Here is a 72,089-nt window from a genome sequence, read left to right as displayed (position 1 = left end):
TGTGTGCTCAGCCTTCTTTATGGTCCAACTCTCACACTCATACATAAGTACTGGAGAAAACAGCTTTCACTATATGGATCTTTGCTTGCAAAATAATGTCTCTGCTTTTTAATACACCATCTAGATTCATTATAGTTTTTCTTAAACAACTTTCTGAGGTAACTATAATTGTTTTTCTCTTGAAGAAATTTTTACCTTACTTTTCATTTGGAAATGTTTTATATGATTGTTCTCATTTCACAGCCATGATGAAAAGGTAAAAACTGTAATTAAATTTAATTGGCAATAGACAAGGACAAGAAAGAAAAGGGATTCAGATTGGAAAAGAAGTAAAAGTTTCACTGGAGACAACATGATACTATACAAAGAAAACCCTAAAAATACTATCAGAAAATGACTAGAGCTAATCAGTGAGTTTAGTAAGGTTGCAGGATACAAAATCAATACACAGGAATCCCTTGAATTCCTATACACTATCAACAAAAATCCGAAAGAGAAATTAAGGAATCAACCACATTCACCAAGCAACGAAAAGAACAAAATATCTAGGAATAAATGCACAAAAAGCTGTCTACAGGAAACGATAAGACACTGATGAAAGAAATCAAAGATGACATGAACAGATGGAGAGATATACCAATTCTTGGATTGGAAGAATCAATGTATCAAAATCAGAGTTCTAAAAGACACATGTACCCTAATGTTCATTGCAGCAAAATTCACAATAGCCAGGACATGGAAGCAAACTTGATGTCCATTGACAGATGAATGGATAAAGAAGTTGTGTTAAGCTCATGCACAGAGAAGGCTGTCATAGGGTCTCAAAGAGTTGGCCCCTACTGAGCACACATGCACAACCATACGCTGGATTATAAACTGGTTCATAACAAACCAAGCATCCACATAAAGGAACAAATTCGAGTCAGTTGTAGTGAGGTGCGTGAACCTAGAGCCTGTTATACAGAGTGAAGTAAGTCAGAAAGAGAACAATAAATGTTGTATATTAATGCATACATATCAGTTCAGTTCAATAGCTCAGTCATGTCTGACATTTTGAGATCCCATGGAATGCACCATGCTAGGCCTCCCTGTCCATCACCAACTCAATGGACACTGAGTCGGTGATGCCATCCAACCATCTCATCCTCAGTCATCCATTTCTCCTCCTGCCCTCAATCTTTCCCAGCATCAGAGTCTTTTCAAATGAGTCAGCTCTTTGCATCAGGTGGCCAAAGTATTGGACTTTCAGCTTCAACATCAGTCCTTCCAATGAATATTAAGGATTGATTTCCTTTAGGATGGACTGGTTGGATCTCCTTGTAGTCCAAGGGACTCTCAAGAGTCTTCTCCAACACCACAGTTCAAAAGCACCAATTTTTTGGCACTCAGCTTTCTTTATACTCCAACTCTCACATCCATATATGACTACTGGAAAAACCATAGCTTTGACAAAATGGACTTTTGTTGGCAAAGTAATGTCTCTGCTTTTTAATATGCTGTCTAGTTTGGTCATAACTTTCCTTCCAAGGAGTAAACATCTTTTAATTTCATGATTGCTGTCACCATCTGCAGTGATTTTGGAGCCCCCCAAAATGAAATCCATTACTGTTTCCATTGTTTCCCCATCTATTTGCCATGAAGTGATGGGACTGGATGCCATGATTTTAGTTTTCTGAATGTTGAATTTTAAGCCAACTTTTTCACTCTCCTCTTTCACTTTCATCAAGAAGCTCTTCGGTTCCTCTTTGCTTTCTGCCATAACGGTGGTGTCATCTGCATATCTGAGGTTATTGATCTATCTCCTGGCAATCTTGATTCCAGCTTATGCTTCATCCAGTCCAGCGTTTCTCATGATGTAATCTGCATATAAGTTAAATAAGCAGAGTGACAATATACAGCCTTGACGAACTCCTTTCTCAATTTGCAACCACTCTGCTGTTCCATGTCTGGCTCTAACGGTTGCTTCCTGACCTGCATACAAATTTTATGTGTACCTTTCTTGATGGCACACAAATTCAATAAAAACTGAAAGACATCACTGCGGAGACAATCCTAAAAAGAAGCTGAGGAAACCAGGATACTTATTTTACCATATAAAGCCACCATAACTAAGACTGTATCAGTTGTACATGGATAAGCAAATAGTCAGTAGGACTGAAACGACTCAATACATCATGTTAAGAGATATTTGATGTCAGCTTTATATTATCAATTATGTTAGTATTTCTTACTAGTTAGCTAGTTTCTCTACTATAAAGTTCTCCACTGTAAAGGTACTTTCCTCTCTGTAATTAAAAATGACTAGGCAGTGACATTTTGTGCAATGCAGGAATATTTTGAGATTGTATAAATATCATATTCCCTAACAAACTTTTATCTATTATAATAATTCAATATTATTTGTTCTCTAATCTAGATAGTGGAAATATATAATAGAGTATCATTGCGATTGACACAATATTTATTTTTCTAAATCTATCAGTTCTTTTACATTTATTAGTTGGGATTTTACCATAAAGAACAACATTCTTTTCTCTAATCCTATTAGCAATTTATTAATTTATTTTGAAGTGTTTTCTACTTAATGTGTTATTATCTATTTATATCATTATTTATTTCAGTGTTCAAATGTCCTGATATAGAGTAGTCCTCCTAAGTGTGTCCTTTGTTGACATGTTGCTACACTTTCTGAAACAATACGATACTCTAGCTCATCGTATCCTTCAAATATATAGTCCTGTAATCAACCATTTCTCCAGTTCTCAGAAACTATTTTTAGCAAGAAATTATGCTTAGAACCGTACATCTCGATGCTTTGTGGGGTTTTGCTATTGAGCTATCATTACTCTTTGGAACTTTCATGAAATGGAGAAAGGAAATGCATAAAAAATAATAGATCACACTGACAATTTTATTCTGAACCAATAACAGAATTTTTCAACTTCTCTTATACAACATTGGATCTTTCTCTGCCATGAGAAACCAGGTTCCAGTGTAAATCTGTTAGCCTATCAGTTATTCAGTTTAAAACACATACAAAATAGTTTCTGAATTGTTACACTATTATAAAAAAAAAAATATACTAAAAAAGTTCAATTTTTCTCTGCAGTTCCCATCTTACTGATGGTCAATTGTCAAAATAATTGAAAAAATTATCTTTGAATTTGAAAGATAAAATTTAAAAAAATTACTTTTATCAGTTTTTTGCTCTTCTCCCTACATGGTTAGCAATGTGTTTTAACATTATGCTCAGTGGTGTGTGTTTAATTGTAATGTTTTCCCTGCTTAATTTTATCTTTGGATTATGTTAACAATAAGAATATTTCAAGAGTTTATGCAATTAGGTATACTCATAAATGTGTCACTTTTTTTTCCTCCATTTATCTTTATTTGCTTACCTGAGTACATGTTTTTGTTATAGAAGCCTGATGTTATATTTTAATATTTGTGTGGTTAGTCCTCTCCTATCACTCTTGTTTCTCAAGATTTCCTAATTATCACGTTTGCTTTTCCATATGAAATTTAGTATTATGCCCTTCTGCATGGGCCAAATGACCAAGAAATTCCAAATTTACTTGAACGGTCAGTGACAAATGGAATCCTTTAAGGCTTTGTCACAAGTAAACATTCATAACACAAACTGTGATTGTGAAACAACCTTTCACAGATAAACATGCTCCTTTGGGACAATACTCCCTGGCTTTCTACTGGGTCCTAGCAAACTAAAGGCCCAAACACAGGAGCTCAACTGACCATTAGATTTGAGCTTTCCATAATGAACTGAGTATTACTGGACCTTCTGATTGATAAACCAGGTCATTTACAACAACAATCTATCACTAAAGGAAGAGAGTACTTGGGAGACCACACTTGAGAAGTAAAACTCATGAAGAGATGACTTAGGCTTCTTTAAAATAAATTTCTGCTGGATTACATCCTCTTCCTCTACCCATATTTATGCCCTTATTGGGAAAACCTAATAACGAACTGACAAATATATAAAAATATGTACCTGGTTTCAGATGTTCTACACAATATGCTAAAATCCACGCAAAAGTAAATGATTGATAGGCACAAAATATGCCATCAAATAATGTACTATATATATATATTTAATATATATTTTTCAATGCCGATCTAGCTATGCCAATTTTTGTCAATGCTGACATTAAAGAATAAAAGTGTGCCTCAGATAGAGAGGAATTGGTGGTTTTTCATAATGATAAACAATTATGTCCCAGAAGATATAACAATTCCAAATTTGGGTCTTCATAAATATACAGTGTTAATATTTTTAAAAATAAAAACATGGCATGACTATGAACAGAAACTGCTTCATAGTTGTTTTGGAAATTTTAAGTAACTCAGTAACGGTGCCAGAGAAGGCAATGGCAACCCACTCCAGTATTCTTGCCTGGAGAATCCCAGGGACGGGGGAGCCTGGTGGGCTGCCGTCTATGGGGTCGCACAGAGTCGGACACGACTGAAGCGACTTAGCAGCAGCAGCAGCAGCAGTAATGGTGCAAAGAGTAAAAGTACAGATTTAAATCATGTGATTAATGAACTTGTATAGACTAGCTGACTCAAATAGAACACTGCATTCAACTACCATTACATATAATTATTAGGTGTTTGAGAAATGTTTACAAAACTCTGATCATATACTAGGCTATAAATTGAGATTCAAATAATTTAGAAGGATGTAACTTAATTAATACATGTTTTATGACAATATAAGAGGATTCTTTGGAAAATTTCATGTCCAGAAGACCCACCTGTAGCAGACTGAGGCCAGTGCAACTCAGTGACTCTCCCCCAAGGGGAAAAAGAATAGAGTGGAGCATGTATCCAGCATCTGGGCTTTTCAGGGACTGTGGAAGCACTAGTGTCTGTGTAGTTTTTCTTGGAGCCTTTATGGGACCTGACAAACTATAAATGCCTAAGGGCTACTGAAGTCAAAAAAGGGCTGGGTGATGTGCTATTGCTTCAAGGAGCTGAGTTACAGCAAACAGAAACAGAGGGAGCAAGAGACTATGGGCTTCGTGCAAAAAAAAAAAGTAGACAAAATCTTCTAGTTATCAATCTTCATACACAAATCTGAAAAGACACAGCCTCAGAAAAGATTTGAAAGATCCCTCAGAATCTATAGGTGGACTGAATGGTGATGGATTCCCCTGTAAAGGTGGTTGTTTTGTCAAATGTGTAGATAACAACACAGAGTTAAAAGGAACATAAAAAAAAACAGAAAAGTAACCCAATCAAAAAGACAAAATAAATCTCAAAACATAGACCCTAAAAAAATGGAGGTAAATAAATATCTGACAAAAAATTTAGAATAACTGTCATAAAGGCAATCAATGAGCTCAAGAAAGTGGAAGTGTTTTAGTTTTACTTGATTTATTTTGAATTTTTAAATATAAGCATTTTTTAAAATGATACAGAACAAGGAAATTCTATAATTAATACATAATATCTTGATAAATATTTATCTTGAAAATATGCACTTAATTTCACAAAGTATAAAGAACTACATTTAAAGTGCAATGCACTACTACATATGATATTTTTGGAATGCATTTACTGTATTATAATATATAACAGGTAGATTCTTTACTGTTAAGAAATTGTCAGTGTTCATCTTGAAAATACATCAGATATTACACACTAATTTTGAGACTTCGCATTTAAAGTATAATGTGATATCATATGATCATTTAGGGACTGATAATTACAGGATCAAAACTATTTTTAACTTCATGCTATAAAGTATGTCTTAAAGAAATACAATTCTATTCTAGAATATGCTGTAGGATAAATAACTTTTACTATACTTTAAATGTTAATAAACAATAACTGGAGAAATGGAAGAAATAGACTGAGAAAATATATATTAGCAGTTATGTGGCCTGGTAGAAGGATCTAAACAGCAAGCAGAGTTATACAGATACTTAGGAATTTCAGAATTTAACCTAATTGTTCTTTGAAGTGTTTTTGACCAAAAAAAAAAAAAAATCATTTATTAACAGAAAAGACTGCTTTATAGACCATATCTTTGAAGGCTTGTTTTACTTGCTGGTTTCTCAAGGTGTAGATGAAAGGATTTAGCATGGGGGCCACAGAGGTATTGAGAATAGCTACTCCTTTTGTCAATGATGCCTTTTCTTTGGCCCAGGGATTAGCATACATGAATATACAGCTTCCATAGGAGATGGAGATGACAATCATGTGAGAGGAACAAGTGGAGAAGGCCTTTTTTCTCTGACTGGCAGATGGGATTCTCAGAATAGTTCTGACTATGTACATATAAGACAAAATCACTAAGGCCAAAGTGAACAGCAAACTAACCAAAGCAAAGTAAAAACCCATTACTTCTAGAAGCCATGTATCTGAACAAGACAATTGTAAAAGGGGGAAATAGTCACACAAAAAGTGATCAATGACATTGGAAGCACAGTAATCCAGCTGGAGGAGAAGCATAAGGGGCGGGAAAATGGTCAGAAACCCTCCCAGCCATGCGCAGAGCACAAGCAGGCTGCAGAGTTTCCTGCTCACGATGGTTGTGTAATGCAGGGGCTTGCAGATGGCAACATAGCGGTCATAGGACATGGCGGTTAGAATGTAAAATTCAGTCACCCCCATGAAAATAGAGAAAAATAGTTGGGCTGCACAATTGTTGTAAGAAATAGTCTTGTCCCTGGTGATAATTGCCCCCAGAAATCTAGGGATGCACACAGTAGTAAAGGAGATTTCTAAGAAAGAGAAGTTTCGGAGGAAGAAATACATTGGTGTCTGGAGATGGGGCTCCACCCAGGTTAGGGTAATGATAGTCAGGTTTCCAGTGACACTTAATACATATGTGATAAATAAAAAGAGGAAAATCACAATCTGAAGGTCAGGATCATCAGAAAGGCCTAGGAAGACAAACTCTGTGATCACGGTGTGGTTCATTTCTCTCTCTCTTATTCTTGTAAATATATTTAGGTGAAAAGTGTATTAAAAGGGAAGAGATGAAAGATATAATTTATTATGATCAATGTCATCATCACTATTGCAATTCTAAAACATTCTCTCTAATTCATGCTGATGTCATTTTCTTTTAACTTATTTTCATTATATCTTAAAGCATATACGTGGTTCCTGCTTTATATAATACTTCTCTTATTCTAAATAGAAAATTTTCATACAATAAATCACACTACTGAGAGATGATAAATGAAATTTATACTCTTTATTTTGTCCATTTAATGGAATCCCTTGCAATTTTGTTGTAATAATCCTATAAAATATTCATTTTTCTTTTTTCTTGTCATGTATTTATTAAAAGACACCACCACTTAAACAACAGAAATGGATGATCTCACTTCCTTCAAAAGATCAAAACTGAAATTTGAAAGGCTAAAGTAGCAACCCATTTTTCTTTGTGCACAACTCATTACTTTTTATGATATAAATCAATTAAAGATTTTCTTAGCAAATAAAATAAACTTTAAAGTGTTTAATAATTAAATCATTTATTTTATTTTAATATTAATATTTATGAAGCAATTATCAACATAACATGAGAATGCTCTATACTTATATATATATTTATAATAAAATAGATAAAATAAATAGCTGAATTATGTTATTTAATAGGAAGTATATTCACTTAAAATTTGCCTATAATTCCATTGAAATCATTAACATTTGGCATCTTCTGTGATTTGCTAAGAATACACATATAGAAACATTTCTATTTTTGAGCTTAAAAGGATATGCAGCATTTATCTACTTTTCTTTTTGTATTGAAGCACAAACTGAAAAGTAGCTACTTGCCTCAGATCATAGCAGCTCTGTCACCCAGATTGTAGCCCAGTGCATTTTCCGTTTGAACATCCTTATTTCTCAGCTATTAAGCTTTATAAAAAACGTTTTATTCCCTTGAAATTGTGCACCACATTTATCTTTTGCATGAGGTAACTATCCAAAGGGATATTCCAGAAATGTGTAGATAAACCTCTCCTATGCATACAAACCTATTCACTTAGTTCCCATCTCTGCTAGATATATCATTCTGTTTATTTGTTTTGCTAAAATCATGACAGATCCCTTCTCCTTATTTCTGATATTCACATTTCTGCTGTGAGTAATAAAATGCAAAATCATTGCTTCCCTGCCAGACACTAGCACATGTCACATTAATCAAATTTCATTAAATTTTCTCTATTTTATGATGACTCAGGGGAAATAGTTCAGGAAATAGAAACAATGTCAGAAACCTATAGAAGATGTGGAAATACACTCTCACCCTTTTCAATAAGGTTGGTCTAGAAGTTTAAGGGAGGACTATTTAAAGAGACAACTGCAAGGAATATGACAATATTGGGTATTATGAGCATAGATACTTAAACTAGGATCTAGTATCCCTCTGGCTGCACTAATAGCTCAAATTTTTCACGTCCAGTTGTTTTGACCTATGAAGAGAGTCATACATTGATCTCCTGGGAATGAAGCAAAGTCGAGGACAAATCTCTGCTAAGGGATAGACCATGAGGGATTTCTGGAAGCCACACTTGGCATTCTCAGTAGCCTCCTAATTCTCCTCTATACTGAATCTCTCTTGAGAATGGCTATGTTCATCTTTGTATCCCATAGAAGACCTCAATGTTGACTTTTATAAAATAACCACTTCCATTAACCACAATTATTTAATAATTCACAAGTAATAGAAATAAATGGGAAATCTTACAAAAATAGAACTTTTAATCTAACATGCCCTTGATAAATAGACAGCATATACAAATAACAGATTCTCAAAGCAATGAGGATCTAACCAATTAATTAATATGTTTGTGCTGAAGTCAGTAGTGAGTTCATTAGACAATGAAAACTTGGTACTCTACATGATACATTAGCAAGGCAGAAGTCACCTAGAATTAAATGCCTACTAAAACAAGACTGAAGAAACTTGCATGATGAAGAGGAGCCCTGTGCACTGTGCTGGCATCTTCCAAATGCATCTGAGAGCTAAAAGAAAAAATATATGTATATAATTTTAATATTTCAGTCATCTCATAACCAAGGAGTTGGCATTACCAATAATAAATCATGGACCTACAGTCTCCGTAATTATATAAATGATTTAATTCAAAACTTTTCTTCCTGTCTCATGTGAATATTAGTGTGTTGACTGGGAATTGTTGGGGGCTGAGAATTAGTATGAAGCTTCTATAGATTCAGATGACTCAAAACCTGAATTTGGAAGCACCACATAGACTCCCTTGCCAAGAGAAGAATCAATCTCCCTCTGCCTCATGAAGCTAGCAGTGCATTGTTTAGGGACCCTGTCATTACCTCACATGAAGGAGCTATTTTCCTCTTGTGTGCATTTGTCACTCCTAAACTATTTTTAAGCTTATAGCACATATACATGTCTAGAATTATCCAGGAGATGGTAAACGTGAAAAAACTAAAAATAGCATTATATATGAAAATTTTCACAAATTTTGCAAACTTTAATTTTTTTTCCTTTTTAACTTTTTTTTATTGAAGGTTAATTGATTTACAGGATTTTACTGTTCTCTGTCAAAACTCAACATGAATCAGCCATAGGTATACATATATCCCCTCCCTTTTGAACCTCCCTTCCATCTCCTTCCCCATCCCATTCCTCTAGGTTGATACAGAGCCCCTGTTTGAGTTTCCTGAGCCATACAGCAAATTCCTGTCAGCTATCCAGTTTATATATGGCAATGTAAGTTTCCATGTTACCCTTTCCATACATCTCACCCTCTCCTCATCTCCCCCCATGTCCATAAGTCTATTTTCTATGTCTGTTTCTCCATTGCTGCCCTGTAAATACGTTCTTCAGTATCATTCTTCTAGATTCCATATATATATGTTAGAATATGATATTTATCTTTCTCTTTCTGACTCATATCACTCTGTATAATAGGTTCTAGGTTCATCCACCTCATTAGAACTGACTCAAATGCGTTCCTTTTTATGGCTGAGTAATATTCCATTGTGTATATGTACCACGACTTTAACCATTCATCTGTCACTGGACATCTAGGTTGCTTCCATGTTACAGCTATTGTAAATAGTGCTGCAATGAACAATGAGACACATATGTCTTTTTCAGTTTTGGTTTCCTCAGGGTATATGCCTAGGAGTGGGATTGCAGGATCATATGGTGGTTCTACTCCTAGTTTTTTAAGGAGATACCATCCTCCATAGTGGCTGTATCGATTTATATTACCACCAACAGCGCAAGTGTGTTCCCTTTTTTCCACACCCTCTCCAGCATTTGCTGTTTGTGGACTTTTTGATGATGGCATTCTGACCAGTATAAGGTGATATCTCATTGCAGTTTTGATTTGCATTTTTCTAATAATGAGAGATGTTGATCATCTTTTCATGTCTTTGTTATCTATCTGTATGTCTTCTTTGGAGAAATGTCTCTTTAGGTCTTTTTCCCACTTTTTGATTGGGTTGTTTTTCTGGCATTGAGTTGTATGAGCTGCTTGTATATTTTGGAAATTAATCCTTTGTCAGCTGCTTCATTTGCTATTATTTCCTCCCATTCTGAGGGTTGTCTTTTCACCTCGCTTATAGTTTTCTATAAGAGATTGATGCGAAGAGCTGACTCATTTGAAAAGACCCTGATGTTGGGAAAGATTGAAGGCAGGAGGATAAGGGGAAGGGGACGACAGAGGATGAGATGGTTAGATGGCATCACCGACTCAGTCTACATGAGTTTGAGTAAACTCCGGGAGTTGGTGATGGACAGGGAGGCCTGGCAATCTGAGGTTCGTGCGATTGCAAAGAGTCAGACACGACTGAGTGACTGAACTGAACTGAACTGATAGTTTCCTTTGCTGTGCAAAAGCTTTTAAGTTTAATCAGGTCCCACTTGTTTACATTTGTTTTTATTTCTGTTACTCTAGGAGGTGGGTTGTAGAGGATCTTGTTTTAATTTATGTCACTGAGTGTTCTGCCTATGTTCCCCCTAAGAGTTTAATAGCTTCTGGTCTTACATTTAGATCTTTAATCCTTTTTGAATTTATCTTTGTATATGGTATTAAGAAGTGTTCTAATTTCATTCTTTTACATGTAGCTGTCCAGTCTTCCCAGCCCATTTATTGAAGAGGCTCTCTTTGCCCCATTGTATATTCTTGCCTCCTTTGTCAAAAATAAGGTACCCATAGGTACATGGGTTTATTTCTGGGCTTTCTAGCTTGTTCCCTTGGTCTATGTTTCTGTTTTTGTGCCAGTACCATACTGTCTTGATGACTGCAGCTTTGTAGTATAATCTGAAGTCAGGACCGTTGATTCCTTCAGCTCCATTCTTCATCCTCAAGACTGCTTTGGCTATTCTTTTGTGCTTCCATATGAATTGTGAAATTTTTGTTCTAGTTCTGTGAAAAATGCTGTTGGTAATTTTTTAGGGATCATATTGAATCTGTAGATTGCTTTTGGTAGTATAGTCATTTTCACAATATTGATTCTTCCTACCCAGAAACATGGAATATCTCTCTATGTGTTTATGTTGTCTTTGATTTCTTTCATTAGTGTCTTATAATTTTCTGTGTACAGTTCTTTTGTCTCGTTAGGTAAGTTTATTCCTAGATGTTTAATTCTTTTTGTTGCAGTGGTGAATGGGATTGATTCCTTTATTTCTCTTTCTGAATTTTCATTCTTAGTATGTAGAAATGCAAGTGATTTCTGTGTATGGATTTTGTATCCTGCAACTTTGTTAAATTCACTGATTAGCTCTAGTAATGTTCTGATACTATCTTTAGGGTTTTCTATGTACAGTATCATGTCATCTGCAAACTGAGAATTTTACTTCTTCTTTTCTGATCTGGATTCCTTTTATTTCTTTTTCTTCTCTGATTGCTGTAACTAGGACTTTCCAAACTATGTTGAATAATAGTGGTGAAAGTGGACACCCTTGTCTTGTTCCTGATCCTTTATTAATGATGACAATGAAACCAAACCAGACAAAATGCAGCAACAGCAAAGGAACGTAGATTATCTTTCGCCTATGAAATACTGGAATTCAAAACTCTTCTCACTTATAAACAAGCCCAGCTCCAGAGCAACACTGGCTGGGCTCACCAGACAAGTGGGGAACAAGTGGACTGGGTTTGAGGAGTTTCCAATGAGCATGTGCAAAGCATTATAAGGCCTGTTTCTCCCTGGCAGGGCAAAGATGAGGTCACAGGAAGGAACACATTGGAAACAGGAATATGGCAGAGCTCTTGTTCTTCAATTCTCCTCCCAGAGGCACCAGGGAGGAGAGACAGCAATGAGGCCTGCTCCTGTGACTGCAGGAGGCCAATGGTTCAGACACACAGGACTCAGAACAATTCCAACAAAGCTGGGAACCAGCAGAGGAAGTCTTTGAGCTTCAGGAAGACTCATTGTGATTTTAACTATTATCCAATAGCAGATAATAGAGTGGCTGTCTTTTCCAAGGCCGTAAAAATGTTGATGGACAGAATCAAATCCGTTTTATGTTTTCTTTCCTTTTTAAAATTATTTTTATTGAAAAAGAATTGACATATAACATTGTATTCGGAGAAGGCAATGGCGCCCCACTCCAGTACTCTTGTCTGGAAAATCCCATGGAGGGAGGATTTTCCGTCCATGGGGTCGCTAAGAGTCGGACACGACCGAGCGACTTCACTTTCACTTTTCACTTCCATGCATTGGAGAAGGAAATGGCAACCCACTCCAATGTTCTTGCCTGGAGAATCCCAGGGACGGGGGAGCCTGGTGGGCTGCCGTCTATGGGGTCACACAGAGTCGGACACGACTGAAGCGACTTAGCAGCATAACATTGTATTAGTTTCAGGTATACAACATAATGATTAGATATTTGTATAAATCACAAAATAATCACCAAAATAGGTCTAGTTAAGACCCCACCACCACAAGTAGTTACAATCATGTTTTGTGATGGGAAACTTTAAGATCTACTCTCTTAGCAACTTTCAAATACATAACACAGAATTATTAGCTATAGTCACCATGCTTTACATGATGCTAGATTATTTTAACTAATTGCCGATTTATTTTACCATAAATTTGGAAACTTATGTTTGGATGAATTCCCTTGGCATAAGGAAAAAGAAACATAATTTTATATCATGCTGAATTTACTGAAATGAGTGCATGTATCAAAACTTCTGGATTTTCCATGTCACCTGGGGTAGTCGGAGAAGTACCACTGGAATGTCAGGTGATTAACACATTTCAATTTCAAATTAACTTATTACAAAAGAAGTTGAAATATCATAAGTTCCTTTATAAAAAGTAGAGTTTTAAACATATAGATTAAAGAGACAGATAGATTGGAATTTATTCAGCATGTTCAAAGCTATTGATTGGGGAAGGAGAGGGTGAGATGATATGAGAGAATGACATGGGGAACTCAAAGCCAGTGCTCTGTGACAACCTAGCAGGGTGGGATGGGGATGGAGGTGGGTGGGAGGTTCAAGAAAGAGGGGGCATATGTATACCTAATGCTGATTCATGTTGATGTATGGCAAAAGACATCATAAGATTATAAAATAATTATTTTCTAATTAAATAAAAGAAAATAAAACTATTCATTAACAGAACAAACTTTATTCTCTAAGCTGTCCAGAGTTGAAACAAGTATGTCTTTGCAGTGTCTTTTTTAACAGAGGAAAAAGGGACATGGGGTTGACAATTAAAGTGGAAGATGCTGCTATTGAAACATCTGTTAAATATTTCTGCTAACGTTGCCCTTTAAGTCTTGGATTCAAGAAACCTTTACACACATTTCCAGCTGAGGTTAAACAACGTGATGCTCTCCTTTGTTTTTTCAACTCTTATATCTTAAACACATTCCATTTTCATGGCCTATCTCATGCCATAATTTTTACATTTTTGTATTTTTATTGGTGATTTTACTGCTTAAAATGGTCCTCAAAGCCCAGTCCTAAGGTATTGTTTCTTAAGAGCATGTACATTCATAAAATCCATTATTGAAAACACTTGTAAAAAGGAGATTCTATGAAAAACTTTGAAAGCACATACATTGCTATGCTCAGTAGAGTTATAAGTTATTGTTTAGCATTGTCCTAAGAAGTATTTGTTTTCAGTATTTACTGGTTTGCATAGTGCTCTTCAAAAAATTCATGTCCATCTGGAATCTGAAGCTTTGACCTTGTTTGGAAAAAGGATCTTTGCATATGTAAGCAAGCTAAGATGAGGACTTATATATTAATTTTCCATGTAGCTTTATTTAGTGACAGGTTGTCCATGATGTCTAATTTTAAATGACTCTGTGGTTTACAGATAAACATCAGATAAAAGGTATTGTGACATTTATAATTAAACATGAGTATGTTTATGTCACATTAGTCAAGTTCTTTTTAATAGTCTCTTTCTTCAGTATGTTCTGTGTATTACTTAATCATATACCACGAATAACTTCATTTGTCTCCAGAAGAAACAGTAAAAATAATTTAAAATTCCTTGTTCAGGAATTTCTATTATTTTAAGATCATTAAATAATCCCAGGTTCCATTTAATTTAAGCTATATATTTTATGGAAATCCTGGATTAAAAAGCAACATAATATAAATCTCAAAAACTTAATGCGAATATTATAGATATTTTTTCAGATCAAAGCAGTGAGCAAGAAAAAGCTGGGAAAGAATATTGCTTATATTGGACAAGAGAAAGGGAATCTGAGATTTAAAAAACAATATGGAATTCTCACACTTTTTTGAAAGAAGTGAAACTTATGTAAAAAGCTATCTTTGTCACCTCTATATTCTCGGAAAAAGTGTCAAAAATAGTTATTGAATGAATCAATGATAGTGGGTCTAATCATGATCAGGTTTTTTTATGTCAACATTCAATGGAAATATATAAAAACTTAAAAATAAGCCTGACATCTCTTATAGTGTAGAATAATTGATACCTTATTGTGTAGAATAATGGATGTTTTAAACATCACAATGAATTTTTCATGTTTTCTTTATGAGTCGAGAAAAACCTATTTTTTCATGGGGCTTCCCTGGTGGCTCAGTCGGTATAGAAACCACCTGCAATGCAGGAGACCTGGGTTCTATCCCTGGGTCGGGAAGATCCACTAGAGAAGGGAATGGCAACCCACTTCAGTATTCTTGCCTGGAGACTTCCATGGACAGAGGAGCCTGTTGAGCTACAGTCCATGAGGTTGCAAAGAATCAGACACAATTGAGCAGCTAACACTTTCACTTGTTCACAACCTAGTCTGTTGCCACATAAGACCTGCTAACCTCTACTGCTTGGTTATTGTTTCTACTCCTGATGAAGTTATGGATCATTATGAAAATGGATATCTTTCTATATATTTTCCTGCTTCAACTTCAGGCCACTCTCACCTGAATATTTTATTTGAAATTGTTTACTAATTTGGACCACTGTTTAGTGGTTGGTGTCTCAAGACCAATCTCCATTGTGCCTTTTGTTTTGTCATCAATGAATCCCCCTGAGTCCATTGTAATAGAGCAGATAAAAGTATGGCTGACTTGAATAATATTACTTCTGCATTAAAAATTGGATCATCTTGCTTGCCATGCTTGAAAAGACATTACATCAGCTTTCACTGCAATTATATCAAGTACTAAGATAATACTTCTGTAAGTGACAATAGGTAGGAAATAATCCTGGGAACTGAGTCTTTGGAGAAGTTTGCTTTACTATTTAGAAGTGTGTTGATACACACCCTTTTTGTAAACATTGTAGAGGGGGGTCTTACAGTTATTATTCATTATGGATATTTTGGTTATTTGATTACAAATATACGATGATAGTGGGGAAACAGATTGCAAAGGCTTTTGAAAAAATCCCAAAGTACTTAGTTGAAGCAAATTAAAGAAGCTATTAGAAGTGATATTGACTAACCAGTCATATTTACCATAAGTGTAAGTACCTCTTTGATAGCTTTTTCAAAAATACAAATTGGCCTTAATAGTATATAATTATGCTTATACAAATAATCTCAATTATGTACTATGTATAAATAAAATTAAACCACATAATTTATATGCAATATATAAAGAAAAATTTAAAGCTACTATTTAATAATTTTATGCAACATTTTTAGCATAAATATTTTGTGATTAATAGGACTTGCATGGTTTTTTGTGTTCTTATCTACATATCTTTCCATAATCATTTTTAATATAGTAAATATCAGGACACCATGTAATCATTTTTGTACATTATTTAAAATAATACACTTGATGTGTTTTAACAATTACAGATATTCTTTAATGTGAGCTTTGAACATTTTATATATAGAGAAGGTTAGCATTCATCATATAAAGGCAAAAGGCAAAAGACCAAAAAAAAAAAAATGCTTATTTTATGACCAGAAAGAGAAGACTGAAAGTGGGAATATATCCCTCCCCGAAATTTTATAGGTAAAAAATCTAAGTAAGTTTATTAACATATTGCATTAATTGGCTGATACTGAGAAAATAGTATTTTTTGAAATCTCTGAAACCTCTGAAGACTATAGAAAACACATGAGGCATTGCAGACTTAGGCAGTCTTTCTAGACATAAACTATTGAAAAGAATTATGTTAGATGACAGCACAACTAAAGTTTTAGTGGAAAATAATATTAAATAAGGATCAACAATTAAACAAACTCTGTATAATATCAAGAGTTATTATACAAGCAAAAAAAAAAAAAGAAAGAGGAAAGAAGTAGAAGAAGAGTATCTTTGCCTCTCCAAAACCTTGAATATTTACTATTCCTTTTCATAATACCTCAAGAAAAGAATAGACGAGATTGTGGAGAAGTGCCAAATGATTTTGGAAATAAGTAAAGATGGTAGCAGTTTACAAAAAATAAAAATTAAGACAAGTAAAAGTACTACCTTTATGTATTTTACATATATATATGTGGCGCTAGTGGTATACTATTATTAGAGAAATATTCCTCTACCAGTTGGACAACTAAGTTACTAAGTTATCTCCACAGATTGTAAAAGTTTCAATGGATAAGGAAAAAGAAATGCTTATACAAAATAGAAAAATTAAAAATTTACATGAAGCAGAAAGCAATAAAAGTATATCTTCAATAATATTGGGGTATACAGGAGGTAAGCTCTCAGTTTTATATGAAGTTTTAAAATCAGAGATTTAAGCCTCCATTTTTCTTGTTTTCAGGAATATATTGAAGCATTCAGAAGAAAGATTTTTTTACTGATATGTGTGAGAAAACAATGAAGGAAGTACAGAATAGTGAATGAACACATGACATAATAAATCTCAAAACTTTAAAAGTCTTTTGTTACTATATACTACTAAAACATTTTCCCCTAAAAGTATAAGGCAGCAATATTGTGTGTGTGTGTTTCTTTGCTAGTGTCATAATTTTTTTTTTAATTTCTTCATCTGTTTTACAGCTAAAACAAAGAATATCATTATATTGAAGGAAAATAATGAGAAATTACACAGAAGTAACAGAGTTTATTCTTCTTGGATTGACAAGTGATCCGCAGTGGCAGGTTGTACTGTTCCTATTTCTTCTTGTTACCTACATGCTAAGCGTGACTGGGAACCTGGTTATCATCACCCTCACCCTTTCAGATCCCCATCTGCAGATTCCAATGTATTTCTTGCTTCGAAACTTCTCATTCCTAGAAATATCATTCACGTCTGTCTGCATTCCCAGATTCCTTGTCGCGATCATGACCGGGGACAGAACCATTTCTTATAATGGTTGTGTGGTTCAGCTGTTTTTCTTTATCTTCTTGGGGGTGACAGAATTTTACCTCCTGGCTGCCATGTCCTATGACCGCTATGTGGCCATCTGCAAACCTCTACATTACACCACCATCATGAGCAGTAGAGTCTGTATACTTCTTGTCTTTAGCTCCTGGCTTGCAGGATTCCTGATCATCTTTCCACCAATAATCCTGCTGCTGAGATTGGATTTCTGTGCCTCCAATATAATTGATCATTTCATCTGTGATGCTTCTCCCATCTTGCAGCTTTCTTGCACGAGCACTCGCTTTCTAGAACTCATGGCATTATTTTTAGCTGTGGTAACACTCATGGTCACTCTAACATTAGTTATTCTCTCCTACACATATATTATCCAGACAATTCTGAGAATTCCTTCCATGAGTCAGAGGAACAAAGCCTTTTCCACATGTTCCTCCCACATGATAGTTGTCTCTCTGTCTTATGGCAGCTGCATCTTCATGTACATTAAGCCTTCAGCAAGGGAAAGGGTGACTCCAAGCAAAGGAGTGGCTGTGCTCAATACCTCAGTGGCTCCTCTTTTGAATCCTTTTATATACACCCTAAGAAATCAGCAAGTGCTGCAAGCCTTCAAGAACATGGTCCAGAGAATGGCCTTTTCTTCAAATAAGTGATGGGATCATATAAAAAAAAAAATCTCTAAAAAGAAAGCTGAATGAAAAACTCTCTGCCTCTCTCTACATAAATTCTTTCAACACCTCATTTCATTCTTTCAGTTAGACAGATTTATACATCATCAATGCCTGTTTTGCTTATTAGCCTAAAAACAAGGTCCTTACTCTTTTAAATTACGTGAAAAAGATCAGCTTTCATCTGTGTAACAGAATTTTAAATGTCAGTAATATCCGTTGTTTTTCATATCAAAGAAAGGTAGATTTGGGAGCCTTACAAAAATAGAGATTGTTTTAAGAAGTTTACTAGAAACCACATATAAAAATAAAATCTATTTTATATTCAATTAAAATATGTATTTTAATTAAAATGTCATATGTCACTAAAATAACATGTTATAATATTCAGAAGCATTATTAAAATATCTCCTCGATTTTATTATTAAAATAATTAAAGCATGTTGGAAAATAAAATAGAAATTTAATATAAAATATGCTGTCAGTATTGTTAAATTTGCTATTTGAAATGAAGCTGTATTTATTTTTTATTATTTCCCCCCAAAATAATAGCAATTTCTGTGCAGTAGAAGGGATAAAACTTTATCTTATTTTTCCTTTGATAATATCCTCTGAAAATTAGATCCTTTACTGAAGATTAGCTTATTTTTGCCAACCATATTTGAAAAGGAAAACTATGGTCTCTGAAGGAAAATTAAACTCTCCTGATAAAATTCATATTTATAGTCAGACTCTTTCAATTAATACGGGAATGTTCTTTCCTACAAACATGAAGAACATGACAAACTCAGAATTTAGAATGATGTGAGACACTGACATTTGGAGGGTATCTTGGAAATGGAAATATATTAAATTTTTTTTGCCTTAGTTTTCCTTTATTAGCAAATCTATAATATTGTTTTTCTCTTCCCATTGTCTCTTTCACAGAAGTTTCTACCTCCCTCATTCATAGCCAAGAAAATGATCCTGTGAGTTAATATTTGATAACTGTAAAAATGTGTCAAAGCCTGTTTCCTATGGTTAATGAGCCCCTCAACTCCAATGTATCACTAAGAAAATCGGTTGTCTTGGGATAGTGGTTATGTATAACTAATATAGGTTAAGAGGATTTGACTTTGGTTTCTTGATTTCCAGCTTGGCCTGATTAAAGTACTACTCTTGGTTAAGGTAAAGAAGCTCCAATACTTTGGCCACCTGATTTGAACAGGTGACTCATTGGAAAAGACCCCTATGCTGGGAAAGATTGAAGGCAGAAGGAGAAGCGGGCAACAGAGGATGAGATGGTTGGATGGCATCACCAATTCAATAGACATGAACTTAGGCAAACTCTGAGCGATGGTGAGAGACAGAGAAGCCTGGCATGCTGCAGTCCATGGGGTCCCACAGAGTCGGACATGACTTGGCAACAGAACAACAACAACAGCGAGCTCTACATATTTCCTAAGTCCATGTTAAAAATATCTTTTCTAATTGGTCATAGAGAAATGTGATTATCCTTAAGCTCTCTCCTGTTCTTAAATTATACTCTTATGGAATGGATTACTTTTTTTCAAACAGAATTAATATAATATTACCACAAAATGAAAACTAAATGATAATTTCATTTGATTATGAATTATTGGGGCAATGTGTAAAGAAATAATACAAGTTTGCCTTTAGAAAACTATGACAAGTCTTAGGTTTGTAGAATAGGAAACAGGAGTCCAAAATAATGGTGGCTAAAAGATAAAGAAGGAAAAAGCCCGCGAAAATAGAACAAAGGAAGGTCAAAGGAAGGTCAAAGAAGGTCCAAGGACTGGAGTGAGGACCTCAGGCAGAACAAACAGCACTCCTGGCTAGCCCAATTTACATATGGTAGGCCCAGGGGGAGGAAAAAACATATAAAAAGAGGAGCCAAAGGGCTCTCTCTCTCTCTCTCTTTCCCTGCCTAGAGGGTTGAATCTCCTGCTATTTTCTAAATAAAATAGAGCTGTAACACGGAGCTGTAACACTGATTTGTCTAAGAGCTATAACACAGTCTGTCCAAGACCTGAGAGCTGTGACACGCTGAGGACTTTAGTGTCCGTCACTCCAAATCTTTGTTGTGATGAGACAGAACCGAGGAGCATACACTCGCCTAACACAAGTAAGCAGAAATGCAAAAGTGAAAATTAACAGTGTGCAAAACAACATGGAAATATTAACTAGATGAATCTAAACTGTGTTATATATATGATCAACAGCTAAAAAAGTAGACAGGTGAAAGAGAAAGCGAGGTCAGAAAACAAGACAAGATAAGGGGTGGTGATCATTTCAATTGGCAAAGACTTACCTAAAGAATAAAATTTTGCCATTTGCAAGAATATGGACCTGCAAAGTATTATATTAAGCAAAATGAGACAAAGACAGTTACTGTATATTAACTGTGAAAATATAAAAAATATGTGAAATCAAAAAAATTTTTTAAATGCTTGAAACAAACCAGAGAAAACAGATTCACAAGTGTAAAAAAGAAATTAGTGGTTAGTAAGTTAGTGAGGAAATGAATGTTCAGAGGGGCAAAATAGGGAAAGTGGTTAAAGAGATGCAAATTACTTGTATAATTTGTATAAGTATAAAATAAATATGCTACAAGAATACATAGTATAACACAGGAAAAGTAGCCAAGCTTTTATAATTACTATAAATGGAATATAACACTAAAAAATCGTGAATCAGCTTGTTTCACACAGGAAATTTACATAATATTTCAAATCAATTATGTCTCCATTTTTTAAAAATCCATTTTTAAATGTGAAAAAGATAATTACCTCTAAATAAATAAACATTTTAAATAAAAAGAGGTTAAAAAAAGCTAAGTTAAATCCCTGCTAAAAATGAAATCATTGATATAGTTCAATTCAGGAAAGAGGAATAAAAATGGATGAAAAGACAAAGGAGGAAATGCCTAACAGCACAGGAAGACTATTTTGACTGTCAATAAGGATGTAGGCAAATAACCAAATGAAGTTAATTACCGTTTGAAATAACATTCAGAGATATTTGACAAGCAGTCTGTTTTATCCCTTTAAGTGGCCTAAAATGCTAATAGACAAATTTCCAAATTAAAAAAAAAAAAGGAAAATTCACGTGTATTACCGAACTCTTAGTCAAGTTAAACAAGATGTTAGGGGAGAAGACACAGATTAATACAATCAAGAGTGAAAAAGAAGTGATTGCTACTGATCTCATGCATATTAAATGTAGAAAAGCTGTATAATGATGCAAAGGAACTGACCAAAACCATCCCCAAGAAATAGAAATGCAAAAAGACGAAGCAGTTGTCTGAGGAGCCGTCACAAATAGCTGAGAAAAAGATGAGAATTGAAAAGCAGAGGAGAAAGGGAAAGATAAACCCAACTGAATGCAGTTTCAGAGAATAGTAAGGAGAAATAAGAAAACATTCATGAGTGAACAATGCAAAGAAAAAGAGGAAAATAATAGAATGGGAAAGACTAGAGATTTCTTCAAGAAAATTAGAGATACCAAGAATTGCTTCATGCAAAACTGGGCACAATAAAGGACAGAAATGGCAAGGATATAAAAAAAGCGAAAGAGATGAAGCAAAATACACAGAAGAAACATACAAAAAAGTTCTTAATTACCTGGATAGCCATGATGGTGTGGCTAGACACCTAGAGCTAGACATCTTGGAGTGCGAAATCAAGTGGGCTTTAGGAAGCATTATCATAAACAAAGCTAGTGGAATTGATGGAATTCCAACTGAACTATTTCAAATCCTAAAAGATGCTGCTGCTAAAGAGCTGCACTAAATATACCAGCAAATTTGGAAACTCAGCAGTGACCACAGGACAGGAAATGGCCAATTTTCATGCCAATCCTAAAGAAAGGCAATATCAAAGAATATTCAAACTACCATAAAACTGTACTCATTTCACATGCTAGCAAGATTATGCTCAATATTCTTCAAGCTGGACTTCAGCAGTATGAGAAATAAGAAATTCCATATGTACAACTGGATTTTGAAAAGGCAAAGGAACCAGAAATCTAATTGCTAGCATCCACTGGATCATAGAAAAAGCAAGAGAATTCCAGAAAATTATCTACTTCTGCTTCACTGACGACAATAAAGTCTTTGACTGTGTGGATCACAAGAAACTGTGTAAAATTCTTAAAGAGAAAGGAATACCAGACAACCTTACCTGTCTCCTGAGAAGACTGCAGGACAAAAAGCAACAGTTAGAACCAGACATGGAACAACAGACTGTTTCCAAATTGGGAAAGGAGTACATCAAGGCTGTGTATTGTCAGCCTGCTTATTTAACTTCTATGCAGAATACATCATACGAAATACTGGGCTAGATGACTCACAAGCTGGAATCAAGATTGCCAGGAGAAATATCACCATCCTCAGATATGCAGATGATACCACTTTAATGGGACAGAGAGAAGAGGAATTAAAGAGCCTCTTGATGAAAGTGGAAGAGGAGAGTGAAAAAGCTGGCTTAAAACTCAACATTTAAAAAATTAAGATCATGGCATCTGGTCCCATCCCTTCATGGCAAATAGATGGGGAAACAATGGAAATAGTGACAGACTTTATTTTCTTGGGCTCCAAAATCACTGCAGATGCTGACTGCAGCCATGAAATTAAAAGGCGCTTGCTCTTTGGGAGGAAATCTATGACAAACCTAGATAGCATACTAAAAAGCAGACATTACTTTGCCAACAAAGGTCTGTATAGTCAAAGCTATGGTTTTTCCAGTAGTCATGTATGAATGTGAGAGGTGGATAATAAAAAAATGGCTGAGCACCAAAGAATTGATGCCTTTGAAGTGTGACATTGGAAAAGACTCTTGAGAATCCCTTGGACAGCAATAAGATCAAATCACTCAATCCTGAAGACATCAACCCTGAATATTCTTTGGAAGGGCTGATGCTAAACCTGAAGCTCCAATACTTTGACCAACTGATGTGAAGAGCTGACTCACGGGAAAAGAGTTTTATGCTGTGAACTGTTGAGGGGAGGAGGAGAAGGGGGTCAAGAGAATGAGACTGTTGGGTGGCATCACTGACTTGACAGACAGAAATTTGAGCAAACTCTGGGAGATGATGAAGGACCGGGAAGCCTCGTGTGCTGCAGCCCATGGGGGTCCCAAAGAGTCACAAACAAGTGAGCGACTGAACAACAAAAGCCTTATTTCTAGTCCAACCCTCAAATCCATACATGACTACTGGAAAAATCATAGCTTTGACAATAGAGACCTTTGCCTGCAAAGTTATGTCTCTGATTTTTAGTACGCTGTTTTGGTGTGTCATAGCTTTTCTTCCAAGGAGTAAGTGTCTTTCAAACTCATGGCAGCAGTAACCATCTGCAGTGATTAAGCAGCCCAAGAAAATAATATCTGACAATGCTTCCTTTTTTTCCCCTTTTATATTTACCATTAAGATTTTGGGACCAAATGCCATGATCTTATTTTCTTCGATGTTGAGTGTTTTTATTTTTTTTCTTTTAATTAAATTATTTTATTGAAGGATAATTGCTTTATAGAAATTTTGCTGTTCTCTGTCAAACCTCAACATGAATCAGCCACAGGTATACATATATCCTCTCCCTTTTGAACCTCCCTCCCATCTCCCTTCCTATCCCACCCCTCTAGGTTGATACAGAGACCCTGTTTGTGTTTCCTGAGCCATACAGCAAATTCAGATGGCTATCTATTTTACATATGGTAATGTAAATTTCCATGTTACTCTTTCCATATATCTCACTCTCTCCTCCCCTCTCCACATGTCCATAAGTCTATTCTCTATGTCTGTTTCTCCATTGTTGCCCTGTAAGTAAATTCTTCAGTACTATTTTTCTAGACTCTGTAAATATGTGTTAGAATAAGATATTTATCTTTCTCTTTCTGACTCTTATCACTCTGTATAATAGGTTCTAGGTTATCTACCTCATTAGAACTGACTCATATGTGTTCCTTTTTATGGCTGAGTAATATTCCATTGTGTATATATACCACAACTTCTTTATCCATTCATCTGTCGATGGATATCTAGGTTGTTTTCATGTTCTCTCTATTGTAAATAGTGCTGCAATGACCAATCAGATACATGTGTCTCTTTCAGTTTTGGTTCCCTCGGGGTATATGCCTAGGAATGGGATTGCTGGGTCATATGGTGGTTTTATTCCTAGCTTTTTAAGGAATCTCCATACCATCTTCCATAGTGGCTGTATCAAGTTTTAAGCTAGCTTTTTCACTCTCCTCTTTCACCCTCAACAAGAGGCTCTTTAGTTCACTTCCTGCCACTAGAGTGATATTGTCTGCATATCTGAGGTTGTTGATATTTCTCCAAGAAATCTTGATTCCAGGTTGTGATTCATCCAGCCTGACATTTCACATGTACTCTTTATGGAAGTTAAAAAAACAGGATGACAATACAACCTTGTTATACTATTTCTTTTTTTTTTAATTAGTTTATTTATCTATTTTTTAACTTTACAATATTGTATTTGTTTTGCCATACATTGACATGAATCCACCATGGGTGTACATGTTTTCCCCTTCCAGAACCCCCCTCCCACCTCCCTCCTCATCCCATCCCTATTTTGAACCAGTCACTTACTCCATGTCCAATTCTAACTGTTGCTTCTTGACCACCTATAGATTTCTCATGAGATAAGTAAGGTAGTCTGGTATTCCCATCTCTTTAAAAATTTCCCCCAGTATGTTGTAATCCACAGAGTCAAAGGCTTTAGCATAGTCAATAAAGCAGAAGTACATATATTTCTGGAATTCCCTTGCTGTTTCTAACATCCAAAGGATATTTGCAATTTGATCTGCATCCTCTGTCATTTCTAAATTCAGCTTGCACGTCTGAAAGTTCTCATTTCTCATATTGCTCAAGTCTAGCTTGAAGGATTTTGAGCAAAACTTTGCTAGCATGTGTAATGAGTGAAATTATATGGCTGCTTGACATTCTTTGGCATTGCTCTTCTTTGGAAGTGGAATGAAAGCTGACCATTCCCAGTCCTATGGCCACTACTGAGTTTTCCTAATTTTCTGACATATTGAGTGTAGCCCTTTAACAACGCCATCATTTAGGATTTCTAATCGCTCAACTGGAATTCCATCACTTCCACTAGTTTGCTGCTGCTACTGCTGCTGCTAAGTCACTTCAGTCGTGTCCGACTCTGTGTGACCCCGTAGATGGCAGCCCACAAGGCTCTGCCGTCCCTGGGATTCTCCAAGCAGGAATCCTGGAGTGGGTTGCCATTCCCTTCAAATATAAAGGCAAAGTCTCTCAGCGAGGCAGATTTCAAGGTACCAGTGCACAGCTGGGTCCTGGCAAGTGGTAGAGACAGGCTCCAGCACACCACTGCTGGGAGTCAATCATTTCATCTACAAAGTGGACAAAGATCCCTGCTTTCATGGGTCGAGGGATGTGAGAGAATGTAGACAATAAGCATAAATGTAATTAACTAGTTAACTATATAGTATTTCATATGCTAATAATATTTTGAAAAGGAAGAGAAAACTGAAATGCCTTGGAAGTGGAGAGCTACTGTAATTTTAAATAGTGTCCATCAGGTAGATCTTATTGTGGTGACATTTGAAAATAGATCCAAAGGAGGGGGTGAGTGCTAACCATGCAAATATCTGGGAGAGGAGACTTTCCAGTTTAAGAAACATTTACTGCAAATACAGTAAGGTCCTAGGAAGAAAATCATGTTATTTGAAAAGAATGATTTTTTTGTTTGTTTTGGTTTATCTTTTCTGATATTTTTCAATTTTTCTTGAACTAGCTCCCTGGATAGAATATCCAGCAGAGTACTGAATAAAAGCAGTTGTAGTGGTCCTTCTCATCTTATAACTGATTTTACCAAGACTGCAGCTACTATTTATTTTATTTTTTTAAATAAATTTATTTATATTAGTTGGGGGATAATTACTTCACAATATTGTAGTGGTTTTTGCCATACCTTGACATGAATCAGCCATGGGTTTACATGTGTTCCCCATCCTGAATCCCCCTCCCACGTCCCTCCCCATCCCACCCCTCTGGGTCATCCCATTGCCCCAGCCCTGAGCATTTGTCTCATGCATCGAAACTGGAATGGTGTTCTGTTTCACATATGATAATATACATGTTTCAATGCTATTCTCTCAGAATGTCCCACCCTCACCTTCTCCCTCAGAGACCATAAGACTGTTCTATGCATCTGTGTCTCTTATTCTGTCTCGCATATAGGGTTATCATTACCATCTTTCAAATTCCATCTATATGCATTAGTATACTGTATTGGTGTTTTTCTTTCTGGCTTACTTCACTCTGTATAATGGGCTCCAGTTTCATCCATCTCAATAGAACTGATTCAAATGTATTCTTTTTAATGGCTGAGTAATATTCCATTGTGTATATGTACTAGAGCTTCCTCATCCATTCGTCTGTTGATGGACATCTAGGTTGCTTCCATGTCCTGGCTATTATAAACAGTGTGCAGCTACTATTTAAAACATTAAAAATGATGTTTGCTCTAAACTTTAAATTATGAATATTTTCAAGTATACACGAGGATAGAGAACTGGAAAAACAGTTTCATGTACAGATCAAGTAGATTCAATAAATATGAAGGCTATTTTATATTGCCTTACCTGTTTTTTGAAAAGCTTTCAAATATTTTGTTGTATTTTAAACCAGTACCTAAACATAAACCTTTTCTTCCCTGTGTATTTTCAGTGTGAATTCCTAAACTATAATTTTGTTTTCTTTTTTTTTTTGCTTAACTCTGATGCAGTTTCCAAGCTAGAAAAATTAGAAAAAAAATCTTTGGTGTCATTTCTCACCTTTCTCACACTTGTGCATGTTCATGTTCAGTCACTCAGCTGTGTCTGACTCTTTGTGACCCCCTGGACTGTAGCCCACCAGGCTCCTCTGCTCATGGGATTTCCCAGGCAAGAACACTGGAGCAGGTTGCTATTTCCTGCTCCAGGGATCTTCCTGACCCAGGGACTGAACCCATACCTCCTGAGTCTTCTGCATTGGCAGGAGGATTCTTTACCACTGAGCCTTTGGGAATATACTCCTAGGTACCAAATTGTCTAAAAACATCATTTTTCATTGACTTGTTCAAATTGGAGCCAAACAATGAGCGTGTAGCATATCCAGTTGTGATGATCTAGTCAGGTTACTTATGCTACTGAAATAATGTTCTGTTTTATTTTTCTAAGAAACTTTAAAAAATCATGAATGATCACTTCATTTTATCAGAAGATATGTGATTTTATTTTTCAAACTTTGCTTTCATTTTTAGTCCTTTTTTGAGGTAAATTCCACAAATAAATTTTCTAAAGATAAATTATCTTTGGGATAAGACCAGATGTAACATGAAATACTAGTTTTGACCATTTCTTTTAGTATATTATCTCCTTATTTATGAGTCAAATTGCTGGTGACTTTATTTCTCACTTAATCTTTTAATACCAAGAACAATATAAATGTCCAAAAATGAGTTAGAAATGTTTGCCTCATCTTTTCTTCTGGAAATATTTTATAAGATTTTGCTCATTCACCTTCTTAACAAAACATAGATAAATAAATGAATAAAAGTTGCTGTTAAGTTTAAAAATCTTACATCGTTTATTGAATTTTCAAATTTTAGTCAAATTACCTTATATCAAACAAGAAATAATATACTAGCCAATGTTTATGGAAAAGTCTGAAACATAGGCCCATGGACCACAGTTGGCCCACCTCTTCTTTGTGTTAAAAGTTTAATTGAACACACCTGAGCCCTTTCATTCACACATTGTTTATAGCTTCACTTGTACTACAGAGGGGGAAGAGTTGAGTAATTTCATCAGGGATGCTAAGGCCTCCAAATTCCAAATTATTAATATAGTGCCCTTTAGACATAAATTGTGTTGACTTCTGATACAGATAATTAAAATGCTTATACTGATTGAAACCTTTATAATAACCACTAAAGAGTTTGTGTAGAATTATATAGAGAGTCACATTATCTGATATCAGCATAAACTCCCTCATATCTTTTGAAATAATTTTACTGTTCTTTTAATTCCTGAAATTGTAACTAGCTAGTTTATGGTATATTTTTATTCAGGTATCAAAACTCACATCATCAATCAATTCTAAACCTCAGTATTTTCAAATATTTCCAATTCACTGTAGAAATTATTGTTTCAACAAAAAGGTAGGAGATAGTAGCTCCATGACTCTTCAAACTGGAAAACTCTTTAGTAATGTCTAAAGTTGTTTTCTTTGTTTTTCAGCATAGTATGGATCTAAGTCTCTCAAGTGAGTACAATACATGCATATCAGGAAGAATTTAGCTCAATGAATTACAATTACAGTCTTTCTAGAAAAATGGTTAGAAAATTTAAGATGAGTTTGGATAACATTCAGTATTATTTGAAATTTTGACTTCATGGAAAAGTGAAAAAAAAAAAACCAAACCTTTAGTGCCAGAATTGCAAGATCTTGCATAATCATCTTCTAAATTCTAATCAATACATTTTCAAATGCAATGCTACATTATAATGCTTAAAATGGAGTGAACATACAAATTTTTAACAAAAGAAAATCTCAGATTCATACACAGTAAAATTTTGCCATTTAGCATTTTTATCCCTATTAATTGTTTGTCATTTAATTAGGTAATTGGATGCATTATATGTGTACAATATTAACTCAAAATAACCATTAATATGAGAAAATTGTAAAAACTGTCAGCTGTTGATTATTTTTAAAAAAAAACAGCTTGACATCAAGCATTAAATATACAACTGACTATAGCAAATGCAGTCACTTATGGTTTCCAATAATATTTAATTCTTCAGGCTTTTATTAGAAATCGTTATGTTATATGTGTTAATTAAACAGTTCCCCAAAAGAGGGACAATTTCACAAGATTTATTATTTCCTGAATTACTAGAAAGAATGAAATCATGAAACACAGGTCTCTCTTGAACATTCTTGCTCTGCCTCTTTCTGTATGAATTTAATTTCCCAAGAAATATTGTGGAAGAAATGGAATTTTAAAAGTTTCAAAGAAGGAAATGGCAGTTTCATAATTACAGAGTTGAACACATGCATGCAGCTGCACAATGACGGAGATCTTTGCGACACCATGGACCGTAGCCCATCAGACTCCTCTGTTCATAGAACAAGGCAAGAATACTGGAGTGTGCTGCCATTTCCTACTACAGAGGATCTTATGCACCCAGGGATTGAACCTGTGTCTCTTGTGTCTCCTACATTGACAGGTGGATTCGTTACCCCTGGTGCCAACTGGAAAGCACAGAATAAAAATCTGAGCCCAAAGGAAGGGAAGTGCATGAGAGAAGGATGGGAATTCGAATAGAAAAAAATGAATACAATAGGCTTGTGAAGTTGCTGTCAATGAAAGTATGAGTAATGAAAAAATAGCTCTATGGAGACAATATGAAAATTAATAGATTTTGAAAAGTTCTGAGTTTTATTTAACTGCATTTCATTATGCCTCCAATTTATCAAATAGGACTTCTATTTTTTCATTTCCTTGAAAAAAGTACATTCTTCCTTGCCATGCCCATGAAGGCTCGCTTGACTTGCTGATTCCTTAAGGTATAAATAAATGGATTTAGCATGGGGGCCACAGAGGTATTTAGCACAGCTACTCCCTTGCTCAAAGAGACCCTGTCCTTTGCTGATGGATTCACGTACATGAAAATGCAGCTGCCATAAGAGATGGAGATGACAATCATGTGTGAAGAACACGTGGAAAAGGCCTTTGTCCTCTGAGTGGTAGAAGGGATCCTCAAAATTGTTCTGATGATATACATGTAGGACAGAATTATTAATGCCAAAGTAAACATCAGAGTAAACGCAGCACAAGAAAACACCATTATCTCTACGAATTTGGTGTCTGAACAAGAAAGTTGCAAAAGGGGGGAAAAATCACAAGTATAATGGTCGATAGTATTGGACTTGCAATAATCAAGCTGTAGGGAGAACACGAGTAATGGAAATATGGTTAAGAATGAAACCAGCCAAGAAGCCAAGACAAGCAGTGTGCAGACTCGATGATTCATGATGGTCATGTAATGCAGGGGTTTGCAGATGGCAACGTAGCGGTCATAGGACATGGCAGCCAGAAGATAAAACTCAGTGACTCCCAAGAAAATGAAAAAAAATAACTGAGCCATACAATCATTAAAAGAAATGGTTTTATCTCCTGTAATAATGGTGGCCAGAAACCTGGGTATAGTGACAGTAGTGAATGACACTTCTAATATGGAGAAACTTCTGAGGAAAAAATACATGGGGGTCTGGAGGTGGACATCCAGCAGGGTCAGGGTGATAATGGTCAGGTTCCCAGTGATGCTGAGCATGTAGGTGATGAGCAGAAAGACAAAAATCACAACCTGAAGTTGTGGATCATCTGACAATCCCAGGAGGATAAACTCGGTTATTTCCGTGTAGTTTCTCATCTTCTTCTTCTTCTGAGTAACTTTCAAGAGAAAACAGAAACCGAAGACTTTAAAGAAAAAAGAATTATTCATGGACTACACTGGAATTTATTTCTGAACATGTTATGCCATGCTGATTTAACTTGGGTGATCTTAGAAACAACTTAATAAAAATAGAGAACTCTCTTTAAAAGAATTTACTACATGCCACTGTGTGTGTTTTCCATAAAATGTTTCTTTTAAAAATCTCCATTTTACTGATTGGAACTATGCTAAAAATGCTTTTAAAAATTTTATCCAAATCACACCCCCTAAATATGAAAACCAGGAATTTTAACCTAGGTTTTTCTAAGTGTTTGAAATACTGGAATAGAAATGCTACCTGTTGACTTTTTTAAAATCATTCCCTAAAAGATTTCTCTCCCATTGAGAATCTTGGCTTTTCTTCAAACCTGGTAAAATTATATTATTTCTTAAACTTTCACCTAGTTTTGTATTGTTATTTGCTAGTTAATATATAGAAAATTCAAAAACGTCAGGAAAAAGATCACTCACCTAGGTCTGTCTCCCAAGTGAAAGTCATTGGACTTAAATCTTCAACAATTGAAACAATTTCTAAGATTTCACTCTGACTCACACTCACATTTACCTTCCCAAACTCCTACTCCTAATCTGAAGCCACATCTAATGGATTCATCGTCACGACCTCCTCAGATATTAAAGCAGTGGTCCCCAGCCTCTGAGATCTAATGTCTGATGATCTGAGGTAGAGTTGATGTAATAATAATAGAGATGAAGTACACAATAAATGTAATGCGCTTGAATCCTCTTGAAACCACACCTCTGCCCTCGGTCCATGGAATAATTTTCTTCCACATAAACTGTCTTTAGTGCCAAAATGTTTGAGAATCACTGTAGAGAGTCCAGAGTACAGAGGAGGTGAGTGCATGTTCAGTATACTGGATCTGTGTCATGGGCTAAGAAGATCAAATTGTATGAATATCTAAAATAAAGCATAAAAAAAATTATCTTCCAAAGAACATTTTTTTCTTCAGGATGTCTCCTATCTGAATGATGCTATTGTTCTCTCTCTCTCTCTGTCACTTTAAAGATATACATATATGTGTGTGTGTGTGCGTGTATATAGAGCTACATATATGTATATATATATATATATATATATATATATATATATATATATAGCTTTCTACTCCATGTTATACTTTTAGGTTTTTCCTTTTATCTACATTAATATTCCTTAATAGAAGGACTATTTTGCTAGTACTTTGGACTAATCCAAGGGTAGCAAGGAAATGCCCTTATTTTTGTCTTCCTATATAACAGTAATGATAACATGCTTTCATTTTAAAAGGAAGCTAAGAGTTCTCTCAGTAAAGACAGTTTTCCCCCTAGGCCTGTGGAATTTAGGAAAACAAACTTCATATTCCTTTCAATCCTTTTGTTCTTTTTTTAAATGAATTTTAATGTCTTAGATATCTCATTATCAAATCAGTCTTGTAGCTCACTGAACATGAAAATCAATTTCTATAAACATATATCCTCAAGGCAATTTGCACCCTCAGCATTGCTAAACAGTGTTCCAATTCTCTATCGTTCCCTCTTACTTGACTATCATTTTCTCTGTTAGGTTTATATGCTAGGTTATTTTGTCATGGAAGAGAACAGAATATTGGTGGTAATTTGATTTCTGGGGTAAATTTTGAGTTTAAAACAACCTGAACTTTTTCTGGAATGATCCACTTCACTCTTGACTGTGCTTGCTGACATCTAATATGACATAAGAACTTCATCATGACGGCAGTAAAAACAAAAACCCATAAGAGGAATTAATTTAGATTATTTTCAGATTATTGCTTTAAGACTGCCTTCAAATAGTCCTACAGTTAGTTCAGAATTCTGTTTCTCTGAGTTCTCTGAAAAAAAAAATGTCGTTGCTTTTTTCTTAACGGAAAAAGTGAGTCAGATTAAGTCAATCAGATCAAAGCACCAACCAGTATGAACAGGAATAATGAAGGAAAATTGTAATTACCTAAATTACTCTCAAAATCTATAGGTTTTCATAGAGATGCTATAATTCTTCCCTGATTGACTCGGTTTGTTAACTAGTATCTATATTTGAAGATAATTTTAACTTAAAAAAGAAAAGAAGTTATAATAATATGGCATCAGGACTTCATATATAACATGTGAGACTATTTAGGGTTTGCATTCCAAGAGAAATACATGAAAAATACAGCTCTTTCTGAGTTTTAGGTTTGTTTGTTTGTTTCTCCACTCGGAAGATGGGGATAATATTTCAGGGAATAATTGTGAGGGCTAATTTATATTATAAGTAAAATTCAACTACACAAAGCTTTTAAAGCATATACTCCAAATAGAAAATATTGCTCTTTATTATTTCCTAAAGGTAAAGTCGATAATCATATTTGAGGAAGAGGGTCTCTCTAGGAAACAATAATATTCATTTCAAGGAAACTCATTTGAGAGACAATGCTAAGATTTATGCATGTATCACATTGACTCATTACAATTCTTATGTTATTTTTGAAGAAGCTGACCATGAAACTTTAAGTAATATAATGAAGATAATACTACTAGTTAATGAACAAATTGGAACTCTAAGCTCTTTTTGCTGAAACTGAAGCATGTACTACTTATCAAAACTATATTCAAAGAGGAGGACCAAACTCAGAAAGAAGTCTTCTGAAAACTAATAAAGAACTAAATTAGTAGGACAAATATGAAATGTTAATATGTTCACTTTTCCTAATCCTGGACATATACAGGAAGAAATGCTACCCCAAAATATTCCACTCAACTGGATGATAGCTTAAGCCAAGAATGACTAAATCAACACTAAGAAAAAGAATGCTTTATATGCCTTTAACATTGCAAACTTACCTCTTCTTGTCATACAAATACATCACATGAGCCAGTTTCAATTATTAAAAATTTACTGGCAACCATTTCAGTTTTAGGCTAAGCAATCCAGTATTTCTAAGAGTCATTCTCTCTCAACACTTTCGGAGTTATCTTATTTCGATAGATAGTATTTTTAATACATCTTCCATTGTAGCCATGGAAGCAAAAAGAGTGAAGAGAATCAAGATATGGAGTTACTGTGGTCCTTTCTGGACAGGATTTTTATGTGGATTTTAACCTGCATGAGCCACACGTTGTTTAATCCACCACACTTGGGCAAGGCTCGTGGGAAATACTCCAGTGAATCAAATGTACCAACAAGGGCCAAGAAGAAAATGCTCCAAGGATTATAAATATGTTATCAACATTTGTACCACTAGTGAACCAGAAAACTTGGAAGACAATGTCCAAACTGCTAGAAGAGCATGAGAAATAGGCCAGAAGTAAATGGAATATCGTGCATACTTTCTATGTGAATATATCTAAACATGCAAAATTTTGGAAAAGACTTCCTGAATTTTCTAAGTCAGGATTTCTCTGAAGAATAGGTGTTTTACTTCTTGTTTGCTGAAATACTGGGAACGTATCTCATGTATAAATGTTACACTTTCTATTTTCATATAGTAAAATGTCTCCATAAAATGACTTTTAAAAGGGGCAATTCTCCAAGACCTAAAAATTCCTAATGACTATTTGCAATTCCTAACAACAGATAAACTATGTCATGCATAAATTAATAGAGTGACTAAAAGATGGATAGATAGATTCTTTGGAAAATTTCATGTCCAGAAGACCCACCTGTAGCAGACTGAGGCCAGTGCAACTCAGTGACTCTCCCCCAAGGGGAAAAAGAATAGAGTGGAGCATGTATCCGGCATCTGGGCTTTTCAGGGACTGGGGAAGCACTAGTGTCTGTGTAGTTTTTCTTGTGGCCTTTATGGGACCTGACAAACTATAAATGCCTAAGGGCTACTGAAGTCAAAAAAGGGCTGGTTGATGTGCTGTTGCTTCAAGGAGCTGAGTTACAGCAAACAGAAACAGAGGGAGCAAGAGACTATGGGCTTCGTGCAAAAAAAAAAAAGTAGACAAAATCTTCTAGTTATGAATCTTCATACACAAATCTGAAAAGACACAGCCTCAGAAAAGATTTGAAAGATCCCTCAGAATCTCTAGGTGGACTGAATGGTGATGGATTCCCCTGTAAAGGTGATTGTTTTGTCAAATGTGTAGATAACAACACAGAGTTAAAAGGAACATTAAAAAAAAAATAGAAAAGTGACCCAAACAAACAGACAAAATAAATCTCAAAACATAGACCCTAAAAAAAATGGAGGTAAATAAATATCTGCAAAAAATTTAGAATAACTGTCATAAAGGCAATCAATGAGCTCAAGCAAGTGGAAGTGTTTCGGTTTGCTTGATTTATTTTGAAGTTTTAAATATAAGCATTTTTTAAAATGATACAGAACAAAGAAATTCTATAATTAATACATAATATCTTGATAAATATTTATCTTGAAAATATGCACTTAATTTCACAAGTATAAAGAACTACATTTAAAGTGCAATGCACATGGACATCACCAGATGGTTGACACTGAAATCAGATTGATTATATTCTTTGCAGCCAAAGATGGAGAAGCTCTATACAGTCAGCAAAAACGGAGTTGAATGTGGTTAGGATCATGAACTCCTTATTGCCAAATTCAGAACGAAATTGAAGACAATGGAGAAAACCACTAGACCATTCAGGTATGACCTAAAACAGATCCCTTATGACTACACAGTGGAAGTGAGAAGTAGACTTAAGGGACTAGATCTGATAGACAGAGTGCCTGATGAACTTTGGATGGAGGTTCGTGACATTATACAGGAGACAGGAATCAAGACCATCCCCAAGAAAAAGAAATACAAAAAATGCAAAATGGCTGTCAGAGGAGGCCTTACAAATAGCTGTGAAAAGACAGGGAAGGGAAGGCGCTCAGCCGTGTCCGACTCTTTGCGACCCCGTGGACTGTAGCCTACCAGGCTCCTCCGTCCATGGGATTCTCTAGGCAAGAATACTGGAGTGGTTTGCCATTTCCTTCTCCAGGGGATCTTCCCTGACCCAGGGATCGAACCCAGGTCTCCCGCATTGGAGGCAGACGCTTTAACCTCTGAGCCACCAGGGAAGTCCGAAAAGACAGGAAGTGAAAAGCAAAGGAGAAAAGGAAAGATATACCCATTTGAATGCAGAGTTCCAAAGAATAGCAAGGAGAGATAAGAAAGCCTTCCTCAGCTATCAATGCAAAGAAATAGAGGAAAACAATAGAATGGGAAAGACTGGAGATCTCTTCAAGAAAATTAGAGATACCAAGGGAATATTTCATGCAAAGATGGGCTCAATAAAGGACAGAAATAGTAGGGACCTAACAGAAGCAAAAGATATTAAGAAGAGGTGGCAAGAATACACAGAAGAAATATACAAAAAAGATCTTCACGACCCAGATAATCACAATGGTGTGATCACTCACCTAGAGCCAGACATCCTGGAATGTGAAGTCAAGTGGGCCTTAGAAAGCATCACTGCGAACAAAGCTAGTGGAGGTGATGGAATTCCAGTTGAGCTATTTCAAATCCTGAAAGATGATGCCGTGAAAGTGCTGCACTCAATACTTCATCAAATTTGGAAAACTCAGCAGTGGCCACAGGACTGGAAAAGGTCAGTTTTCATTCCAATCCCAAAGAAAGGCAATGCCAAAGAATGCTCAAACTACCGCACAACTGCACTCATCTCACACGCTAGTAAAGTAATGCTCAAAATTCTCCAAGCCAGGCTTCAGCAATACGTGAACCGTGAACTTCCAGATGTTCAAGCTGGTTTTAGAAAAGGCAGAGGAACCAGAGATCAAATTGCCAACATCCGCTGGATCATCGAAAAAGCAAGAGAGTTCCAGAAGAACATATACCTCTGCTTTATTGACTATGCCAAAGCCTTTTACTGTGTGGATCACAATAAACAGGGGAAAATTCTGAAAGAAATGGGCATACCAACCATGTGACCTGCCTCTTGAGAAACCTGTATGCAGTTCAGGAAGCAACAGTTAGAACTGGACATGGAACAACAGACTGGTTCCAAATAGGAAAAGGAGCGTGTCAAGGCTGTATATTGTCACCCTGCTTATTTAACTTATATGCAGAGTACATCAGGAGAAATGCTTGGCTGGAGGAAACACAAGCTGGAATCAAGATTGCCGGGAGAAATATCAATAACCTCAGATATGCAGATGACACCACCCTGATGGCAGAAAGTGAAGAAGAACTAAAGAGCCTCTTGATGAAAGTGAAAGAGGAGAGTGAAAAAGTTGGCTTAAAGCTCAACATTCAGAAAACTAAGATCATGTCATCTGGTCCCATCACTTCAGATAGATGGACAAACAGGGGAAATAGTGGCTGACTATTTTTCTGGGCTCCAAAAACACTGCAGATGGTGATTGCAGCCATGAAATTAAAAGACGCTTACTCCTTGGAAGGAAAGTAATGACCAATCTAGATAGCATATTAAAAAGCAGAGGCATTATTTTGTCAACAAAGGTCCATCTAGTCAAGGCTATGGTTTTTCCAGTGGTCATGCATGGATGTCAGAGTTTGATGGTGAAGAAAGCTGAGCACCAAAGAATTGATGCTCTTGAACTGTGGTGTTGGAGAAGACTCTTGAGAGTCCCTTGGACTGCAAGGAGATCCAACCAGTCCATCCTAAAGGAGATCAGTCCTAGGTGTTCATTGGAAGGACTGATGTTGAAGCTCCATTAGTTTGGCCACCTGATGCGAAGAGCTGACTCATTGGAAAAGACCCTGATGCTGGGAAAGATTGAGGGCAGGAAGAGAAGGAGACGACAGAGGATGAGATGGTTGGATAACATCACCGACTCAATGGACATGGTTTTCGGTGGACTCCGGGGTTGGTGATGGACAGGGAGGCCGTGTTGTACTCCTTTCTCAATTATGAACCAGTCACTTATTCCAGGTCTGATTCATACTGTTGCTACTTGACCCGCATACAGGTTTCTCAGGAGACAAGTAAGGTAGTCTGTTATTCCCATCTCTTTAAGAATTTTCCACAGTTTGTTGTAATCCATACATTCAAAGGCTTTATTATAGTCAATGAAGCAGTAGTACATGAATTTCTGGCATTTTCTTACTTTTCCAATGATCCAACGAATGTTGGCAATTTGATTACTTGTTCCTCTGCCTTTTCTAAACTCAGCTTGCACATGTGAAAGTTCTCAGGTCACATACTGCTGAAGGCTAGCTTGAAGGTTTTGAGCATAACTTTGCTAGCATGTGAAATGATTGAAATAGTATGGCAGCTTTAACTTCTTTGGCATTGTTCTTCTTTGGGACTGGAATGAAAAATGATCTTTTCCAGTCATGTGGTCCCTGCTGAGTTTTCTAATTTTCTGCCATACTGAATTTAGCCCATTAACAGCATTATGTTTTAGGATTTGTAATAGCTCAACTGGAATTCCATCACCTCCATTAGTTTTTTTCATAGTAATACTTCCTAAGACTCACTTGACTTCACACTCCAGGATGTCTGGCTCTAGGTGAGTGACCACATCATCACAGTTATCCCAGTCATTAAAACATTTTTTGTGTATTTTTTATGTGCATTCTTGCCACCTTTTCTTAATTTCTTCTGCTTTTCTTAGGTCATTGCCATTTCTGTCCTTTATCGTGTCAATTCTTGCATAAAATAGTTCCTTGACCTCTTCAGTTTTCTTGAAGAGACCTCTAGTCTTTCCCATTATTTTGTTTTTCTACCTCTCTGTATTGCTCATTTAAGAAGTCCTTTTTTTTTTTTCTTTCTCTTTGCTCTTCTCTGGAACTCTGCATTCAGTTGAGTATATCTTTCTCTTTTCCCCATGCTTTTCACTTCTTTTCTTTTCTCAACTGTTTGTAAAACCTCCGCAGACAACCACTTCTCCTTCTTGCACGTCTTTTTCTCTGAGATGGTTTTGGTCACTGCCTTCTATTCAATGTTAGCAACTTCTGTCCATAATTCTTCAGGCACTGTGTCTACCAGATCTAATTCCTTGAATCAGAGGGATTAGAATGAAAAGGTGTTAGGGATCACTGTCCTTAGACAACTGCAAATTATATCAATAATGAGCTACCACTATGCACATAATATGACTAAACTGTAAAACATTAACAACACCAATTGCTAAAGATAATGCAGAGTAACAGGAAGTCTGATATTTTCATTCATTGCTAATGGTAACACAAAAGTGATGCAGTCACTTTGGAAGGAATTTCTCAGTTTCTTAAAAAGCTATGCTTATGGCTGATTCATGTAGGCAGTAACTGACACAATATTGTAAAGCAATTATTTTCCAATTAAAATTAAATAAATTTTAAAATACTATGGGGATTTCCTGAGTCCCCTGGTGACCCAGTGATTAAGATTCTAGGCTTCACTACCATGGCCCACATTCAGTCCCTGGTGAGGAACTAAGATCCCACAAGCCAAGTGGCAAAAAGAAAAATATATATATAAATATACACATAATCCAGCAATTGCCCTTGCAGATACTTACCCTATTGATTTGAAAAGTCATGTCCACACAAAAACTGTATGCAAATGTTTGCTAGAAACTTTATTTGTAATTACAAAACACTAGAAGTATTCTAGATGCTCCTAAAAAGGTAAATGAATACATACAGTGACAGAAAGAAATGAGCTATCAAACTGTGAAAAGACATGGATGATCTATAAATCAATATTTTTAATTGAATGAAACCTGTTTGAAAAGGCAACATACTATATGATCTCAGTTATATGATATCCTTGAAAAAGGAAACAATGCATAATGTAAAAAAGATCAATGGCTGCCAGGGATTATTGAGAAAAAGAGATTACATAGGTGACATGAATGGGGACTTTAAGGCAAAGAAATTATCTTGTATAATATTGTAATGATGAATTCATGGCCCTATGCATTTGTCAAAATTCACAGAAAATTACATTCCAAAGAGTAAACCTTGGGCTTCCCTGGTGGTCCAGTGGTTAACAATCCAACTGACAATGTAGAGAACACCTATTTGATCCCTGGTAAAAAAGATCTCACATGCCATGAAGCAACTAAGTCCATGCATCACAACTACTGAGCCCATGCCCTAGAACCTGTGCTCCACAAAAGAAGCCACTGCAATTAGATGTCTGTGTACCACAACTAAAAGAGTAGTTCTCACTCATCACAACTAGAGAAAGCCCTCCTGCAGAAATGAAGACATAGCACAGCAAAAAATTATTTTTTAAAAAGATGGATAAACCTTAATTTACACAAATGTTTAAAAAAATCATTTAAGAGGTTGGGGGAATCACAGAATGGAATGCAGAATATGACTCCAAAAAAAACTGTATTTTAAATGTCTGCAATAATCTCACTGAAGGGAGTAGGGTTCAAAGTTGCTGACCTAAGTAACTTCAAAAATGATTGAAATTTGTAAGACTAAAAACAAAGAAAAGGTACATAAGTTCTGCACTCTAGCTTATAAAGTATTTTCCTATCATTGTATAGGTCAATAATTTTGATAATGTTATATATAACTATATAGGAATTGAAGAGTTAAGTAAATGGATGGTGGGTGCCAGGAATCTTACTTTTGCAGTAGAAGCTTGCAGAGGAGCTAGAGGAAGAAGTTGTTATAATGTATCGGTAACAAAGATACAGTATAGATTCATTTTTAGCTTAGTATAAATCCAGAAGGTAAGATAGAGTAATATTATACAAATGTATTTAAACACAGGTTCATAGGCTCATATGTTTTCCCTGGTTCTGTCCTCTTGTGTGTGTGACTGTGTTAGTCGCTCAGTCGTGTCCGACTCTTTGTGACCCTATGGGCTATGGCCCGCCAGGCTTCACTGTCTGCCGGGAGCCAGCTCACGAGATCCCACCCATGACAGAGTCATGAGGAAAAGGACTGTTCAAGCAGAGCTACTCAGTCCTCAGGGATTCTCGGAAGGCTGCCTCAGCACTCACCTTAAAGATGATATCTGTCTTTCTGATGTTTGCTATAATAAACCTCTTCTTATTTTCTGTGACTTAAGCAAAAGGCCTTTCCTGATTCTCTTCTAAAATAGATCATTCTGAAACTTCAATCGACAAGGCCCCTGAACGATAGCACCCTAATAAAATTATCTAAGCTATAGAGTATGCTAATCTAAATTCCTCTTGCTAGCATATTGGTTTGCTTAATAAATGTACCTGTGCCTTTGGAGTTAATGTGCATGGCTGCTCCTTAACAACAAAACAGCATTGAGAGCTTCCACACAAATAGCCCCAATGGGCACAGAGCCCTTTGTAAGAAAGAAAGGCTTATTAAGAAATATAAGAGATATTGCTTTATGAAACTGTTACTTAGTCTATATTTACTCACTATGTTTTTGCTCTTAACGTATTTAGCCTATATAATGAAAACATAATAGTTAGAGATTTATATAAATAGAAGTTTAGCTTTAATACATATAATAAGACGATTGTTAATTCAGCTGGTGATTTTGCTAAGCACTGACCTTGGCGCTACATTGTTTCAGCTTGCTGTGCCATGACTTTATGGGATCACATTCTTCTCTGTTAGGCTCAAGACATAAGATAGAGTACAGAAAACAGGTTTTACCTTGAAACTCTGAGTTTATAAATTCTTTCTTTGTCATAATCTGCTGTGCCTGTATTTTCTAAAAAAAATGTAACTCTGGTATTTTCTATGCCTGACACAAAAGTGCTCTGGCTGATCAACTCTTATCAATAAAGGAGTCACTGGATGTTAGCAGGCCTTCAGGCCAGAAGATGATGTAAATAACTTAAAACCTTTTGTAACTAAGAAACACAGTGTCCTGGTTCCGATAAGGGTCAAAAACTGCTGACCCATTGATCTGGTTTGGCATGACTCTACACTTAACACTTGTTTCTATGTGCTACTAAAATATAAAAGCTGCCTTGAAAATAATAAAGTCAGAAGACACTTGGAAACACCGAGACTCGCTGTGTCTTCTCATTCGTATCGCCGACGCCGTCCATCCTGAGGGAACCTGGACCGGCTGGAGCAGGACTCCGGCAACTGTCCATGGAATTCTCCAGGCAAAAATAGTGGAGTGGATTGTCATTTCCTTCCCCAGAGGAACTTCTCAACCCAGGGATCAAACTCTGGTCTCCTGCCTCTCAGGCAGATTCTTTATCATTTGAGCTACAGAGGACCTAGAATCAATGGCACTGTGACAGCAATGAACACACCAGAGTTGAGATCCTAATTTCTATGGCAACTCACTCCAGTATTCTTGCCTAGAGAATTCCATGGACAGAGGAGCCTGGTGGGCTACAGTCATGCGGTCACAGAGAGTTGGACACAACTGAGTGACTAACACTTTCTAATACTATTCTCCAATAAAAGTATTCAGGCATCATTGAAGAAATATCTGACTAAAGGGCTATGGTAAGGAATATACAAGATGATCCTGAAGCATTGTATAATGCCGGAAAATAAAGAAGTGACTTTTTAAAGCTCTATGATAGCAGTAGGTCAAAGGAAGCAGTAGCCAATTGAGAGGGCTCCCAGTGGCCAAAGCTGGAAAAAAATTTAGCAACAAAATAAATTAGCATTGGATATAATTCAAACTATTAAATAAATATTCACAAATTCATACTGATCTAAATAAATAATTGAACACATGAGAAGCAATACACAAATTACCCACGGAAAGGAATCTGAATAATTTTATAAAAAGTAAAACATTTGAATAGCACATGGAATCTACTGGTAGCACTTTCCTCTTGCTATTTTCTGCTTCTTCACAAGTTTACATTCATTGAAATATATCACCTCAGCTAACATTTATTTCAGGAAAAATAAAATATCCTGGACAATATGAAATCCAAAATTTCAAAGATTGCTAATTCCTTGCTATTGTTCTTTGCAGTTGTTCTCTGACATCTTTTCTTTGTTTTAATTATTCCCCATGAACACCTAATTTAAATTATTCAGCTAAATTTAGGGTGAGCTAATCACACCATCACTCTCCAGAGACATTTGAATTCTATTTCACTGCAACAATCCCCTGTGACTATTTTGAGGGAAAAAGAAAAATCTATTTGTTGTGGAAGCACTAGTTAGTCAATCTAGTATTCCCCCTGGAAGGTAAGCAAAGGAAAACAAAAATTTAAACCATCTTCCTTTCACAAAGGTTACTGAGAGCTAAGTAAGATGCTATATTACTAGATTAGTTTGAGCTTGCTCCTTAGGAACTAGGAGCTTCACTTTATTAACCAGCAAAACACATAACTTTATCTTCTTTATTTGCCTGTTTCACCAAAGTAACTACTGCTCTGATCCCACTTTCTTCTTTTCCTTTCCCTTTTTTGTTATCTCTTTAGTTCTTTGAGTCTGACCCACATTCCAGGAAAGCTTGGTCTCTGGTTGGTTCTACTGTGCAACCAGTTAAACACTTAGGACAAAGGTTCGATTCGCTGCTTCTCTCTCCCATTTCCAGCTCTTCTAGCTATCCTCCTAAACAACAAGCTAGTATCAGAGACACTGTTACTTAATAAAAAATCTTGCAATATTACCCAAGTCTCATCCTTTCAGACTCAACATGAATTGACTACGTGGGACTGCCACAGAACCTCTGCCACCGTGTCACCAACCATTTCCTGAGGGACCTCTTGAACTCTTTGCTTGTCTTCTGGATGTAACACCTTCTATCAGCACCTGGGACCTTGTCACTTTTCTTTTAGGGCCTCATCAACTTCAGGAATAAATTTTCTGCTGGATTTATCCTTCAATATGTTCATCTCACTCTACACGGCCAGGATAATACTGCCAAATTCCACCAACGCATTATGTAAGTATGTTATTGCATAGAAAAATCAAAGGCAGAAGCAAACAAGTTGGGAAGTCTATGAAATATTCCATAAGTAAAGATTTCACACTGACGCTCAAATTAAAGCAACATATTACTTGGGTTTAAACAGTCAAGTTGCTACCACATGGGATTAAATAATTGTAAGTATATTTTTCTTTCCTCACCTCATTTATTTTTCCCATTTTCTAATCAATTTATGCTTAGATTAATTAACTTTTCTTGTAAGAATCTATTCTTAAAAGTAATAAATTATTGTTTAACTCAGAAAAGAAAAACCTTAGGTTCTGAGTTTGTTTATTTAGGAGTATATGCATATTAATTTTGATGGCTCTGATCTTTTGGTAAGTTATTAATTATGTAGCCAAAATGACATTAAGATTTAAACATATGGAAAATAACTCTTAAAGACAAATTTCAAAATGTTTCATTTTCAGAAAAATCATTATACGTGTGGTGATTGAACGAACATTAGAACATTTTATAGTATTTTACTTAACTTTTTTACCCATATGATCAAACTCTGATAAGAAAGTTAACTACATGTGATAAACATACTTTTCTTATACAAACATGATTATTAGTCCTTTCAAGGGACTCAGTTCAGTCCAGTTCAGTCGCTCAGTCATGTCCGACTCTTTGTGACACCATGAGCTGCTGCACGCCAGGACTCCCCGTCCAACATCAACTCCCAGATCCCACCTAAACTCATGTCCATTGAGTCGGTGATGCCATCCAACCATCTCATCCTTTGTCATCCCCTTCTTCTCCTGCCCTAAATCTTTCCCAGCACCAGGGTCTTTTCAAATGAGTCAGCTCTTCACATCCAGTGGACAAAGTATTGGAGTTTCAGCTTCAACATCAGACCCTCCAATGAACACCCAGGACTGATCTCCTTTAGGATGGACTGGAATTCCATCACCTCCACTAGCTTGTTCGTAGTGATGCTTCCTCAGGCCTTCTTGACTTCACATTCCAGGATGTCTGACTCTAGATGAGGGATCACACCATCGTGATTAACTGGGTCGTGAAGATCTTTTCTGTACAGCTCTTCTGTGTATTCTTGCCACCTCTTCTTAGTATCTTCTGCTTCTGTCAGGTCCATACCATTTCTGTCCTTTATTGAGCCCATCTTTGCATGAAGTGTTCCCTTGGTATCTCTAATTTTCTTGAAGAGATCAAGGGACTCACTCAATATTAAAAGGAGAATGATTTAAAGATGTAAGTTTTCTTGTCCTGGCTTAGACTTGGTTTCAAAAGTAGTGGTAACACTAAGTGGCTAATTTATTGACCCATTATATTATACATTTCTTAAACAAGCAGAGGTTAGAAAAAAGGAATCCTGTACTCACTAAATCATGTTTCTTGTTTGTATTTACAGACCAGGAAGAAGTAAGCAATAAGAAATGAAAAATCACACCTCTGCAAAAGAGTTCATTCTTCTGGAATTAACAGATGATCCATAGCTAAATGTTTCCATTTTTCTATTTCTATTTTGCACAGATATACTGAGTGTGACTGAAAACATGACAGTTATCACCCTTACTCTGGTAAATTCACACTTCAAAACACCAATGTATTTATTCCTTAGGAATTTCTCTTTCCTAGAAATCTCATTCATGACAGTTTGTATTCCTATATTTATGGTCAGCATTGTAACAGGGGATATGACCGTTTCATATAATTCTTTCATGGCCCAGGATTTTTCTTCATATTCCTTGGTTCAACAGAATTTTTTCTGTTGACTGTCATGCCCTGTGAGCATTATGTGGCTATCTATAAGCCATTGCATTACACAACAATAATGAATAGCAGGCTTTCTTATCTCTCCTTTTAAACAGAAGCAGAAGTATTAAGAAGAGGTGGCAAGAATACACAGAAGACCTGTACAAAAAAGATCTTCATGACCCAGATATTCACAATGGTGTGATCACTCATCGAGAGCCAGACATCCTGGAATGTGAAGTCAAGTGGGCCTTAGGAAGCATCACTATGAACAAAGCTAGTGGAGATGATGCAATTCCAGTTGAGCTATTTCAAATCCTGAAAGATGATGCTGTGAAAGTGCTGCACTCAATATGCCAGCAAATTTGGAAAACTCAGCAGTGGCCACAGGACTGGAAAAGGTCAGTTTTCATTCCAATCCCAAAGAAAGGCAATGCCAAAGAATGCTCAAACTACCGCACAATTGCACTCATCTCACGTATTAGTAAAGTAATGCTCAAAATTCTCCAAGCCAGGCTTCAGCAATACATGAACCGTGAACTTACAGATGTTTAAGCTGGATTTAGAAAAGGCAGAGGAACCAGAGATCAAATTGCCAACATCCGCTGGATCATCGAAAAAGCAAGAAAGTTCCAGAACTATTTCTGCTTTATTGACTATGCCAAAGCCTTTGACTGTGTAGATCACAATAAACTGTGGAAAATCCTGAAAGAGATGGGAATGCCAGACCATCTGACCTGCCTCTTGTGAAATCTGTATGCAGGTCAGGAAGCAACAGTTGGAACAGTACATGGAACAAGAGACTGGTTCCAAATAGGAAAAGGAGTATGTCAAGGCTGTATATTGTCACCCTGCTTATTTAACTTACATACAGAGTACATCATAGTCAAAGCTATAGTTTTTCCAGTAGTCATGTATGATGTGAAAGTTGGACTATAAAGAAAGCTGAGCGCCAAAGAATTGATGCTTCTGAACTGTGATGTTGGAGAAGACTCTTGAGAGTCCCTTGGACTGCAAGGAGATCCAACCAGTCCATCCTAAAGGAGATCAGTCCTGGGTGTTCATTGGAAGGACTGATGTTGAAGCTGAAACTCCAATACTTTGGCCACCTGATGTGAAGAGCTGACTCATTTGAAAAGCCCTTGATGCTGGGGAAGATTGAAGATGGGAGAAGAAGGGGCCGACAGAGGATGAAATGGTTGGATATCATCCCCCACTCAATGGACATGTGTTTGAATAAACTCCGACATTGGTGATGTACAGGGATGCCTGGCGTGCTGCAGTCCATGGAGTTGCAGAGTCGGACAGGACTGAGCAACTAAACTGAGGTGAACTGAACTCCTCCGATAGAGTCATGCTATTAGGTGTTATCTTTTCTTTACCTCTGCCTGATAATAGAGCCCTATTTACCATAATCATTACATTCAGCCCTACAAATACTCCCTATCATGCAAAGTAAACAGCTATTATTTTAGCTTGGTAGAGCACAGACCATGTGGTTTGGCATCCCTATGACAGCATTAATTGAAGCCTAGAAACCATTATGTTAATTAATTTTAACTAAAATTAAAGTTTAAAACACCCAATCTTTGGTGACACATTTTATCTGTTCCTTTCTAAATCCAAGTATGCAAAATATTTACTTTAAGAAATCTGTAATACTTTATTAAATCTCTCATTAAAAATGTATGACCTTTTCCAAAGAGAACATCAGCTGTATTTAAAAAAGAAAGGAAAGACAAAAACATAAAAAAACACCTTTTCACCATTGTTTGTACTATAGAACCACATAGGTAAGGGATTTCTTCTAGGCTCCAAATAAATTTTTACCTCATGTTCATTTTTCTCACAGAAATTTGCAAGAGAGTCAATGAGAGTCTCTGTTCTTTTAAAACAATGATTAGAAAAATATTTGAAAAATAACCAAGAAATATTTTTTCATCACTCTTTCCTTTTTTTCCATAGAAACTCCAATATTATAAATAGAATTCTATAGTCCTTCAATACCTAATGGCTCCCAAAGGAACCTTATTAAAAATTGTAGCTAAAATTAATTGCATTGTAGATACACTGGTTTTTCTTTCTCCAGAGAAGTTTTCTTTATGTTTCTCTCAAAAAAAAAAAAAATCTGTAACAGTACATTCAAAATATATTAAATGGGTCAATTTCTTTTGGAGAAAAGCTTTTTGGAAAACCTATATCACTGAGCAATATCAGAAGTCATAAAACATATGACATTTAAATTGCAAAAAAAATTTTGGACGTTTGCTAACTGGATTTTTTCATCCTCACAGATTGGGTATTTGACTGAGAAATGGTTGGTTTATGACTAGGAAAATGCAAACCAAAGATTTAAATTTTTAATCATGAGTGCACAAATATGAATTTGTTTTATAAAATTTGTCAAAATGAGGGAAGTCTTTTCTGCCTAAAACATCATGTTTCTCTTATTACAGATAATCAGAAAAATATTCAGGTTTAAACCATGACTCGGCTCCATCAACGACTATCAGAAAGGTGAGTCTGTTTTTTCTTTATCTACATCATTAATTATCTTTTTGAAATCATATATCTCTAAAAATTACTCTCTTTAAAATGCAGCATGAAGGCACTGTCAATTCTTGCATTATTTTCTCTGCCAATAGCTTTGTAAATTTGTCAGAGCTGAACTCATAAATGTATCACACTTGCCTGAGGAGGGAGTCAGGTAGTATTTTTTCTGTCAATTCCCTCATCTGCATAATGAGTCTCTTAAAAGGACCAACCAAAATCATTTTGGGCACAGAGTAAAAGGCTGTTTACATCTTTGTTATACTATGAATAATACTAATAATAACACTAATAATAAAACTCATTATATTTTGTTGTATGATTAATTACTGTTATCATTGCTGTTACTATCTTCCTTCTAATATATTTTCTTTCCCTATTACATCCTTCAAAACTAGTTTAATAAACAATACAGTTATCAAATTATAATTTTTGAAAGCAGAACTTGATAAAGGTTGTCATGCAATAACTTTCTGAAATAAGTATATAATCTTATAGGAAACAATATGATCTCTTTCATTGTTTAATGATTGACTATATTTAAGGATTCCAACAGGAAATTTTACCCTGTGACTTTGTTTATGGGCTAACATTGGGCTAACAAAGGGTTGCTGCTGCTAAGTCGCTTCAGTCGTGTCCGACCCTGTGCGACCCCATAGATGGCAGCCCACCAGGCTCCGCCGTCCCTGGGATTCTCCAGGCAAGAATACTGGAGTGGGTTGCCATTTCCTTCTCCAGTGCATGAAAGGGAAAAGTGAAAGTGAAGTCGCTCAGTCGTGTCCGACTCTTAGCGACCCCATGGACTGCAGCCTACCAGGCTCCTCCGTCCATGGGAGTTTCCAGGCAAGAGTACTGGAGTGGGGTGCCATTGCCTTCTCCGAACAAAGGGTTAAAGAGGAGTTAATACAGTTAATTTTGCATAAAAGCAGAAGAGAATTGATTTCAATGAATTGCTCATAAATACAATATTTTCTCTTTAACTTTGTACTGTGACTAGACCACAACTTATTTAGAAAAAGAATGCATTGCAAATCAAAAATAAATTTTTGAATAGAAAAATTAGCATGTAGAATTTTATGCACATTATATTTTCAGAAATACTATATACTCAGTAACTTGTTTAATCTTCCCAATGACCTACTTCCCAATGAAGTAAGCTAAGTATTTATCATTATTACTCATTTTTATGAGTAAAACAACTTTTTGTGTGTTAATAAGTAATCAAAAATATACAGCAGGGAATTATCAAAAGCTGAGATTAAACTCTAAGGTTTTCAAACACAGATTAATTTTTTTCCCTGCTAGACAAATTCTAATATGAATTTGCATTATTCTGATGGATAAAATTTTGTCACTTCCTGTTAATGCGTGTTTTATTCTTTGCACAGAATAAGAGCACTATAAATGTATTTGAAATCATATAAGGAGTTGATATCCACTCTTATTTTTACCTACAGACCTGCAGGATTCAGAGTTTAGTCATGCCAAATAAAACATTAATCAGAGAATTCATTCTTCTGGGACTTAAAGACGGCCCAGAGTTACAAGTTGTAATATTCTCCTTTATGTTGTTCACCTACTTACTAAATGTAAGCAGAAATATGAACATCATCATGTTAACACTAGTCAGTGTTTGTTTGAAGACACCTATGTATTTCTTCTTCAGGAATTTCTCTTTCTTAGAAATTTCATTCACCACAGTCTGTATTCCTAGGTTTCTGAGCAGCCCTGCTACAGGAGACACAATCATTTCCTATAATGCTTGAATGACACAAGTGTTTGTTTGTTTGTTTGTTTGTTTTCAATTCTGGCCTCCACAGAGTATTTTCTCCTGGCGGTGATGTCCTATGATCGCTATGTGGCTATCTGCAAACCTCTACATTACACAACCGTGATGAGTAACAGAGTCTGAAACCAGCCTGTAATCAGCTCCTGGCTGGCTGGTTTCCTAATTATCTTCCCTCCCCCACTCCACCCTGATTATGGGCCTCCAGCTGGACTTCTGTGATTCCAACATCATTGATCACTTCACTTGTGACTCTTCTCCTATGCTACTGATTGCTTGCACAGACACAAAGTTTCTAGAACTTACGGCATTTTTCTTAGCAGCATTCACACTCATGGTAACTTTAGCCTTGGTGATTCTCTTTTACACACCCTTAGAACAATTGTGAAGATCCCTTCTGCCCAGCAAAGGAAACAGGCCTTCTCTACTTGTTCATATGACTGTGGTTTCCATTTCTCACAGGAGTTGTATTTTATGTATGTCAAGATATCTGCCAAAGAAGGTGTGGCTTTGAGTAAAGGGGTAGCAGTACTTAATACCTCCGTTGCTCCCATGCTGAATCCCTTTATATACACCTTAAGGAGCCAGTAGGTAAAACAAGTCTTGAAGGACTTCACCAATAAAATGTTATTATCAATCAAGCACTGCTGCTGCTGCTGCTAAGTCGCTTCAGTCGTGTCCGACTCTGTGTGACCCCATAGATGGCAGCCCACCAGGCTCCGCTGTCCCTGGGATTCTCCAGGCAAGAATACAAGAGTGGTTTCATCATTATGAAATCTGTAGCTGAAACCACAAATAAACCACACATAAACACAAACCATTGATCCAGACGATTGATATGCAGAAGGGAACAAAGCACACAAAACCTCTTGATATTGCAGAGTTTACTTCTAGTGCAGGAACAGACTTCAAACAGTCAACATAATTGAAAATTAAATTATTTTGTATTTTAGTAAGTGAAAATAATATGAACAAAACTGATATACTGTAAAGAAAGGAGGACATAATTCAAATTGAATAGAGTGGTCAAAGATTTCACAGTTATTTTATAGCTCCTTTTTTATTTCACTTTTCTACTTCCAAAAGTATTTCTCTGTATTTGTTACTTTTTTCCCCCTATAACGTTCCCAGTTCTATGCATCATTTATTCCACAGTTGGCAAACATAGGGAGACTCTGAGGTGTGATTTTAATATTGGTCTTTAATTTCAAAAGACAAGTAGAAAGCTCTAGATAGCTATTCAAATCCTACATGAGGAATAAATGATTCAAAATAAAATTCACAATAACCCACAGTTAATGAATGGAATGGAACCTAAATTCAAGGCTTAGAAAACCATGCTTTATGATTATTTCTACCAAAGGACTCTGTCTCCTCCCTACTCTTATTTCCTCTTCTATTGAGTCAGATATTCAAAATCTGTAAAGGGAAAAAAAACGGATTGCAGATAGTGTTTGACATGGACATGTACACACTGCTATATTTAAAGGAGATAACCACCAAAGACCTACTGTGTACCACAGTGAACTCTGCTTACTATTCTGTAGTAACCTAAATGGGAAAATAATTTGAAAAAAATAGATTCATGTATACATATAACTGAATCACTATGATGTACACCTGAAACTAACAGAACATTGTTAATCAACTATACTCCAATATAAAATAAAAATTAAAAATAAATAAGTTAAATAAATATAAATAAGTTTTGTTAAAAAGATTTGAAAAAAAAATTATCTTCTACTGTGAAAATAGATTATTTTAAGTTGTCCATATCACTTTCTACCAGCTCTGCTTCATCAGAACTATTTATCTATATTTTTCCAAGTTATACTCGTCTTGTTAGTCAATAAACTGGAATTGTGAGAGACTGCAGCTGTTTGGTGGGTGATTTATTCCAGTGAGTGATGTCAACAGAAATTATGACTAATTATTAAATATTAATTATTAATGAAATTATTATTGCTACATATTAGGGATAACTGCTTTTACATCACATGCAGTGACCTTTGTTTGGCTATATCATAACAACAGAAAAATTTTAACTTTAAATACTCAGAATTAGGTAATCATAAAATGCTTAGTCCATGAAATTACTGAAAATCAGCGTAAGATGCTTTACACATCTATTTAAGATACATGTATAAGCATCAGAGAACACAATTATTGGTACTCAAATAAGGGAAATTCAAAGATAAATCACACACCTTTACTGTTTTCAAGCACTCTAAGTATCTCACACCATTTAATTATAAGGAATGGAAATATTGAATTCAAAGGTGAAGTTTAATTAAAAATTGAAATAAAAAAAAAAATGTGGAAAACCCGACCCAGGGTTTGAAGCCAACCCAGGGACTGAACACACGCCTCCTACATTGGCAGGCATATTCTTTACCACTGAGCCACCAGGGAAGCCCATAGCCAATGGTTAACTATTGCCTAAAATGAAGATTTCCTATTATTTATCAAATGCTTGAAGTAATGTATATATCACTTGAAGACAAATTATTTAAAATGGAAAAACATCATTTTGTGTTTTTATAATTATATTTATACTTACAGTGGTGATAAAATATCTAATAATTCAACTATTAATTAAGCCTCTGCTTTAAAGTATCTTATTGGTTACACAAAAGTAATTTAAGTATCTTAGTTTTCAGTTATATGATATATTCAACAACAAGATGCTATTTTGAAGAAGTTATCTTTTTCTGCATTGTATTTACTCACTATGGAATGAACTGTGCCTCATTTGCTCATTAGTAAGAGCAGTTTTGGTACACATTAAAGTGTATCTTGAATTCTATGCTGATACATTGAAATAATACAGAAACATAAAGGTGAAATTTCGGTTGTTTCTAATTTTGGTGTATGCTAGTTATTTAGCTCAATTGATGAAAGTAGAAGTACTTCTTAAGGAAATATAGCTGAAATGATGAAACTCAAAAGATTTAATAATTTTAAAGTTGTTTCATACACAATGAGACCATGTCTTTCTTCATTAATAGTCTTCTGTCTGTTTTGCTTTCATATTTCAAACATATACCATACGGTGTGAAGGATATATCCATCATAAGAATATGATCAGAAAATGTTGGTTTATTTTCATTACACTTCCCACCTCACCACATACTTGACCATCCCCCTGCTGGATAATTTTCTCAATCTTCTCCTGGGACACAGGTCACATAATATCAATTAAAAGATACTCACCAAAGCTAATCTTGTGCATGATTCTTCAGTGCCCTATTATTATTTTCCCAGAAGTCATTAACGATTTATCTCAAAGAATATTTATGAAGCCAAAAAAATAATATTTCTGTAACAAAACACTTTAAATGGGCTAGGTTTACTTTTTTCCTAAGAAAAATAAATGGAAATGGCCTTCTGTGAAATATCAGAAGAGCTTATTACAAAAGAGTTCTCAAATGTTTTTCCTTTTTAGCTTTCACATGAAAATGTTGCTGCTAAGACAGCTGGTGGGATATGTTCAGGATTCCATATTTGGGACAAGTGATGAAGAAAAATATGAGAAAACTGTTCCATTAGCTATTTAGCTCCTGAAATTTGAAGGGTTTTATGGAAGAACAGAGAGATTTATGGAAAGACAGGGAAAATAGTTATTTCTCCATGAAGCATTAGACTACTACTTTTCTTTTGATTTATGATAATTGAGCACATTAGTTTGTACTCAATATGTCACACAAATCATCAGCCTTTTGACCGTATGTAAGTATTCTGTTTCTTTTAATCTGATGCTTCTATTTATTACAAAGCATTGATTATGACCCTCTTTTGTGATTCTCTTCTTCTCTAATACATACAATTACATACAGTGTATATAATATTATTACAGTATATTATCTTAAATATATATTCAATAGTTAAACCAATAAACTGAAACATAAATGTATTTGAAATGGTGGTTTCTATCAATTAACAGAAATCTGTAGCTGCTGCTGCTGCTGCTACTGCTGCTGTTAAGTCACTTCAGTTGTGTCCGACTCTGTGCGACCCCCATAGACGGCAGCCCACCAGGCTCCCCCATCCCTGGGATTCTCCAGGCAAGAACACTGGAGTGGGTTGCCATTTCCTTCTCTAATGCATGAAAGTGAAAAATGAAAGTGAAGTCGCTCAGTCGTGGCCGACTCTTAGCGACCCCATGGACTGCAGCCTACCAGGCTCCTCCGTCCATGGGATTTTCCAGGCAAGAGTACTGGAGTGGGTTGCCATTGCCTTCTCCGAAATGTGTAGAACACACCATATTTTCCTTAATTTTGATATAATCACACTTTACAAAGACTTGATACACATTCTTGGCCTGGATGTCCAAGATAGTTCTAAATGACATATATAAAGTGTTTGCATATTTCATATCTTAATTTTATACAAGAGTATTTCTGATCTTCATTAACATATTTGTAAACATATTTTTAAGCTATTAACTCAATCTGTAAAACTTATTTTATTAGAAGTTTTTAAACAGTCTATTAAAAATCACTACATTAATTGCATATCATGAAAAGTTATATTTTTAAGAAATCAAGAATAAAAGTAAGGGTTAAGAGACTCTAACTTCTGGAAACTGAATGGACTACTGGGTTTTAAATATGGATAATATTATATAAACCATAGTTTAATATAAATAAAAGTCTATAATACATTACATTACAATGACTTGGTCTCTGTATTTTTTTAAAAAAGGCAATGAATAAATTAGCAGAGGTATTATTCACTACTTCTCCAAAAGAACATTTAGAACTTTCCCTAGGAAATATTAATTAAGTTTAGTCTGATCACTGGTTTCCATTATCAGTCAGAATTTTATGCCCGGAAAAGACAACTTGAGAACATAATTTCCTCTATATTTTAGCTTAACAATGAAGCATGAGAAGAGTTCATGTTCAATCACTAGATTTTCCAGGTAACAATAGTAATAAATGAAGATACAATAGACATGCAGTAAGGATCAGAGGACATTGCATCCTACAGATGAGACTAATATTAAACAAAAGAAACACTCCTAAGATGTATAATAAAATTAGGGAAAACGAATATATGTATAAAAGTCCAGAAACTTTTTGTGAAAATAAAATTATTACTTGAAAAATAAGTGCAGACATTTATGCTTATCTAATCAATTTATTACTGTCTTGTATCTGCCAGTAAGATTTGTCAAAAATCAGCCACCAGAAATGAGAAACAGAACATCAGTGACAGAATTCATCCTTCTAGGTCTGACTGATGATCCCAAAATACAAGCTGTGATTTTTTTCTTTTTATTTCTCACATATGTGCTGAGTGTTAGTGGAAATCTGACTATCATCATTCTTACACTGCTGGATTCCCATCTGAAGACCCCCATGTATTTTTTCCTCAGGAATTTCTCCTTCTTAGAAATCTCATTTACTTCTGTCTGTAATCCTAGATTTTTGATGAGCATTCTAACTGGAGACAAATCTATTTCCTATAATGCTTGTGCTGTTCAGCTCTTTTTCTTTATCCTTCTTGGTTCAACAGAGTTTTTTCTCCTGGCATCTATGTCCTATGATCGTTACGTGGCTATCTGCAAACCTCTGCATTATACAACCGTCATGAATAACAAGATCTGCTACCAGCTTGTAGGCGGCTCTTGGCTGGCTGGATTCTTGGTGATCTTTCCTCCACTGACCATAGGGCTGCAGCTGGATTTCTGTGACTCCAATGTCATTGACCACTTCACCTGTGATTCTGCTCCTTTACTGCAAATCTCCTGCACAGACACCAGCACACTAGAACTCATGAGCTTTGTTTTAGCTGTGCTGACACTCATGTCCACCTTGATGTCAATAATCCTCTCCTACTCCTACATCCTCAGAACAATTCTGAGAATCCCTTGTGCTCAACAAAGAAAAAAGGCCTTTTCAACCTGCTCCTCCCATATGATTGTTGTCTCAATCTCTTATGGAAGCTGCATCTTCATGTATGTGAAAACCTCAGTGAAGGAAGGGGTTGCTTTGACAAAGGGAGTAGCTATGCTTAATACCTCTGTGGCTCCTATGCTCAATCCGTTTATTTATACCTTACGGAACCAGCAGGTAAAACAAGCGGTTAGGGATGTTGTGAGAAAGATGCTGTTCTCAAAACATTGACCTGACTTAAATTTTAACTAAAACAAATACAATTTTAACTAGAGAACCAATGAATAATATCTTTTCTAATATATCTTCTGCCTTATTCTATTTCTTTACAGAAACAGCATTGTTAAGGCTATTTTAAATTTAATATTCTTATTGTAAATCTTCCTTGTATGAACTTTTTTAGCGCAGTATCATTTCAGAATGTTCTTATGCAATTTCATATTATAAACTTAAATTTAGAACTAAAGGCCCTTCATATATTAACATGTGTGTGAGTGCTAAGTTGCTTCACTCACGTCTGACTCTGCGTCCCAGCAAACTGTAGCCCGCCAGGCTTCTCTGTCCATGGGATTCTCCAGAAAGAATACTGGAGTGGGTTGTCATGCCCTCCTCCAGGGGATCTTCCTGACCCAGGATTTGAACCCACATCTCTTAAGACTCCTGCATTGGCAGGTATGTTTTTTATCACTAGTGCCACATGGTAAGCTCCATTTATTAATTTCAATAATATGCATGACATTAAACACCACCTAAAATACTTGAGCAGAATAAAATTACTATTAACTCATATATGTTGAAGCTGAAACTCCAATACTTTGGCCACCTCATGTGAAGAGTTGACTCATTGGAAAAGACCCTAATGCTGGGTAGGATTGGGGGCAGAAGGAGAAGGGGACGACAGAGGATGAGATGGTTGGATGGCATCATGGACTCGATGGACATGGGTTTGGGTAGACTCCGGGAGTTGGCGATGGACAGAGAGGCCTGGCATGCTGCAATTCATGGGGTCACAAAGAGTCGGACACGACTGAGCAACTGAACTGAACTGAACATATATGTCTAAATTCAAGAGTACATACTTATGTCTCTAGAAGCATGCATATATGTATATATGTGTTCTATGTGTATACAATCATATATATGTATATTTTTATATATACATTTACACATACTCTACTTTTAATGGTTTTTATCAAGTGAAATAGAGGAAACTCAGTCATATAAGTGTAGAAATAACTAAGTAATATAGGAGTTAGGCAATGTGGAAAAATAATATTTTGAGCACGAAATTTAACTTACAATTTACTTACATTCTACATGAAAGTTTTTAAATTTTCTATGTATTTGTCATCAGGAAAACAGATTAGTAATAGAAAAATACTTTTCTACATTTATGTTTGTTTTTAGCAATTCATTGTATGAGAAGTTAAATAAGAAAAATAATGCAGAAACTATTTAATAAAAATTTCTCGAATACAGAATTTATAAAGCTAATGCTTAATGAAATTGTAATACCATGTAAACAGATTTCTAGAAGGTAGTTATATACAGGGATGGCAGCATTTGGCTTGGAAATATTTTCCATTATGAGACTCTTACTTCACACATACAAATACTAGCAAATACATACAAATACTAGCTAATAGTATTTTTTCTCTATTGATATCTCTAATAAACTTTGATAAGGTTTGACCAATATATTATGTGGGGTTCTATTGCTTGCCAAATAAACATTAAATGTAAAATCAGGTTAAGGAGGAAATAAGATATAGAAAAAACTCAGGAAGATTTGTAGGATCCCAGAAAATTCTGCATAACTCAGGAACTGGAAAGATAGATTCACTTATCTCATGACTATTTATTACTCATAATTTCTCTCAAATGCTTCCCTTTTTCTCTGTTAAAGATTTCAATCTATCTTCATTTGGTTCAATTTTGTTTCCTTCTTCCAGAATAGATCTTCCTTCATCACATAATAGATAGTACAGTTCCTTGTAGAATTCAGTTCATCCTTTTCAGTTCATGATAAAAAGCAAGACTCCCTGTCACTCAGTTCAATAAAAGTATCAGTTGGAAGAAGCTGATTGATGCCCCTCTGAGTAAATGTCGATCAAAGAATCATCTCTTTGATCCCTGACCATGAACTATGTTTCACAGGCATAGGATGCTGCTTAAATATATATATGCTAGAATTAAGTTGTCTAGATTTGCCTCTAGTTTTGCCATTTGTAGCGTGAGTTCTCTTGGTTGCAAATTTTTCACATGCGAAGGAAAGTCAATAATTCTGTTTAATCATAGATTTGTTATGTTACATATAGTTTAAGCATCTAAAACTGCTAGTAGTTGAGTAATGGTGCAATAACATTAACATTTATTATTATTATTGTTATAGTGATTAATTTCAGTCACATAGTCTGGGTCATATTGTCAGTTGAGGTGTAGGTGGAGATGGCAGAATATCCTGCTTGACAATGAGAAGTAAGTAGTTTTGGAGTAACCACTCAATTTTATTTCAGCCAACTTCATTTTGCCAGTTTGGTTGTATGGAAAATATGTCTACCTCCAGAGATAGAAGCACTTCCTAAGGTAATAGCCACCTACAGATTCTCTTAAAAGGATTAAATAGACCAGATAGATTTATGAAAGCAAAGAATTGGCCCTTTGTCTTGTCCAAGTGACATGTTTCATCAGGCTTGCAATCTTACCAATCAGAGTCAAAAGATATCATGTAGTAAAACCCAGTGTGAATGAATCACCTTTAAAAAGGTTTCAGGGACTTCTCTGGTTTTCCATTGTTTAAAAATCCACCTGTCAATGCAGAGGACACAGGTTCGATCCCTGGTTCAGGAAGATCCCACTTGTCCTGGAGCCACTAAGCACCTGTGCCACAACTACTGAGCCCGGGGGCAGTGACTACTGAAACTCACATGCCTAAGGCCCATGCTCTGCAACAAGAGAAAACACTGTGGTAAGAAGCTGGGACACTGCAACAAAGAGTATTCCCTGCTTGCCCCACCTGGAGAAGAGCCCATGCTCAGCAACAAAGACCAAAGCACAGTCAAAAATAAATAAAAATAAATTAATTTTTTAAAAAGTTTTCAGTGGCTGAAATTTTCATGTAGAGGTAGCCATATTCTTAGCAACCATATACTAATGAAACTGAGTACTTTTGAAAACAGATTGATATAGAAAATGAATATCATTGCTTTTTTCTTGTTTTTTCTTGCTGCTATGGTTTGCTTTTAACCAGACAAGCAGATATATGATGAGGCTGTCCTTCCCCTAAAACCAGCTCTTGGCTAATCAAGGATGAGCACAAATTTACCTAACTTCTCAATGTCTTGATTTTTACTGAAGAACTACATTTATTTCTTCTCTCTTCCCTTATTTAGTGCTTTATTTCTCATTTTACTCCTTAGAACTAAATGTTTGTGATATTTCTCTTTTTCTGTGTACCTCTTTTTTACCATTTTTTCAGATTGTCATATTACCATAAAATTCTATTTTACAATAATGAGCTCTATCAGTATGAATAAGCCACTTCTACAACTACATGGGGCCTTATATCTCATATTCTAATTTTATCATGAAGACATGGCTTGGGTAAGCATCACACTGAAGGGTAAACAACCTTAATTAAAATTATGAAATCAATAATATATTACCAAAATAGAATATACATTAAGAAACAAACACCCAGACATTTTTTTCTTTACAACATTGCTATGAATTTAAACTATCCTATAGCACTGCTGCTGCTGCTTCTGCTAAGTCGCTTCAGTCGTGTCCGACTCCGTGCGACCCCACAGACGGCAGCCACCAGGCTCCGCCGTCCCTGGGATTCTCCAGGCAAGAACACTGGAGTGGGTTGCCATTTCCTTCTCCAGTGCATGAAAGGGAAAAGTGAAAGTGAAGTCGCTCAGTCGTGTCCGACTCTTAGCGACCCCATGAACTGTAGCCTACCAGGCTCCTCCGTCCATGGGATTTTCCAGGCAAGAGTACTGGAGTGGGGTGCCATTGCCTTCTCCACCTGTAGCACTGAGCTTGTGGTAAAGTAATCATTCTTATAAATATATGAGACAAACACAAACAGTTGTATAGAAATGTGTATGAAAATTTTAAGGAGGAAAAGTAATTTCATTTGTAGAATCTACATTCAAAATGAAATAGAACAAGTATATCAAAATGTGTGTGTGTGACTTATTCTAATCTATGATTTAATTTTAGAAATTTTTGATCATTCATAATACCCCAAAGTAATAATTTGATTGATTATGGAGTTTGAGCAAGCTCCAGGAGATAGTGAAGGACAGGGAAACCTGGCATGCTGCAGTCGCTGGGGTCACAGAGACCAACAGAAGTGAGCAACTGAACATCAAAATGGTATTCAACTATGTAACTGATATAAATGCATATGCTCACTATGAATGCTTAAATATTACTTTGTGACAAGGGAACTAATAATATATTACTAAGTGCCAAGGGCAAATTTCCAAAATTAGAATGTGTTTACAGATGTATCAACAATTTGTATTATAATTTGTTAAGAGCACTTACCAGTGAAGGTAAATATTTCAAAATAAATACATACTTCGAGTAGATTTTCTTAAAAATAAGATCACATGAAGGCAACACAAGTTCTTTGAAGTGGAAAGATACACGTTGTGATGTTTTTATTCATGTTATATTTGACATTGTGATGTATTTTGATAACTTTTATCGATTAGACTTCTAGTACTAAAGTGCTATTATTGATTGTAAAAAAAGTTATTGAAATAGATTTTACTTATATGATATGTTCATTAAGAAGATATTACACTAATGCATATTTCTAACACTGAATTTGGTCACTGTGGAATAAACTCCACTTAATGTGCTCACCTGGAAAGTATAGCTATGTGTGTGTGTGCTTAGTCACTCAATGCTGTTCAACCCTGTGGCCCCATGAACAATAGTTTTGATATACATTACATATATATTCTGTATATAAGTGTGTCTTGGATTTCATACTCAGCAGTCGGAAGGAATAAGTAAACGTAAAAGTGAAATCGGATGTGCTTCTAATTTTAGTGGCTTTGCTCAAATATTCAAAGGCAAATTCATTCTAAAGAAATATTTGCTAGAATGCTCTATCTCAAAAAGTCCTCGTAATTTTAACAACGTTTCACAGCCCATGGAACTTGATGTTTTTCTTTAATCGTCTGTGCCTTACTTTTTTTCACATTAAACAGATTTCTGCACATCATTTAAGAATCATGCTTAGATCATATGAAAATAAAAATCAGAGCATGTTGGTTTGCTCAGTCTCAGTTCTCTTCAAATATTGGCTAACATCCAGCTGCACGATTTCCTCAAACTTCCCCTGTGCCATAGGTCCCATGATCAACCAATTAAAACATGATTGCCAAAGCAGATCTTGTACGTAATTCATCAGTACCCTATTACTGTTTATCCCAAAAGTCATTAAAAATTTGTCTCAAGGAATATTTATGAAGTTATAGGTAGCAAAGCACATTAAAGGTGCTAAGTTTACTCCTTTTCAAAGGAAAATAAATGGATATGCCCACTTACCTCAAAATATCAGAGAAGCCTATTAAAGAAATATTCTCAAACATTTATTTCATTAATAGCAGCAAACTTCTTTCATCTAGAGATTTATGTCAATATGACAGGTGAAATATTTCAAGATTCCAGGTTTTTACACAGTGTTGGGAAAAGATACATAGAAAATATCTCATTAGGTTTTTGGAGATGGGATAAAAAGGTATTTATGAGGGATTTATAGCTCTGTTGGAGGGAAGGAAATATATCTATGACTGGTCACTTCTTATTTAAGAGAATCAAATATATCACCTTAAATATCTAACTCTAACCATCAAGCATTTGACAATAAGTATTCTCAACTTATTTTCATAGGATGCTCAGCTTTTATATCTTATATAACATTGATTCACTGCTGCCTGTCTCTCATATACATGAATATATATGTATATACATAAATATACATACATATTAATATAATAGCTATATTGATAATCTAAATAGTTGAGAACTTTAAATGGTGATTTATGATCAGTTAGTAGAAACAGGTGCAGCATAGGTTGCTTTTCTTAATTTACAGTTATACTTTAGAAAGACATGTGCGTACTCTTGGTGTGGGTGTCCATGGTAGGTTTAGACTCTACACATGAAGTATTTGTGTATTTGGCATCTAAATCCATTGTTGAAGGATTCTTATATCATTATCATATTTTGTGAAGTGTTGCTTGATGCCCCCATCACTTTGGTATATTTACAAAATGAATTGTTAGGCATTTTGAAACAATCAAGTAAAAAATACTAAATTGAATTTTCATGTTAATGTAATGAACAAGGTAATTTAAGAGTTCAGAAGCCTCATTAATATGTGATAATGAAATAACTATTTTATTATAAAATATGTTGTGCTGTTTATATAAATCATTTTAACATACAGAAATATTTGAACACAACACTTGGATAACTCTAATTTTATAAGAAACAGGCAATATTGAACAATTAAATGTATGATTGGCTATTTTCTCAGAGAGAATTCAGAATGTCGCTGAGAAATACTAATTAGGTTTAGGTTGACCAGTCCTTTACATCATCAGTCAGTACTTTTAATCCTAAAAACTTGAATTAAAAAAGGAGTAATATTATCTATATGTTAACTCAACGCTGAAACATGAGACGAGCTCATGGTCAGTCACTAGATTTCCCAAGTAACAACTGTAAGGAGCAAAGGCAGAGTGAACATGTATCAAGGAATCAGAGGACATTATGCAGAGTAATATGACTGATATTAAACTGAAGACATACCCATTATGTGTATAATGAAATTGGAAGAAGTGTAGAATGTGCATGTAGAATCTCAGATACTTTTCATGAAGACACAATCATTATTTGAAAAAAAGAGACGCTCATATTTGTTTGTCTAGCCCATATATTGTTTCTGTCCTGACTTTCCCACAAGATTTGTCAAATCAACCACACAAAATGAGAAACAGGTCATCAGTGACAGAGTTCATCCTCCTGGGTTTGACTAATAATCCAGAAATGCAAGTGGTGTTTCTGCTTTTTACTTCTCACATATGTGCTGAGTGTTAGTGGAAATCTGACTATCATCATTCTTACACTGCTGGATTCCCATCTGAAGACCCCCATGTATTTTTTCCTCAGGAATTTCTCCTTCTTAGAAATCTCGTTTACTTCTGTCTGTATCTCAGGATTTTTGATGCACATTCTAACTGGAGACAAAGGAGAAAAATCTACTTCCTATAATGCTTGTGCTGTTCAGCTCTTTTTCTTGATCCTATTTGGTTCAACGGAGCTTTTTCTCCTATTGATAGCTTACGGTGAATGGTGTTGGATTTGTGATCTCCAAAGAAGAAGATTTAGATTTGGGACCAGAGACCAGGCTTGATCACTGAAGAGCTTTAGTGTAGCAAAGTTTTATTACAGTGAAAAAGGACAGAGAAAGTTTCTGACATAGACATCAGAAGAGGGACGGAGAGTGCCCCCCTGCTAGTTTTAGCAAGCTGTTTTATGTCTGTTGGAAAGTTATTAATCAGATAAGGCTGAGGGAGTTTCACCAGGCCCCTCTCCCATAGTATGCATTTTTGAGATAGGATGTCACAAGGAGTGTCATCCCCCAGCCATAAAACAATTGATATGAATACTGATTTGTTGAGCTGCTATTAGCCCAAGGTTTGAGAAAAGAAAAAAAGTTAGTCTTGGGTACAACCATTTGGAAGAAAGGCAAATTCCAAAGTAAATACATAGTTTCATTAACATAGCTTAAGAAGAACATTTCCATAAGAAAAATGCATTGGTTAGCTCAAGGTTTGAGAAAAGTTAAGTTCAGGTGGAACCAGGTGTCATCATAGCAACACAAAATTTTAAGAGAAACTTGCAGCCTATTTCCTCTCTTGGGAGACCCCTGGCCTTCCTGCCTGTCACTCTCTCACTATCATCTATGTCCTGTGATGTTTATTTGGCTATCTGCAAACGTTGCATTATACAACCATCATGAATAACAAGATCTGCTACCAGCTTGTAGGCAGCTCTTGGCTGGTTGGATTCTTGGTGATCTTTCCACCACTGATCATGGGGCTGCAGCTGGATTTCTGTGACTCCACTGTCACTGGTCGCTTCACCTGTGATTATGCCCCTTTATTGCAAATCTCCTGCACACACCCCAACACTCTGCAGCTTGTGAGCTTTGTTTTAGCTGTGCTGACTCTCATGTCCACGTGGATGCTAGTAACCCTTTCCTACTCCTATATCCTCAGAAAAATTCTAAGAATCTCCTCAGCTCAACAAAGAAAAAAGGCCTTTTCAACTTGCTCCTCCCATATGGTTGTTGTCTCTATGTCTTATGGTAGCTGCATCTTCATATATGTGAAAACCTCAGGTAAGAAGAGATTGCTTTGACAAAAATAGTAGCTGTGCTCAGTACTTCTGTAGCTCCTATGCTGAATCCATTTATTTACACCTTAAGGAATCAGCAAGTGAACCAAGCATTTAAGGATGCTGTGAGAAAAATTCTTTCCTCAAAAACATTGATACAACTACAATTTTAACTAAAATATACATGGCTTTAACCTGAAAACCAATAAATAATTCAGCATTAAAATCTCTGTCCTTTATTTCTTCTCAGAAATGCAATTGTTTAGGCTATATTATTTAATATTCTTATATTGCAATTATTTCTTTTTTTAATTTATTTATTTTAATTGGAGGCTAATTACTTTATAATATTGTAGTGTTTTTTGCCATACATTAACATGAATCAGCCATGGGTTTACATGTGTTCCTCATTCTGAACCCCCTCCCACCTCCCTCCCCATCCCAACCCTCTGGGTCATCCCAGTGCACCAGCCCTGAGCACCCTGTCTCATGCATCGAACCTAGACTGGCGATCTGTTTCACATATGATAATAAACATGTTTCAATGCTATTCTCTCAGATCATCCCACCCTCGCCTTCTCCCACAGAGTTCAAGAGACTGTTCTATACATCTGTGTCTCTTTTGCTGTCTCTCATTTAGGGTTATTGTTTACATCCTTCTAAATTCCATATATATGCATTAGTATGCTGTATTGGTATTTTTCTTTTGACTTATTTCACTCTGTATAATAGGCTCCAGTTTCATCCACCTCATTAGAACTGATTCAAATGTATTCTTTGTAATGGCTGAGTAATATTCCATTGTGTATATGTACCACAGCTTCCTTATCCATTCATCTGCTGATGGACATCTAGGTTGTTTCCATGTCCTGGCTATTATGAACAGTGCTATGATGAACATTGGGGTACACATGTCTCTTTCAATTCTGGTTTCCTCGGTGTGTATGCCCAGCAGTGGGATTGCTGGGTCACATGGCAGTTCTATTTCCAGTTTTTTAAGCATCTCCACACTATTCTCCATAGTGGCTGTACTAGTTTGCATTCCCACCAACAGTGTAAGAGGCTTCCCTTTTCTCCACACCCTCTCCAGCATTTATTGCTTGTAGACTTTCAGATAGCAGCCATTCTGATCGGCATGAGATGGTACCTCATTGTGGTTTCGATTTGCATTTCTTTGATAATGAGTGATGTTGAGCATCTTTTCATGTGTTTGTTAGCCATCTGTATGTCTTCTTTGGAGAAATGTCTGTTTAGTTCTTTGGCCCATTCTTTGATTGGGTCGTTTATTTTTCTGGAATTGAGCTGCAGGAGTTGCTTGTATATTTTTTAGATTAATTCTTTGTCCATTGCTTCATTTGCTATTATTTTCTCCCATTCTGAACGCTGTCTTTTCACTTTGCTTATAGTTTTCTTCATTGTGCAAAAGCTTTTAAGTTTAATTAGGTCCCATTTGTTTATTTTTGCCTTTATTTACATTACTCTGGGAGGTAGGTCATAGATGCCATTATTTCTATAGCATAAAACCTTTATGGAATGATCTTATGCACTTTTATATGATAAATACAAGCTAGAGATATAGATCCTTCATATATTATTATGATATTTTATATATGTACCTTAAATGATATATATGATTTTAACCAATAACTAAAATATTGAGCAGAATAATATTTCCTTATTAATTCATGTATGTCTAGATCTAAAATTATATATATATAGTTCATTACAAAAATGAAATATTTATATGTATGTGTCTATGTGTATACACACATATTTTATATGTATATGTACACATACTCTGTTTTAACGTTTTGTTTGAAATGTAATAGAGGGAACTCAGCTATATGGGTATAGGAATAACTGATAAAAATAAACAGTATAAAGTAGCTCAACAATATGAAGAAAGAATGCTGATTTATGAGCATGAAATTTGACTCACAATTTACTTATATCATACATAAAAATGTTAGAAGTATATTATATATTTGTCATCATGACAGCAATCAGTAATTGGAAAACTATGTTTTCCAAGCTTTTGTGTTTTGAAACAATTTATTGTATGGGAGTTTAAACAACATAAATTTTGATACAATAAATTATCCCTTTAAGAAGAACTTCGTGAATGTAGAACTTGTATAATGATAATAGTTTAAGAAATGGTAATACCATATAAACACATTTCTAGAAGATAGATATACAGGGGAAATAACAACATTTGTTTTCTTTCTTTTTTTTTTTTTGCAAGATTCAATTCATGCTAATTGAATTACCCAATCCAATCAATGTCTACTTCCCTTGTGGCTCAGACGGTAAAGCATCTGTCTACAATGTGGGGGACCTGGGTTTGATCCCTGGGTCAGGAAGATTTCCTGGAGAAGAAAATGGCAACCCACTCCAGTACTCTTGCCTAGAAAATCCCACGGATGGAAGAACCTGGTGCAGGCTACTGTCCATGGGGTCACAAAGAGACAGACATGACTGGACTGGGGAAAATTCTTAAAGAGATGGGAATACCAGACCACCTGACCTGTCTCTTAAGAAACCTGTATGTAGGTCAGGAAGCAACAGTTAGAAATGGACATGGAACAACAGACTGGTTCCAAATAGGAAAAAGAGTACATCAAGGCTGTACATTGTCACCCTGCTTATTTAACTTATATGCAGAGTACATCATGAGAAATGCTGGGCTGGAGGAAGCACAAGCTGGAATCAAGATTGCCAGGAGAAATATGAATAACCTCAGATACGAAGATGACACCACCCTTATGGCAGAAAGTGAAGAGGAACTAAAAAGCCTCTTGATGAAAGTGAAATAGGAGAGTGGAAAAGTTGGCTTAAAACTCAACATTCAGAAAACTAAGATCATGGCATCTGGTCCCATCACTTCATGGGAAATAGATGGGGAAACAGTGGAAACAGTGTCAGACTTTTTTTTTCTTGGCTCCAAAATCACTGCAGATGGTGATTATAGCCACGAAATTTAAAGATGCTTACTCCTTGGAAGGAAAGTTATGACCAACCTAGACAGCATATTAAAAAGCAGAGACATTACTTTGCCAACAAAGGTCCGTCTAGTCAAGGCTATGGTTTTTCCAGTAGTCATGTATGGATGTGGGAGTTGGACTGTGAAGAAAGTTTAGTGCCAAAGAATTGATGCTTTTGAACTGTGGTGTTGGAGAAGACTCTTGAGAGTCCCTTGGACTGCAACAAGATCCAACCAGTCTATCCTAAAGAAGATCAGTCCTGGGTGTTCACTGAGGGACTTATGTTGAAGCTGAAACTCCAATACTTTGGCCACCTCATGCGAAGAGTTGACTCATTGGAAAAGACCCTAATGCTGGGAAGAATTGGGGGCAGGAGGAGAAGGGGATGACAGAGGATGAGATGGCTGGATGGCATCACCGACTCGATGGACATGAGTTTGGGTAGGCTCTGGGAGTTGGTGATGGACAGGGAGGCCTGGTGTGCTGCGATTCATGGGGTTGCAAAGAGTCGGACATGACTGAGCAACTGAACTGAACTGAATCCAATCAATAGATTTGAACAATAGCCGAAAGAGAGAAGCAGAATCTGCTTTTGCCTAGTGGCAAGGTTTCTCCTTCAGAATTAAGTAGGTTGTACATTCACAGATGAAGTCTAAGTGCCATTAGCAATATAACAGGTATAAAGGGCAGCAGGAAATACACCTGTGTACTTTTCTTGTGGTTTGTTTTCCTACCTTGTCCTACCTATGTCAACATACTTTGTCATATTTTGCCACATTGTACAAATATCTTCTATATACTCCTAGAGCATAACACTGTGTCTGTTATATAAGTGGGCAGTTGCATTATTTACAGTTCTCCAGAGAAACAGACAAAGTTGGACCATAAACAAGGCTGAGCACCAAAGAATTGATTCTTTTGAACTGTTGGACTCTTGAGAGCCCCTTGGACTGCAAGGAAATCAAACCAATCAATCCTAAAGGAAATCAACCCTGAATATTCATTTGGAAGGACTGATGCTGAAGTTGAAGCTCCAATACTTTGGCCACTTTATGAAAAGAGCTGACTCATTGGAAAAGACACTGATGCTGAGAAAGATTGAGGGCAAGAGGAGAAGGGGGCGACAGAGGATGAGATGGTTGGATGGATCATTGACTCAATGGACATGAATCTGAACAAACTCTTGGAGATAGTGAAGAACAGGGAAGCCTGGGGTGCTGCAGTCCATGGGATTGCAGAGTCGGAATAACTTAGAGACTGAACAATAACAGAGAAACAGAACTAAGAGAATGTGTGTGTGCTTATTGTTTGCATGTGGGTATGTCTGTACATATGTCTATACATACTTAAAGGAATTGGCTCATACAACGGTGGTTGGGAAGTCTGAAATCTACAGGGCAGGCTGAGGTGAAGACCCAGGGAAGAGTTGCTTACAGTCTCAAGTCCAAAGGCAGTTTGGAGGCAAAATTTCTACTTCCTTAGGAAACCTTGGTCTTTTCCTCTTAAAGCCTTTAACTAATTGGATGAGGCCAACATACATTATGGAGATCAATCTGCTTTACTCAAAATATATTGATTTAAATGTTAATCATATCTAAAAAATATCTTCATAGTAATATCTAAACTGGTGTTTGAGCAAAGAACTGAGCAACATAGGCTAGCCAAGTTGACACACAAAATTAACCACTACAGTAGTTAATACATTTTTATAAACTAGAACTGAACTCACCTGTGGATTGGCCACATCAGCATGTCTATGTTTTTGTTTTATCAGTTTAAATATTTGTATTATATTGGAGTATAGTTGATTAACAATGTAGTGCTAGCTTTGGGGGTACAGCAAAGTGATTCAGTTATATATATATATATATATATATATATATATATATATGTTCTTCTGCAAATTATTTTCTCATTTAGGATATTAACAGAATACCAAGCAGAGTTCCCTGACCTATACAGTGGGCCCTTGTTGATTACTAATTTTAAATATAGTAGTGTGTGTATGTCCATCCCAAACTCCTAATCTGTCCCTCACTCCTACCCTTCATGCTGGTCTGTGAGTCTGTTTCTGTTTTGTATCTTTTTTTTTAGGTACAACATATATGCAATATCATATATTTGTCTTTCTCTGTCTGACTTACTTCCCTCAGTATGATAATCTCTTGGTCCATTCATGATGCAAATGGCATTATTTCATTCTCTTTTATGGCTGAGCAATAGACCATAGCATATATGTACAACATCTTCTTAATCCATTCCTCTGTCGATAGATACTTAGGTTGCTTCCATGTCTTGGCTATCATAAACAGCACTGAAATGAATATTGGGGTCAATGTATCCTTTCAAATCATGTTTTTCTTTGGCTATATGCCTAGGAGTGGAATTGCTGGATCACACTGTACCTCTATTTTTAGTTTTTTAAAGATCATCATATTTTTTTTCCATAGTGGCTGCACCAATATACATTCCCATCAACAGTATAGGAGGGTTTTCTTTTTGCCACACCCTTTCCAGCATTTACAGTATGCATATTTTTTGATGATGGTGTGAAGGGATATCTCCTTATAGTTTTGATGTGCATTTCTCTAATAATTAGTGATGTTGAGCATCTTTTCATATACCTCTTGGCCATCTGTATGTCTTCTTTGGAGTAATGTCTATTTAGGAGTTCTCTTATACTTTGAATGAGCTGTTTGTTTTCTTAATATTGAACCAAGTGAGCTGCTTTTAAATTTTGGAGACCAATCCCCTGTTGATCACATCATTTGAAAATATTTTCTCTCATTCTTTGAGTTGTCTTTTCATTTTGTTTATGGTTTCCTTTGCTGTGAAAAAGCTTTTGAGTTTAATTAGGTCTCCTTTGTTTACTTTTGTTTTTATATCCGTTACTCTGGAAGATGGACCAACAAAGATACTGCTGTGATTAATGTCAAAGAGTGTTCTACCAATGTTTTCGTCTAATAGTTTTATTATATCTGGTTTTACATTTAGGTCTTTAGTTCATTTTGAGTTTATTTTTGTGTATGATATAAAAGAATATTGTAATATGATTCTTTTCCCTGTATTTTCTAGTTGTCCCAGTACCACTTATTGAAGAGATTCTCTTTTCTCCATTGTATACTCTTGCCTCCTTTGTCATAGATTAATGGGTCACAGGTACATGAGTTTGTTTCTAAGCTTTCTATCCTATTCCATTTATCTACATTTCTGTTTTTTTGCCAGTATTGTACTGTTTTGATGACTGTAGCTTTGTAGTATAGTTTGAAATCAGGGATCCTGATTCCTCCAGTTTCATTTTTCTTTCTCAAGATTGCTTTGACTGTTTAGGGTCTTTTGTGTTTCCATACACATTTTAAGAATTTTTTTTCCTTCTACCTCTTTGAAAAAACCATCGATAATTTGAAAGGCCTTGCACTGAATCTGTATATTGCCTTGGGTAGTGTCATTTTGACAACATTGATTCTTCCAATCCAAGAACATGATATTTCTCTCCATCTGTCTTTGTCACCTTTTATTTCTTTCAACTGCATCTTATAATGTTTGGAGTAAAGGTCTTTTGTCACCTTTGATAGGTTTATTTCTAGATATTTTATTCTGTTAGAGGTGATGGTAAATGGTATTGTTTCTTTAATTTCTCTTTCTGATTTTTCATCCTTAGTGTATAGAAATGAAGCAATTTCTGTGTATTTATTTTGTATCCTACAACTTTACCAAATTTATTGATAAGTACAAGTAGTTTTCTAGTAACATCTTTAGGATTTTCTATATGTAGTATCATGTCATCTGAAAACAGCAATACTTTTACTTCTTTTCTAATTTGAATTCCTTTTATTTCTTTGTCTTCTATGATTACCATGGCCGGGACTTCTAAAACAATGTTGATTAAAAGTGGTGTGGGTAGGGATCCTTGTCTTGCTCCTAATCTTGGGGGAAATACTTTTAACTTTTCACTGTTGAGTATGTTAGTCACAAATTTGTCATATATGTTGAGGTACTATGTTATTATGTTGAGGTATGCTACCTTTGTGCCCCTTTCTGGAGAGTTTTTATAATAAATGATTATTGAATTCTGTCAAAAATTTTTCTGCATCTTTGCAGAAAAATACGAGATGATCATATTTTTTATATTCTTAAAATTTTTGATGTGGTTTATCACACTGATTTATTTGCAGATGCTGAAAAATTCCTGCATCTTTGGGGAAAATCCCACTTTAACATGGCATGTGATCATTTTCATGTATTGTGGGATTTGGATTGCTAGTATTTTGTAAAGGATTTTTGCATTTTGTAAACTTTAAGTAGGGAAAGTTTTGACCCAGTAATTTCATATGTAGAAATGTAATAGAGCAATAACACCAAAATATGTATACTTGAATATTAATTTTAATATCCAATATAGTTTTAAAAATGTTTGATAATTCATGTTAGCAACAAATAAGAATTTGATTGATTATTGTATATCCACACATCAAAATATCATTCAGCCTTTAAAAGTGATATTAAATGCCTATGATAACATGAAATGCTTAACTATTGCTTTGTGACAAAGAAAGCTTTCCAGAATTGAGTATAATTACCTAACAATGTATTACTAAGTACCAAAAGCAAGTTTCCAAAATTAGAGTGTCTGAAGATATATCAAAAATTTTTATCACAAATTGTTAAGGGCAGTTGCCAGTGAATGTAAATATTTCAGAATAAATATATATTTCAAATATATTTTCTTAAAAATAACATCACATGAAGGTAACTTCTATGAAGTGGAAAGATATATGTTGTCATGTTTTCTTCCTATTATATTTGACCTTGTGATTGTGATAAATTTTAATAACTTTTATTTATTATATTTCTAATACTCAAACATCATTATTTATTATGCAAAAATAATTGAAATAGCTCAGGTTTTACTTACATGCTAATTAAGACACTATAGATCCACATTGCTGCAAAGCAGAAAATAACATTATAAAGCAACTATACTTCAAGAAAAATTAATACAATA

General features: G+C 35.5%; 4 protein-coding genes, 1 non-coding gene and 2 pseudogenes across 13 annotated transcripts; 4 read left to right on the top strand and 3 right to left on the bottom strand.

Annotated features, from left to right (window-relative positions):
- Positions 1-6,012: 6,012 nt before the first annotated feature.
- Positions 6,013-6,948, bottom strand: LOC145545108 (olfactory receptor 6C3-like). Its single transcript, XM_081588829.1, has one exon. The coding sequence runs from the start codon at positions 6,946-6,948 to the stop codon at positions 6,013-6,015; it is 936 nt and encodes a 311-aa protein (XP_081444955.1).
- Positions 6,949-17,450: 10,502 nt separating this feature from the next.
- Positions 17,451-18,401, top strand: LOC145545103 (olfactory receptor 6C75). The gene has a single exon (XM_081588826.1). The coding sequence runs from the start codon at positions 17,463-17,465 to the stop codon at positions 18,399-18,401; it is 939 nt and encodes a 312-aa protein (XP_081444952.1). The 5' UTR covers positions 17,451-17,462.
- An 11,471-nt stretch (positions 18,402-29,872) lies between these two features.
- On the bottom strand, positions 29,873-42,131 carry LOC145544613 (olfactory receptor 6C1-like). 9 transcript variants are annotated; one of them, XM_081587477.1, is made up of 3 exons: positions 41,370-42,131; positions 37,993-38,885; positions 29,873-30,909 (listed from the first exon to the last, which is right to left on the bottom strand). In XM_081587477.1, exon 3 carries the CDS (start codon positions 30,887-30,889, stop codon positions 29,951-29,953), a length of 939 nt encoding a protein of 312 aa, XP_081443603.1. In that variant the 5' UTR covers positions 30,890-30,909; positions 37,993-38,885; positions 41,370-42,131; the 3' UTR covers positions 29,873-29,950. The 9 variants fall into 9 exon arrangements, with proteins under 9 accessions (XP_081443603.1, XP_081443602.1, XP_081443604.1 ...); XM_081587476.1 differs by lacking the exons at positions 37,993-38,885; positions 41,370-42,131 and adding exons at positions 31,424-31,780; positions 34,610-35,941; XM_081587478.1 differs by lacking the exons at positions 37,993-38,885; positions 41,370-42,131 and adding exons at positions 31,518-31,780; positions 34,610-35,941.
- TRNAW-CCA (transfer RNA tryptophan (anticodon CCA)) lies at positions 35,910-35,982 on the bottom strand. Its single transcript has one exon. It is a non-coding gene; the product is annotated as a tRNA-Trp (tRNA).
- Positions 42,132-45,115: 2,984 nt separating the features above from the next.
- LOC145545684 (olfactory receptor 6C65-like) lies at positions 45,116-53,287 on the top strand (annotated as a pseudogene).
- Positions 53,288-54,965: 1,678 nt separating this feature from the next.
- LOC145544615 (olfactory receptor 6C76) lies at positions 54,966-55,901 on the top strand. The gene has a single exon (XM_081587484.1). It carries the CDS (start codon positions 54,966-54,968, stop codon positions 55,899-55,901), a length of 936 nt encoding a protein of 311 aa, XP_081443610.1.
- Positions 55,902-62,687: 6,786 nt separating this feature from the next.
- Positions 62,688-64,273, top strand: LOC145545683 (olfactory receptor 6C76-like; annotated as a pseudogene).
- Positions 64,274-72,089: the final 7,816 nt, after the last annotated feature.

This window comes from Giraffa tippelskirchi, chromosome 4 (genome assembly GCF_054371585.1).
Source record: "Giraffa tippelskirchi isolate mGirTip1 chromosome 4, T2T-mGirTip1v1.2.pri, whole genome shotgun sequence".
In the NCBI taxonomy this organism is placed as follows: Eukaryota; Metazoa; Chordata; class Mammalia; order Artiodactyla; family Giraffidae; genus Giraffa; species Giraffa tippelskirchi.
Note: the sequence above shows the minus strand (reverse complement) of the source record. Positions and strands in the feature narration are given on the sequence as shown.

Coding starts and splice junctions, on each gene's coding strand:
- LOC145544613 (XM_081587473.1), bottom strand. CDS start 32,656: ATGTCAGCAAGCACAGTCAAGAGTGAAGTGGATCATTCCAGAAAAAGT. Junction 30,910..32,604: donor TCATTCCAGAAAAAGTTCAG/GTTGTTTTAAAC, acceptor TTCTCTTGAAAG/TTACTCAGAAGAAGAAGAAG.
- LOC145544615 (XM_081587484.1), top strand. CDS start 54,966: ATGAGAAACAGAACATCAGTGACAGAATTCATCCTTCTAGGTCTGACT.
- LOC145545103 (XM_081588826.1), top strand. CDS start 17,463: ATGAGAAATTACACAGAAGTAACAGAGTTTATTCTTCTTGGATTGACA.
- LOC145545108 (XM_081588829.1), bottom strand. CDS start 6,948: ATGAACCACACCGTGATCACAGAGTTTGTCTTCCTAGGCCTTTCTGAT.